The sequence below is a fragment of the Lactuca virosa genome, chromosome 3 (genome assembly GCF_052849685.1).
Source record: "Lactuca virosa cultivar CGN04683 chromosome 3, Lactuca_virosa_CGN04683_v6, whole genome shotgun sequence".
In the NCBI taxonomy this organism is placed as follows: domain Eukaryota; kingdom Viridiplantae; phylum Streptophyta; class Magnoliopsida; order Asterales; family Asteraceae; genus Lactuca; species Lactuca virosa.
This window is the reverse complement of record NC_136428.1, coordinates 432805480-432877568: the sequence shown is the minus strand read 5'-3', so window position 1 is coordinate 432877568 and position 72089 is coordinate 432805480. Positions and strand designations below refer to the sequence as shown.

Genomic DNA, 72089 nt, shown 5'->3' with positions numbered 1-72089 from the left:
GACCCACACCCTATGGTGAAGAGTCAATAGCCCTCTGCTATCATAGTCGAAGGAGGAAACCTGCCCCACAATCCGCTCGCTCTTCCGGTGTTCCTTCTTCATGGCCTCCTGCTAGGCCTCCCGAATCCGCTCCAAAAGCGGAGTCACTACTGTCATCCTCAGACAGATATCCCTGATCGGCCCTGCCTTGCGGCTAAGCGCGTCGGCCACCACATTGGACTTTCCCAGGTGGTAAAGGATCTCGCAATCGTAATCCTTCACCATGTCCAACCACCGACGCTGCCTCATGTTTAGATTCGGCTGATCCATGAGGTACCTCAAACTCTTATGGTCCGTGTAGATGGTACAACGGACCCCATAGAGGTAATGACGCCAAATCTTGAGGGCGAACACAACAGCCCCCAGCTCCAAATCATGTGTCGGGTAGTTCGCCTCGTGACGCTTCAGTTGCCTCGAAGCGTAAGCAATGACATGCCCTCTCTGCATCAATACTGCGCCCAAACCCGAGATGGACGCATCACAATATACCACAAAATCCTCCATGCCCTCTGGCAGGGCTAATATTGTCGCCTCGCACAATCTCTGTCTCAGTGTCTCGAATGCGGCCTGCTACTCAGGCCCCCAGCGAAAGACTACGGCCTTCTTCGTCAGTCGCGTCAAGGGTACGGCTATCTTGGAGAAATCCTGGATGAATCTCCGATAGTAGCCGGTAATCCTAGGAAACTTCGAATCTCGGATATAGACTTCGGAACCTCCCATCTCATCACGGCCTCCACCTTGGCTGGGTCGACTAGAATACCGTTTTGGTTGACAAGGTGTCCAAGAAACTGCACCTCGCGCAACCAGAACTCACACTTGGAGAACTTAGCGTACAAGCTCTCCCTCCTCAGAGTCTCCAACACCTCTCGCATATGCTCCTCATGCTCCTCCTGCGTCTTGGAGTAAACCAAGATATCGTCGATGAAAACTATCACTGACCGATCCAGCATCAGTCTACACACGTGGTTCATGAGGTCCATGAGGTCCATGAACGTGGCAGGAGCATTGGTGAGCCCGAAAGGCATCACCACAAACTCATAGTGGCCATAGCGCGTCCGAAACGCAGTCTTCTGCACGTCCTCCTCTCTGACCCTCATCTAATGATACCCTGAACGCAAATCAATCTTAGAAAACCAAGATGCTCCCTGTAGCTGGTCAAAGAGGTCATCAATCCTCAGGAGTGGGTAACGGTTCTTCACTGTTACCTTATTCAGCTCCCGATAATCTATACACATCCGATGCGACCCGTCCTTCTTCTTCACAAACATAATCGGGGCTCCCCAGGGAGAACTACTCGGTCTAATGAATCCCTTGTCCAACAGCTCCTGCAGTTGTGTAGACAACTCCTGCATCTCAGGAGGAGCCAACCGATACGGTTCCTTGGCTATCGGAGCCGCACCAGGGACTAGGTCGATCCTGAACTCCACCTGTCGCTCCGGAGGTATCCCAGGCAACTCCTCGGGGAATACGTCTGCAAACTCTCGTACCACGGGCACATCGCCCACCGTCGCCCTACCCGCCTCCCGGGTATCCATAACATAGGCGACATAACCTACACAACCCTGCTGGAGGTAGCGCCTAGCCCTTGCTGCCGAACATAAAGTTGGTCCTTACTGTGGCCTTTCGCCCTGAACCACCAGCTCTCCCCTACTAGGGGTCCTAATCCGTACTGACTGCTGCGCGCAGTCAATCACTGCCCCATTGGGGCTCATCCAATCCATGCCAATAATAACCTTGTTCCCCCGCAAAGGTATGGGAACCAAGTCCACCAGGTAACGTTCCTCGAACAGCCTCAAAACACAATCCCGGTAGACCTCTGACGCTAGTACCGACCGGTCGTCCGTAATCTCGACCTCTAGTGGGCAATCCAACATGCCCGAAGACTCTGGAAACTTCTTGCTAAGCGCAAGAGAGACAAATGATCGAGTGGCACCCAAATCAAACAACACCTGAACTGGGATAACGTTCACATGGAACGATCCTAAGCAAGGTACATAATATCAAAATCTCAGCGACATAACATAAAAGCATAAAAATAAGAATCATACCCGTCACCACATCGGGTGCAGCGTGTGCCTCCTCAGTTGTCAGCTGAAATGCTCGGCTCCGAACCACTGGAGCCTCCAACTTGGCCTTCCGGCCATCCACAACCCGTGCTGTCGCTGGAGTCGGTGCCACTGCCGGCGTCGCTACTGCTGTCAATCTAGGGCAATTGGCCTTTTTATGGCCCTTCTGATTGCAATGAAAGCAAATCAGGTCTGATATCTGAATCGCAGGAGTAGGGGCAGTGCAATCTCTGCCAAAATGCCCAACCTTGCCACACTTATAGCAGCCTGAACCCGACCCAGTGCGACAAGCTCCCTCGTGTGACCAACCACATTTCCCATAGCGGTCCCGCCCTGACTGGCCTTTCGGCCTACCATCTGATCCCTTGGGCTTCTTCCCCAAAGCCCCCGTCGTCAGCCCCTCCGCTGCCTTCCTCTTCCGGATGTGCTCCAGATCAATCACCCTTTCCCTAGCCCTAACAATCATGGAATCCAGGGTAGGGCAAGCTGAGAAACTGACATGCTTCCGGATGTCAGCGCGTAGCATGTCATGGTAGCGGGTCCTCTTCATATCCTCATCACCTGCATACTGGGGCACTAGCAATACCCTCTCCCGGAACTTCGCGGTGATCTCCGCCACAGTCTCCGTAGTCTGTCTCATATCTAAGAACTCCTTGGCCAGCTGCTGGAGCTCCACAGCTGGTGCAAACTCGGCCCTGAATCTGGTCACAAAATTTGACCACGTCATAGCCTCGACGGCTGGGGCTCCCAATGAGTCACCAATCGACTCCCACCAGTCTCTAGCTCTATCCCTCAAACATCCCGCTGCAAAGCGGACCTTCGACCCTTCCGGGCAGAAGCTCGTCAACTGCGCAGACTCAATGACTGCGATCCATCTCCTGGCAGTGATGGGGTCTTTCACCCCGTGATAATCTGGCGCACCACTCCCACGGAAGTCCTTAAAGGACAGTGTGCGCGTACTCGTCTGGCTAGATGCCATATCACTCCCGAATGCCCGGAGGCGATCCTCCATTAGCTCAACAATCCCTTCCTTGATCGACCCGAAAATGACCGGGGTCGACTCAAGAATGCCTCTCATGATCTCAGACGCGATGAACTCGTGCAACCCGTCATCAACCTGCTCAGATCCTGCACCCGAGCCTGATCCTGATCCTGATCCGGAACCTCCTGCTCCATGTCGCGTGGTCACCATGCTGAAATACACGCATAAATGTTAGAATCATACATACTCTCGAGAGGTCTAACACACTCCCCAAGGTTCCCGGTTCTGTCTCAACCTTCCTTGATTCGAGTACGGATCCTCTGCTTCCAATAGTACGGGCCCATACTACCTTCCACATCTATCCGTACTTTCCTTAAGGACTGTCTCGACTTCACCAGGTCCCTTAACCAATATCCCTTTCCATCTAGTCTCATCCCAGGCTTTCCTGGGGCACTCTCTGACCTACCCTCCGCCATCAGTTGCACTAGGAGTCCCCACCACATCCCCTAACTAACTTGTGGATATTGTTACATATCCGTTCCTTAGCTAGTTGAAAATGGCCAGAACCCCCCCCCCCCCATAGCACAAAGAAAGCAGCATTCGTGCATTGGGTAACCAAATCAGGCATAACCTACACAGGCCATCCTACTGCTGACTAAACAGTTCTAGCATGCAACTCATACAACAGGCATATAAGGCATCCTCCTAGATCCTTAGCCCTAACTAGCATGCAATTCTCAGAATCATATATCAGGCACACAAGATATCTTCCTAGATCCTTAGTCCTATTCTAGCATGTAGTTTTCTGAATCAAAACCATATAGCATAACATATCAAGTATGGGTATCTTGGGGAAAACTTACTCGAGCCCGGTCGGTCGCATGCATCATCTCATAAAACAATGTATCATGTCTGAAATATTCATAAGAAAATACTGTGAAAATACTGTGAAAACAATGTATCATGTCATAAAACAATGTATCACGTCTGAAAACCCAAGTCATAAAATAATAACATATCAGAGTACAATCCCAGAAAACCCCATGCTGAAATCATGTGTGTGTATGATGCGATGCTACGCCGCCGGCTCCTTCCCCTTTGACGAAGAGGTACCTGAAACCAAAACTGAAACCGTAAGCACAAAGCTTAGTGAGTTCCCCCATCATACCACATACCATACAATAACATCGGTATCTTCCAACCGGTAATCATCGTCGGTATCTTTCAACCGGTAATCATCATCGGTATCTTTCAACCGGTAATCATCATCGGTATCTTTCAACCGGTAACTGTCATCGGTATCTTTCAACCGGTAACTGGGGACTATTCCACCCCCTACCACTAGCATACAACAACAAGATATAAACATACAGTCAGGCATATCCGGGTACTGACCTACCCTTCGGTCCTAAGGACCGCTGTCAGGGAAACTAATCCCTATTACACACGTAACGTATCATTCAGATAAAACTCATGACCAAAGCACGTAACCAGACCAAGATAATTATCACAAAGACAATCATCTTCTAAATACTCCTCTTTGGTGGGCCGGCATTGTGGCCTTAGACCCACCCCTACTGGAAGGTAACTCACCTCGTACAAGTAGCTGCTGATAATCTGTGCGGGAAACCTCCGTCCGCTGCTACTCCGGAAATCCTCCGGCTACAATCCCCACAAAACACTCAGTTAGAAACTGATATCTATTCTTAGGGTAAAATGACCATTTTACCCCCAACCAAGTCCAAGACAAAGTCAACTTCCAGTTGACCTGACTCGCCGAGTTGGGTCGTCAACTCGTCGAGTCCCTTCCCTTTACTCGTCCTTATCCACGACTCGACTCGTTGAGTTTGGTAACGACTCGACGAGTTCCCCTTCCATACGGACATCAATGAACCTTCATCTGACTCGCCGAGTCGGATGAACACCCGCCGAGTTCACCTTCAACTAATGAACAAGTCCTGACCTTGACTCGCCGAGTTGTATGAACAACTCGTCGAGTTCATCTTCAAATATAAGGAGATTGCCTTGGACTCGCCGAGTCTGTTCTAGCACTCGTCGAGTCCCATGAACTCCATGTCTAAAATTAAGTCCAATGCATTGGGTCACTCTGTCTGTCCTGCTACAACCCTTCTAACACCCAACTGAGTCCTTTTGACCCTCAACAGATATGGGACTTAAATCCTTGGACTCGTCGAGTCCCAAGAACGGACTCGCCGAGTCGATGACATCCATACCCTAAATCCTCGATTTCTGATGTACAACACTTGACCAAAAGGTAGATCTAAGCTCCTTCAATCGTTCTAGCATGTAAAGTTACAAACTTTACGTGCATGCATGGGACTTTGAGCTCAAAAGGACCTAAAATGAGCTCTTATGATGCATAGGACCTTTCTTGGGTGCAAAAGCAACCCAAATCTGCCGTGTGGCTCTTCCCAAGTGCTAGATCCGAAGTGTTGACCCCAACCATGTTTGCAATCATGGTTGGTTACCAAAATGGCTTATAAAAGCCCTAAATCTTCCCAAAAAGGGATCTATCAAATGAAAGAGAAAGATACAGACTTTATACCTTTCAAAGACTGCAAATGATGAACCAAACTCGAATCCTTCAGTCTCATCTTGATCATTCTATGCTCTTCCTTCTTCCTTGTGAACAAAACCACCAAAAATCACTCAAAAGCTTTAAATCTTGCACCAAAACACTTAGGGTTTGCTATGGAAGGTTTCTGGGAGCATAAAGGGGCGATGGAGGCTGTATAAGGTTGTTTAAATAGGGTTCAAACCCTTAGATTAGGGTTTTGTCCATACAGAGCCTACTCGTCGAGTCCGGGACCCGACTCGACGAGTCCATCACTTAAACCCCGCGTCTCATCCCGCTTCTACTCGGCGAGTTGGTCCTTCAACTCGCCGAGTTGGTCCTTCAACTCGCCGAGTTGGTCCTTCAACTCGCCGAGTCCAAGCTGACGTGAACGGCAAAGGGGTTTGATGATATACGGGTCATCGTGGATTGATTGACCAAGAGTGCCCATTTCTTGGCCATACGGGAGAGTTCGTCGGCCGAGAAATTGGTCGACATATATGTCCGCAAGATCGTTGCTCGCCATGGGGTTCCGGTCTCCATTGTCTCCGACCGGGATGTTAGATTTACCTCCCGCTTCTGGCAGAAGTTCCACAAGGAACTGGGCACGCGGTTGCACTTCAGCACAACATTTCACCTGTCACACCCGATCCTTGTCGGAATCGATCAAGGCGTGATATATTGTTCAAAGTCTCATGACAACTATGTTATAATATGATTAGATTCAATTAAGTACTAAGTATGCAAACAAGATCCACAACATACAAATACAAATCCAAATACGAACAACATTTATTACATCAAATTTAAATAGTCTTGTGGATTTCTAAGGCACAACCTATTTTTCATCAACTTCATTCTTCAAATCTGCATCATGGGTAAAAACAGGTCAACTACGAGAGTTGGTGAGTAATCTAATTTTAGTAGAGAAAATTGTGAAGTTGAAACATTTATAATTTGAAATTTGTTTTCTTTTGAAGTCGGCAAACAATTGTATTTGAGATAACGGTTTATAAATCAAAAATTGATTAACAAATGATAACAACAACAATAAGTCCTCACCCTATATATACATATGTATATATATATATATATATATATATATATATATAAATATATATATATATATATATATATATATATATATATATAGGATGGAGCATCTAATCATCAAACACACTCAACCACGTGCGATCAATCACCTTAGCGTCCCAAGGCGGGGTGGTCAACCCAATAGCGCTATTATTGTCCATAACGTACCTCAAGAATACGAGCATAGTCATGGAGATTAGACTAAAAATGGTAATGCACTACAAGTACATGTAGCGTAAACAAACCATAGTTATACAATTAATGACTCACGTATAAATGTCCCAACAATGTCTCAATTGTGATAAAACAATAAAATGAAGTTTGAACATATTAGAACCACATGATACACCCCAAAAGTATTGTAAATTATAAAATATGGGGTAGATTACTCACCTTAGTCCCAAAACGAAATGCGTGTGTCGTACGATAGACAGTTCGGGTCAAAATGGCGTAGAACCTAATATAATTAATAGTTTTGGTTTAGGAACTGCTAAACGAGAATAGAGTATTAATACAAATAATTAGACACATATTCTTATATTAGATGAATTAACAATAATTCATTTTGATTAGAATATTAAGGTATTCATTTGTTAAATGAATTTTAAATTGAATTAATTACTTTGCATAATTAATTTATATTTTCAGTTTAGGCCAGATTTTAATAATTTCTTATTAAAATAATAACTTGCCCAATTATAATTATTTACAGATTTTAACAGTTATTTATATGAAATAATCATTAAAATGCATTTTTACATGCTTAAATACTTAGGAAAATGGTTTTAAATAGTAAACAGTATTGAAAAATTATGAAATTATTAGGAAATCATTATTTCATACAATATTAATTACTGTAAAATTTTTATATTTTTCTGAACTGTTTTAGTATTTATTTAATACTTTAATGATTAAACAACAACAAAATCCGGGAAAAATAATAAATGATTCCCAAAAATTCTGTAAAATTAACCATAGTTTTATAACATGATATAGAGCCCATTGTATAAGTTTCGGATATTTGTGACTATGGGAAGTATTTTTTATATATTTCATTATTAATTAATCAATAAAATCATAAATAATAGTAAACAGTAATATAAATGCATGAAACTTCATAAATTATGTTTAATCAATATATAGGTCATCCCAGAATTTTCTCAGAATTTATTGAATGCAAAAAGTATTTTATGTGAATTATTGCCCTACTTTATTGCAATAATTATAGTAATTCAATAAAAATAAGTTATTTTCTGAAAATTTCCAGAACTTCTTATTTTATTGATGGGACTCTGAGAAAAATCAGGTTTATGCATAAAATAAGTTTTAGATAGTTTGGTGGATTTAATTTGTTTCTTGTATGAATTTGAAACTTTTAACAACATACCTTAATGAATGCTTCAAGAGGGATGAAGATTTGAGTATAATAGATTGTTCTTGGCTGGAATATGAGTATTTCTTGTATGAATTTCGAGATTGAGAGTGAGAGAAAGAATAGAGAAGGTTTAAGTGGTGAAGAGAATAATGTGTTGGGAGAAAAAAGAAAGGAAAGTGGATGGGAGGTGTGAGTGGGAGACCATGGGAATAATCTTTTTGCTTTTGGTGGTCTTCATAATTTCCCACTAACACAAGCATCTTTTACATAATTAATATAAGAGTTTTATAAAATTTAATGTAAAGTTTATAAAAATAGAGTTTTATAAAATTTAATGTAAAGTTTATAAAAATGGAGTTTTATAAAAGATAGGTTATTATTTGATTATAACAATCTACTTTGATTTGAAGTTTAATTATAGCATGCAAGTTTGATTCTTTTAATTTAATTAGAGCATTATACTTTGATTTGATTTTAATATGGTATCATAATTTAATTTGATTATAGTTATAACGTTGTACTATACTATGTTGCTATTAACGTCAATTTATATCGTAGTGTATGGGTTTTGATCCTATTAGCATCAAGTAATCTTGAGTAGGGTTTATTAAATTTCCAATTGGGTTGGGTTGACCCGAATCCATTTTAGGCGGATGTCACAGTCTCCCCTACTTTAGGAAATTTCGTCCCGAAATTTAAGAAGAGAGTACCTTAAGAGAAAAGTTGTGGGTATTTGGTACGCATATGATCCTCACGCTCCCATGTATATTCAGGTCCACATGCCGACTGCCACCTGACCTTAACCAGGCGAATGCGACTTCTTTTGAGTTGCTTTTCCTTTCGGTCGGCAATTTCCAAGGGTTTCTCGATAAATTGCATTGTCTCGTCGATTTGGATATCCTCGAGAGGAACATGAAGGTTCTCGTCTGCTAAACACTTCTTGAGGTTGGCTATATGAAATACTGGGTGAACTTTCTTAAGCTCTGTTGGTATATCCAACTCGTAGGATACTGGTCCGATCCTTTTTATGATCTTAAACGGGCCTACGTAGCGTGGTGCCAATTTACCCTTGCGTCCAAATCGAACCACACCTTTCCATGGGGACACTTTTAACATGACCATGTCACCCAGGGTAAATTCAAGCGGTTTGCATCGCTTGTCGGCATAACTCTTTTGTCGGCTACGAGCTGCGAGAAGGTTATCGCGAATCTGAGTGATTTTGTCGGTTGTTTCCTGGATAAGCTCAGGACCAACGATTGGAGAATCCAATGTTGCGCGAATCGCGTGGGACTCACCAATTTCATGCCAGCAAATAGGAGATCGGCATTTACGGCCATACAATGCCTCAAATGGTGGCATCTTGATGCTAGAATGATAACTGTTATTATAGGAGAATTCCACCAACGATAAATGAGAGTCCCAGTTTCCTCCGAAATCCAAGACACACGCCCTCAACAAATCTTCGAGTGTTTGAATAGTCCTCTCAGATTGACCATCGGTCTGAGGATGATAGGCGGTACTGAGATCGAGGCGGGTTCCCATGGCTGTTTGAAGTGATTGCCAAAACCGAGAGAGAAATCTCCCATCACGATCTGAAATGATGCTAAGAGGAATGCCATGCCGACTAACTATCTCGTTGATGTAAATCCGAGCAAGTTTTTCGACTTTGAAATTTTCACGGATGGGAAGGAAATGAGCGGATTTGGTCAAACGGTCAATGATTATCCAAATGTTGTCGTGTCCTTTTGTGGTACGGGGAAGTTTGGTTACGAAATCCATGGCGATCGCTTCCCATTTCCACCTGGGGATTTTTGGTTGGACCAATAGTCCAGAGGGTCGTTGATGTTCTACTTTGACCCTGGAACATGTAAGACATTTGGCCACGAATAAAGCAATATCCTTTTTCATTCCCGACCACCAATAATTGGTTCTCAGGCCATGATACATCTTGTCAGTGCCCGGATGAATGGAATATCGGGTTTTATGGATTTCTTCCATAAGGAATATACGAAGATTGTCACGATCTGGGATCCAGATGCGATCTTGATAATAGAAAATACCATCAGATTTAGTTTCCAACTCCCCATCAATTCCCGTGGGCATGTGATTTTCGGTAATTGTCGAGTGTTGGGCTCCTCGAATTCGGTCGCTGAGATTGGACAAGATAGGAGAACATATTAGATGAAATGCATGGACATGTTCTTTTCGGCTTAACGCGTCGGCTACGACGTTTGCCTTGCCCGGATGATAGCGTATTTCACACTCGTAATCATTTAGGAGCTCGACCCATCGTCTTTGCCTCATATTGAGTTCCTTTTGATTTATAATATGTTGCAAGCTCTTGTGGTCGGTGAAAATTACGCATTTAGTGCCGTAAAGGTAATGCCTCCAAATTTTAAGAGCGAAAACCACGGCACCGAGCTCCAAATCATGAGTCGTATAATTCCTTTCGTGGATTTTGAGTTGTCGTGATGCGTAAGCTATAACATTTCCCTTTTGCATCAAAACACAACCTAGACCGAGATTGGAGGCATCGCAGAATACCACGAAATCTTCGGATCCTTCAGGGAGTGTAAGAATCGGAGCGTCACACAAACTTTGTTTAAGGGTTTGGAAAGCGTATTCCTGCTTGGGTCCCCAATCAAATGGTGTACCCTTGCAAGTGAGAGAAGTAAGCGGTAAAGCAATCTTTGAGAAATTTGAAATGAAACGCCGGTAATAGCCGGCTAAACCGAGGAAGGACCGAATTTCCTTGGGGGTACGTGGGGCTTTCCAATTCTGGACTGCTTCAACTTTTGCGGGATCGACTAAAATACCCTTGTCACTTACAATATGACCAAGGAATTGTACCTCATTTAACCAAAACTCGCATTTCGAAAATTTGGCATAGAGCCGATTTCCTTGCAACGTTTGGAGAGTTAGGCGAAGGTGTCTTTCATGCTCTGCCTTTGTCTTGGAGTAAATGAGGATGTCATCAATAAAGACGATAACAAAACGGTCGAGATAAGGTTTAAATACCCGATTCATCAAGTCCATGAATACGACAGGGGCATTTGTTAGGCCGAAAGGCATAACAGTGAACTCGTAATGACCATAGCGGGTTCGGAAAGCGGTTTTGGGGATGTCTTCTTCGCGTACTCGAAGTTGGTGATAACCCGAGCGAAGGTCAATTTTGGAGAAGCATGAAGCCCCTTGAAGCTGATCAAAAAGGTCGTCGATCCGAGGTAACGGATATCGGTTCTTGATGGTTAATTTATTTAACTCCCGATAATCGATACATATACGAAACGAACCATCTTTCTTTTTGATGAAGAGAACCGGGGCTCCCCAGGGTGAAGTACTAGGGCGGATAAATCCCTTATCGGTTAATTCTTGGAGCTGACTTGCCAATTCTTGCATCTCGGCTGGAGCCAACCGATATGGAGACTTGGCTATGGGAGTAGCCCCAAGAACAAGATCGATGCGGAACTCTAGCTCACGTACTGGAGGGAGTCTAGATACGTTATCAGGAAAGATGTCGGGAAAGTCTCGTACTATCGGAATATCTTCGATCTTCTTTTCTTTGACCTTTGTTTCTACCACATGGGCTAAGAAAGCCATATATTCTTTTCGTAGATATGATCGAGCTTGAGTACATGACATAAGACTAAGCTTTTTCGAATGAGTCTCGCCATAAATACGAAGACTTTGACCGTCGGCGAAAGGAATACGAATGAACTTATCGTAACATACTATTTCAGCATGGTTTTGGGATAGCCAATCCATTCCTACGATGATGTCGAAGCTACCAAGTTCCATAGGAACTAAATTGACAGAAAATTTATGACTGCAAAAATCGAAAGTGCAATCTTGGATGACTGCATTGAGTGAAACGTATTTTCCATCGGCGACTTCTACGGTAAAGTACTCATCAAGAATCGTGCGAGATGTGTGAAGTGTGGGCTCAAATTCCAAAGACACAAAACTTTTATCGGCACCTGAATCAAAAAGTACTGACGCGTAGCAGTCATTTATGAGAAACGTACCATTTACGACCTTGTTATCGGTCTTTGCTTGGGTTGCGGTAATGACAAAGGCTCGGCCTTTGGGAGCTGGAACCTGCATTGTTGGATTTGCCTGGGCTTGGGTGTTGATGATATTGACTAGCCTAGGACACGCGTTTCTGAAATGGGTGGGGTCACCACAGTTGAAGCATGTTCCAGTTGGATACCGGGTTTGTGTTTGCTGATTTGAGGGAAGATAGAGTGGTCGCTGAGTTTTTTGTGCACGACATGTGTCCGCCAAGTGGCCATAGCGACCACAATTCGTACAGAGGCGACATGGATTGGTGGTCATATGGTGATAGTTACAGTGGTTACAGAGGGGGTGAGGTCCGGTATACGGCTTTTTATTCGGTTGGGCTTGTGGGGTGACTTGGGTGATAGGAGTACCAGGGGTAATAACAACATGGTTGTTGTGATGACTTTTCCGCTTCTTTTTGTCATGTCGGTGGGAGGACTCGGACTTGACAATTAGGGGGGTCTCAGGGGTCGGCTTTTCAGTTGACATCTTTGAACCCTTGCGTGGGAGGACACCATCGTTCATATTGTCCTCGTTGAGTTGACATGCTATTTCAATGGCAGATTCTAGGGTAGATGGCCTGCTGCTGGTCACCGAATCACGGATCTGGCGTGGTAACCCTTTGATGTAGCGGCGTATTGCAGTTTTCATAGGTTGAACCATGTGAGGTAGGAGTCTCGAGAGATCATGGAATCTATTGGTGTAGGTCGCGTTGTCGCCTCCCACCTGTTTCAGATTCCAGAATTCATCCTCGAGAGTTTGCAATTCGCTGTCAGGGCAGAACTTCTCCATCATGCGTTCCTTTAGTTTTGACCAGGTCATTCCCAAGGCAACAGCCTCTCCCTTTGCCCGTTTTTCTAGGTTCCACCATGTGAGAGCATGACCTTGGAGGTACCCTGTAGCATGACGGACCATCAGGTCCTCCGGACACTCGCTATGGATGAAAGTACTCTCCATTTCTACAATCCATGTGAGGAGTGCGGTGGCACCATCGATGCCTTTGAAGTAAGGCGGATTGCAGTTACGAAAGTGCTTTAACGAGCAACGAGGAGTGGTTGCTGGAGCTTGTGGCTGAAGAGAATGAAGTTGGGTTGCAATTGTTGGGATGACGTTTGCTACCTCCTTGGCGATAAGGGCAGCTAGCCTTCGGTTGTTGCGAGCAGCGTATGGGGGTCGTAATGCCATCTACGAGAAACACGCATATGGACTTGTGAGTTATTTGTAAATTGATTATGGAAATAAAGTTTTTAGACATTGTTGGGTAAAATAATTGTAAAACACTTGTTGGGCCATGGTTAGGAGTGTTGGGCACCTTTGGGGATTTACATGGTTACTAAATGTGAAACATGTAGCACTTGTGTGGGCCCCCACAAAACTAAGTTTTCACATGTCTTTCCCACTACTAGGCTCATTAGGGAACTTAATAGTCCAATGAGTTGGCCATTTTGGAGTGTATCCTTTCAGATACGTTTGATAAGGTCGTGTATTTTGATGGCTCAAGAGTAATGTGAATGACGCGCTTTGGCCTATAGGTTTGGGAACTCTCGCCTTTGGTCCCCAGATAAGCAAACTGGTCCCTCGGTTGATTGGGATATATATGAATGCTTGCCTAGTCAGGACTTTCGGGCTACCGGCACCTCCCCCTTCCAGTTACTACGCGTCCATTACTATGATCCTACCCAACTAGAGTGGATGACTTTGAATTTCCTATAAGCTCTAAGGAATATATATGTATATACATTTTTTTTAAAACCACTTGAATATGTGTGTGATTTTCAGAGAAAGAGGAGAATATTATAACACCTCGTCTTGGTACGTATTCTTTTATTTAATTCCTTAAGCATTTTTACATTTTTGCCTTGGACTCGGCGAGTCAAAAGATCGACTCGCCGAGTAGTAGCGGGATGAGGCGCAGAGTCTAGGCCATGGACTCGCCGAGTCGGGTCCTGGACTCGGCGAGTAGGCCCTGTGTGGACATAAAACTCAAATCCGGGTGTTGCACCCCATTTAGTCACTCTAACTCAGTCTCTCTCTCGTCCCTAACACTCCCAGAGAGCTGTAAAGCGACACCTAGCCCCCATAGTGTTCTTGTGAATGATTTTGGCCTTGTGAAGGAAGTTTGGAGCTTAGAAGAAGGAGTAGGAGGTTAGAGGGTGCAAGGAAGGGAAGTAGATCCGAAATCTACTCTGGGAGAAGCTTCTATTCAGGTAAGAAAGCTCCTACCTTGATCTTTAGTTCAATAGATTCCCTTTTTGTCCCTAATATGTGGTTTGCAAGCCCTAGAAACCCCCCCCCCCCCAAACTCCATGTGTTATGCCCTAGAAGCTTAGATCTATGGTTTGGAACCGTTGCATGTCTCAGATTTAGCCTGCAAGTGAGGAGGCTCGAAGGGACTCGGCGAGTTCCAAAGTGCATTCGACGAGTTCCATGAAGATGGCCTTAGACTCGACGAGTTGGATGAACAACTCGGCGAGTCCTATGACGATTGCCTAGTACTAAACGAGTTGTTCTTCAAAATCGGCGAGTCCTATGAAGATTGGTTGGTACTCGGCGAGTTGTTCTTCAAACTCGGCGAGTCATATGAACTGTCACTAGGATAAGAAGGGTTTAAGTGAAGAAGGTCCAACCCTTCGTAACTGCACGTGGAATTAGCAATTTAACGTGTAGCAATAGTACCAGAAAACCCAAATCCTCTAGATAGATGCTCTGATAAGGATTTGGAAGCGAGCAGGAGGTCTGCTCGTAGGGACTCGGCGAGTCGTTCTCGGACTCGGCGAGTTGGATCGCGAGTCAGTCTAACCGTCCCGTGTAGCAAGTTAGGGTGACTCAGTGAGTGGGAAAAGGGACCCGACGAGTAATACTGGAATGGTGGGAAGGGGACTCGGCGAGTCTGTGCCAGGACTCGGCGAGTCTGTGCCAGGACTCGGCGAGTCCAGTCAACTGGGAGTTGACTTTGACCAAGGAGTTGACCTTGGGTCAGGGGTAGGCCAGTCATTTGACCTAAGGGTATTTTTGAGTGACTAATCTATGTTTATGGATTTATAGCCGGAGGATTACCGGGATAGCAGTCAGGCGTCTAGCAAGCAGACTTTCGGCAGCTAATTTTCGAGGTGAGTTTCCTTCCAGTAGGGACGGGTCTAAGGCACCAAGGCCGGCCCGTATAGGCGATATGTTAGTATCGGAGTGTGGGCGGAGCCCGTATCTCATAGTTGAGTTTGATTATGTTATATGCCAGTATGATAGAATTGCTTATACTTGTTGTCTGTGTGATACTTGTATGTTAAGGTTTAGTAGTGGAGTGTGGGCGAGGCCCGTATCTCCATGGATAGAAGAGTGTGGGCGAGGCTCGTATCTCTCAGATAGCGAAGTGTGGGCGAGGCCCGTATCTCTCAGATAGTTGAGTGTGGGCGAGGCCCGTATCTCCTAGCTAGCGGAGTCTGGGCGAGGCCCGTATCTCCATGGGTGTGGGCGAGGCCTGTATCCCTTAGTTGTTCATTATATGATTGTATGGTATGTGGCACTATGGGGGAACTCACTAAGCTTTGTGCTTACAGTTTATAGTTTTGTTTTCAGGTACCTCTTCATCGAAGGGGAAGGAGCTGGCGCGGTAGCGGCACATCATACACACACGTCGTTTTCCGCATCATGAGCTATTCTGGGATTTTGTACTCTGACATTGCGGTTGTTTTGTATGTTGGATTTCAAACACGTGACATGTTTTAAGAAATGATATGATCGAATGATGATTATTTTCAAATGTTTTGCAAAATGTTTAATTAAAAGTGAAATTTTTGGACTTGAAAAATTGGGTCGTTACAAGTTGGTATCAGAGCCATGGTTTGAGGGATTCGGACACTCCTTCGGGGGTGTCTGGACTCAAACCGAGGGATTAAAAGATTTTTATAAAGAAATGAATTTCTAAAGGATAAGTAAAAGAGTTTTGAGAAAGAACGAAGTGTGTGATGTACGCGACCGCCCGAGCTCAAGTAAGTTTTCCCCAAAGTACCCCTATTTATGTTATGATTATCAGTTTCAGTTTCAGTTTCAGTAGAACAACATGCTAGAATAGGACTAAGGATATAGGAGGATGCCTTATGTGCCTGCTTTATGTGATCCAGTTTTTTTTGAGAATTTGCATGCTAGTATCGAGTAGACAGTAGTAGGATAGCCCGTTTAGGTTATGCCTATGCTACTACAGTTTCTCGTTATGAGGATAGATTTGCTTGAGTAGTTTCCTGTGTCCGAATGCTGTTTGCTTTGTGCTTGGTGGGACTCGGAGTGATGGGAGTTAGCCATTAGGTGAATACGTCACGTCACATGTGATCAGGGTTGAATAATCTCAGAGTGCTGGATTTGGCCCTATTGCGTAGCTCTCGTTTGAGTCTAACCGTTGTAGGGACAAGTCTTTTACTCGAAGGATTATCTAAGCCTCGTCACATGTGATGGTATTCAGGTGATGGCTAATTGGCATTACAAGGAGACCTTCAGCAGCTGAGGACTGGATTGGGTGGAGTCAGAGATTTCCTTAGGGCAAGCCTAGGATGAGAGTAGCAGAGATCAGTAGTAGTAGAAGTGACTTGGTGGAGTCAAGGCAGACCTTGAGGAAGGTACGGGTAGATGTTGAAGGTAGTATGGGCCCGTACTACTGAAAGCAGAGGATCCGTACCTGAATTAAGGAAGGCTGAGACAAGACCAGGGAACTTGCAGTAGATGTGATCCCTCTAAATGTATCAGCACCCCTAACAGTTGTTGTATGTATTGCAGAATGGTGGTGCTACGTCCGAGGCCAGCAGTTGGCAGTTCTGGAGAGGGAGCGGGTTCGGGATCAGGTTCCGAGCCAGTAGATGAGGGGCTATGCAAGTTCATCGCGTCAGAGATTACCAGAGGCATCCTTGAGTCGACCCCCATCATTTTCGGGTCAATCAAGGAAGGGATAGTTGAGCTGATGGAGGACCGCCTCAGGGCGTTCAGGAGTGACATGGCATCTGGCCAGTCAGGATCTCGCACACTTTCCTTTAAGGACTTTAGGGGCAGTGGTGCGCCGGATTTCCATGGGGCGAAGGACCACATTGCTGCCAGACGATGGATTGCGGACATCGAGTCTGCACAGTTGACTAGCTTCTGCCCCGAGGGGTCAAAGGTGAGATACGCAGCAGGATGTTTGAGAGACAGAGCTAGAGACTGGTGGGAGTCTGTTCGAGACTCATTGGGAGCCTCAGCTGTTGAGGCTATGACATGGTCGGATTTTGTGACCCGGTTCCGAGCCGAGTTTGCGCCAGCGGTAGAGCTTCAGCAACTGGCCAGAGAGTTTTTGGACATGAGACAGACGACGGAGACTGTGGCGGAGATCACCGCCAAGTTTCGGGAGAGGGCGTTACTGGTGCCCCAGTATGCAGGTGATGAGGATATGAGGAGGACCCGCTACCATGACATGTTGCGAGCCGACATTCGGGAGCATTTCAGTTTTTCTGCTTGCCCTACCCTAGATTCTATGATTGCCAGGGCAAGGGAGAGGGAGATAGATCTGGAGCACATCCGGAAGAGGAAGGCAGAGGAGGGGCAGACTTTAGGGGCTTCGGGGAAGAAGCCCAAGGGATCATATGGTAGGCCAAAAGGCCATTCAGGACCAGGCCGCTGCAGGAAATGCAGCAGGTCGCATGAGGGAGCATGTAGATTGGGATCTTCGGGCTGCTATAAGTGCGGCAAGTTAGGGCATTTCAGCATGGATTGTACCGCCCCTACACCTGTCTTCCCGACGTCTGAGTTGCTATGTTTCCACTGCAACCAGAGGGGCCACAAGAAGGCCAATTGCCCCCAGTTGACAGCAGCATCAGCGCCAGTGATGGCGCCAGCTCCAGCGACCCTGCGGATCACAGATGGCCGGCAGGGCAAGTCAGAGGCTCCAGTGGTGAGGAGCCAGGCCTTTCAGCTGACTACAGAGGAGGCACGCGCCACACCCGATGTGGTGACGGGTATGATTCTTTATTTATGCTTTTATGATATGCTGCTGTAATTTTGATATGTTATATGTATGTGCTCTGCTTAGGATCGTTCCATGTGAACGGTATCCCAGTTCAGGTGTTGTTCGATTCGGGGGCTACCCGATCATTTGTTTCTCTTGCGCTTAGCAAGAAGTTTCCTGAGTCTTCGGGCAGGTTGGATTGCCCTTTAGAGGTGGAGATTGCGGACGACCGGTCAGTACGAGCATCTGAGGTCTTCCGAGATTGCGTGCTGAGGTTATTTGAGGAGCGCTACTTGGTGGACTTGGTTCCCATTCCGTTGCGTGGGAACAAGGTGATTATAGGCATGGATTGGCTCAGCCCCAATGAGGTGGTGATAGATTGCGCACAGCAGCTGGTGCGAGTCAGGACCCCAAGTGGGGGAGAGTTAGTGATTCAGGGCGAGAGGCCACAGCGAGGACCAGCCTTGTGTTCAGCAGCGAGGGCTAGGCGTTACCTTCAGCAGGGTTGTGCAGGTTATGTCGCGTATGTTATGGATACCCGGGAGGCGGGTAGGGCGACGGTGGGTGATGTGCCCATAGTACGAGAGTTCGCGGATGTATTCCCCGAGGAGTTTCCAGGGATACCTCCGGAGCGACAGGTGGAGTTCAGAATCGATCTAGTCCCTAGTGCGGCTCCGATAGCCAAGGCACCGTATCGGTTGGCTCCTCTTGAGATGCAGGAGTTGTCTACACAGCTTCAGGAGCTGTTAGACAAGGGATTCATTCGACCGAGCAGTTCACCCTGGGGAGCCCCGATTCTGTTTGTGAAGAAGAAGGACGGGTCACATCGTATGTATATAGACTATAGGGAGCTGAATAAGGTAACGGTGAAGAACCGTTACCCACTCCCGAGGATTGACGACCTCTTTGACCAGCTTCAGGGAGCATCTTGGTTCTCCAAGATTGATTTGCGTGCAGGGTATAATCAGATGAGGGTCAGAGAGGAGGATGTGCAGAAGACGGCGTTTCGGACGCGTTATGGCCACTATGAGTTTGTGGTGATGCCTTTCGGGCTCACCAATGCTCCTGCCGCGTTCATGGACCTCATGAACCGCGTGTGTAGACCGATGTTAGACAGGTCAGTGATACTGTTTATTGATGATATCTTGGTTTACTCCAAGACGCGTGAGCAGCATGAGGAGCATCTGCGAGAGGTCCTGGAGACTTTGAGGAGGGAGAGCTTGTATGCTAAGTTCTCTAAGTGTGAGTTCTGGTTGCGTGAGGTGCAGTTTCTTGGGCACCTTGTCAACCAGAGTGGGATTTCGGTGGACCCGGCCAAAGTGGAGGCCGTGATGAGTTGGGAGGTTCCGAGGTCTTCATCTGAGATTCGGAGCTTTCTAGGATTGGCAGGCTACTATCATAGATTTATTCAGGACTTCTCCAAGATAGCAGTTCTGCTCACCCGACTGACTAAGAAGTCGGTGGTGTATCGCTGGGGGCCTGAGCAGCAGGCCGCATTCGAGATGCTGAGACAGAGATTGTGTGAGGCGCCAATTTTAGCCCTGCCAGAGGGCATGGAGGATTTTGTCGTGTACTGCGATGCATCCATCGCAGGTTTGGGCGCAGTGTTGATGCAGAGAGGACATGTCATCGCCTACGCGTCGAGGCAGCTGAAGCCTCACGAGGCGAACTACCCGACGCATGATTTGGAGTTGGGGGCTGTTGTGTTCGCCCTCAAGATTTGGCGCCATTACCTCTATGGGGTTCGCTGTACGATTTACACGGACCACAAGAGCTTGAGGTACCTCATGGACCAGCCAAATCTGAATATGAGGCAGCGTCGGTGGCTTGATGTGGTAAAGGATTACGATTGTGAGATCCTCTACCACCCAGGGAAGGCCAATGTCGTGGCCGATGCGCTTAGCCGCAAGGCAGCACCAATCAGGGATATCTATTTGAGGATGACAGTGGTGACTCCACTTCTGGAGCGGATCCGAGAGGCTCAGCAGGAGGCTATGAAGGAGGAACATCGGAAGAGTGAGCGGATTGTGGGACAGGTTTCCTCCTTCGATTATGATAGCCGAGGGTTATTGACCCTTCACCGTAGGGTGTGGGTCCCTTATCATGGAGGCGTGTGCCAGGTCCTGATGGAAGAGGCGCACAAATCCCGATTCTCCATTCATCCCGGGGCGACAAAGATGTTTAGGGATCTTCGTCTGGACTATTGGTGGCCCTGCATGACGCGGGATGTGGCATGGTATGTGGAGAGGTGCTTGACCTGCAGGAAGGTCAAGGCCGAGCATCAGAGACCACACGGCAAGATGCAGCCGTTGGACATTCCGCTGTGGAAATGGGAGGACATTACGATGGATTTTATCACAAAGCTTCCCAGGACCGCGCGGGGAGTGGATTCGATATGGGTCATCGTCGATCGATTGACCAAGAGCGCCCACTTTATCCCGATTCAGGAGAGCATCTCGGCCGAGAAATTGGCCGATATCTACATCAGAGAGGTGGTGGCGCGGCACGAGGTGCCAGTTTCGGTGATTTCAGATAGGGATGTGCGGTTCACTTCCAGGTTCTGGAAGAAGTTTCATGATGAGCTGGGTACTCGTCTGCATTTTAGCACTGCTTTTCACCCGCAGACGGACGGTCAGAGCGAGCGGACCATCCAGACTCTGGAAGATATGCTGCGGGCTTGTGTTTTAGACTTCGGAGGTAGCTGGGATACCTACCTTCCATTGGCGGAGTTCTCGTATAATAATAGCTATCATGCGAGTATCGACCGTCCACCCTTCGAAATGTTGTATGGTAGGAAGTGCAGGACCCCGATATGTTGGGGCAAGGTTGGACAGAGAGTGATGCGGAGCACCGAAGTAGTGCTCAAGACAACAGAGAAGATTCAGCAGGTCCGAAGCAGACTTCAGACCGCTCAGAGTCGGCAGAAAAGTTATGCCGATAAGCGCCGATCAGACCTGGAGTTCCAGGTCGGGGATATGGTTCTCCTGAAAGTGTCGCCTTGGAAAGGCTTCATCCGATTCAGGAAACGGGGCAAGTTGGGTCCCAGGTATATCGGACCATTTAGGGTTGCAGCCCGAGTGGGCAAGGTGGCATACCGGCTGGATCTGCCAGCCGAACTCAGTCAGATCCACAGCACTTTCCACGTCTCCCAGCTGCGGAAGTGCCCGGTGGACGACTCAGCAGTGGTACCCTTGGAGGACATCCAGGTTGATGACAGCCTGAATTACATCGAGCGGCCTGTAGCGATCCTCGACCGGAAGTCGAAAGATCTGAGGAACAAGAAGGTAGAGCTGGTAAATGTGCAATGGCAACACCGGAAGGGCACGGAATGGACATGGGAGCCGGCGGATAAGATGATGGAGCATTACCCAGAGTTGTTCCAGGATCGAGGAGCAGACTTCGAGGACGAAGTCTAAAATAAGTGGGGGAGATTGTAACACCTCGTCTTGGTACGTATTCTTTTATTTAATTCCTTAAGCATTTTTACATTTTTGCCTTGGACTCGGCGAGTCAAAAGATCGACTCGCCGAGTAGTAGCGGGATAAGGCGCAAAGTCTAGGCCATGGACTCGCCGAGTCGGGTCCTGGACTCGGCGAGTAGGCCCTGTTTGGACATAAAACTCAAATCCGGGTGTTGCACCCCATTTAGTCACTCTAACTCAGTCTCTCTCTCGTCCCTAACACTCCCAGAGAGCTGTAAAGCGACACCTAGCCCCATAGTGTTCTTGTGAATGATTTTGGCCTTGTTAAGGAAGTTTGGAGCTTAGAAGAAGAAGGAGGAGGTTAGAGGGTGCAAGGAAGGGAAGTAGATCCGAAATCTACTCTGGAAGAATCTTCTATTCAGGTAAGAAAGCTCCTACCTTGATCTTTAGTTCAATAGATTCCCTTTTTGTCCCTAATATGTGGTTTGCAAGCCCTAGAACCCCCCCCCCCCCAAACTCCATGTGTTATGCCCTAGGAGCTTAGATCTATGGTTTGGAACCATTGCATGTCTCAGATTTAGCCTGCAAGTGAGGAGGCTCGAAGGGACTCGGCGAGTTCCAAAGTACACTCGGCGAGTTCCATGAAGATGGCCTTAGACTCGACGAGTTGGATGAACAACTCGGCGAGTCCTATGACGATTGCCTAGTACTCGACGAGTTGTTCTTTAAACTCGGCAAGTCCTATGAAGATTGCTTGGTACTCGGCGAGTTGTTCTTCAAACTCGGCGAGTCATATGAACTTATGAACTGTCACTAGGATAAGAAGGGTTTAAGTGAAGAAGGTCCAACCCTTCGTAACTGCACGTGGAATTAGCAATTTAAGGTGTAGCAATAGTCCCAGAAAACCCAAATCCTCTAGATGGATGCTCTGATAAGGATTTGGAAGCGAGCAGGAGGTCTGCTCGTAGGGACTCGGCGAGTCGTTCTCGGACTCGGCGAGTCGGATCACGAGTTAGTCTAACCATCCCGTGTAGCGAGTTAGGGTGACTCAGTGAGTGGGAAAAGGGACCCGACGAGTAATACCGGAATGGTGGGAAGGGGACTCGGCGAGTCTGTGCCAGGACTCGGCGAGTCCAGTTAACTGGGAGTTGACTTTGACCAAGGAGTTGACCTTGGGTCAGGGGTAGGCCAGTCATTTGACCTAAGGGTATTTATGAGTGACTAATCTATGTTTATGGATTTATAGCCGGAGGATTACCGGGATAGCAGTCAGGCGTCTAGCAAGCAGACTTTCGGCAGCTAATTTTCGAGGTGAGTTTCCTTCCAGTAGGGACGGGTCTAAGGCACCAAGGCCGGCCCGTATAGGCGATATGTTAGTATCGGAGTGTGGGCGGAGCCCGTATCTCATAGTTGAGTTTGATTATGTTATATGCCAGTATGAAAGAATTGCTTATACTTGTTGTCTGTGTGATACTTGTATGTTAAGGTTTAGTAGTGGAGTGTGGGCGAGGCCCGTATCTCCATGGATAGCAGAGTGTGGGCGAGGCCCGTATCTCTCAGATAGCGGAGTGTGGGCGAGGCTCGTATCTCTCAGATAGTGGAGTGTGGGCGAGGCCCGTATCTCCTAGCTAGCGGAGTGTGGGCGAGGCCCGTATCTCCATGGGTGTGGGCGAGGCCCGTATCCCTTAGTTGTTCATTATATGATTGTATCGTATGTGGCACTATGTGGGAACTCACTAAGCTTTGTGCTTACAGTTTATAGTTTTGTTTTCATGTACCTCTTCATCGAAGGGGAAGGAGCTGGCGCGGTAGCGACACATCATACTCACACATCGTTTTCCGCATCATGAGCTATTCTGGGATTTTGTACTCTGACATTGCGGTTGTTTTGTATGTTGGATTTCAAACACGTGACATGTTTTAAGAAATGATATGATCGAATGATGTTTATTTTCAAATGTTTTGCAAAATGTTTAATTAAAAGTGAAATTTTTGGACTTGAAAAATTGGGTCGTTACAAATATTCACCAGTGTATGCACACATATAAGTGTCAGGAGTAATACGTATGCACTTAAGGGAGCAATTAACACACAAAGGTATTCCTAGGATTTTTTAAGTGTGAATCGATCAAGGCGTGATATATTGTTCAAAGTCTCATGACAACTATGTTACCCTTGTCGGAATCGATCAAGGCGTGATATATTGTTCAAAGTCTCATGACAACTATGTTATAATATGATTAGATTCAATTAAGTACTAAGTATGCAAACAAGATCCACAACATACAAATACAAATCCAAATACGAACAACATTTATTACATCAAATTTAAATAGTCTTGTGGATTTCTAAGGCACAACCTATTTTTCATCAACTTCATTCTTCAAATCTGCATCATGGGTAAAAACAGGTTAACTATGAGAGTTGGTGAGTAATCTAATTTTAGTAGAGAAAATTGTGAAGTTGAAACATTTATAATTTGAAATTTGTTTTCTTTTGAAGTCGGCAAACAATTGTATTTGAGATAACGGTTTATAAATCAAAAATTGATTAACAAATGATAACAACAACAATAAGTCCTCACCCTATATATACATATGTATATATATATATATATATATATATATATATATATATATATATATATATAGGATGGAGCATCTAATCATCAAACACACTCAACCACGTGCGATCAATCACCTTAGCGTCCCAAGGCGGGGTGGTCAACCCAATAGCGCTATTATTGTCCATAACGTACCTCAAGAATACGGGCATAGTCATGGAGATTAGACTAAAAATGGTAATGCACTACAAGTACATGTAGCATAAACAAACCATAGTTATACAATTAATGACTCATGTATAAATGTCTCAACAATGTCTCAATTGTGATAAAACAATAAAATGAAGTTGAAACAAATTAGAACCACATGATACACCCCAAAAGTATTGTAAATTATAAAATATGGGGTAGATTACTCACCTTAGTCCCAAAACGAAATGCGTGTGTCGTACGATAGACAGTTCGGGTCAAAATGGCGTAGAACCTAATATAATTAATAGTTTTGGTTTAGGAACTGCTAAACGAGAATAGAGTATTAATACAAATAATTAGACACATATTCTTATATTAGATGAATTAACAATAATTCATTTTGATTAGAATATTAAGGTATTCGTTTGTTAAATGAATTTTAAATTGAATTAATTACTTTGCATAATTAATTTATATTTTCAATTTAGGCCAGATTTTAATAATTTCTTGTTAAAATAATAACTTGCCCAATTATAATTATTTACAGATTTTAACAGTTATTTATATGAAATAATCATTAAAATGCATTTTTACATGCTTAAATACTTAGGAAAATGGTTTTAAATAGTAAACAGTATTGCAAAATTATGAAATTATTAGGAAATCATTATTTCATACAATATTAATTACTGTAAAAATTTTATATTTTTCTGAACTGTTTTAGTATTTATATAATACTTTAATGATTAAACAACAACAAAATCCGGGAAAAATAATAAATGATTCCCAAAAATTCTGTAAAATTAACCATAGTTTTATAACATGATATAGAGCCCATTGTATAAGTTTCGGATATTTGTGACTATGGGAAGTATTTTTTATATATTTCATTATTAATTAATCAATAAAATCATAAATAATAGTAAACAGTAATATAAATGCATGAAACTTCATAAATTATGTTTAATCAATATATAGGTCATCCCAAAATTTTCTCAGAATTTATTGAATGTAAAAAGTATTTTATGTGAATTATTGCCCTACTTTATTGCAATAATTATAGTAATTCAATAAAAATAAGTTATTTTCTGAAAATTTCCAGAACTTCTTATTTTATTGATGGGACTCTGAGAAAAATCAGGTTTATGCATAAAATGAATTTTAGATAGTTTGGTGGATTTAATTTGTTTCTTGTATGAATTTGAAACTTTTAACAACATACCTTGATGAATGCTTCAAGAGGGATGAAGATTTGAGTATAATAGATTGTTCTTGGCTGGAATATGAGTATTTCTTGTATGAATTTCGAGATTGAGAGTGAGAGAAAGAATAGAGAAGGTTTAAGTGGTGAAGAGAATAATGTGTTGGGAGAAAAAAGAAAGGAAAGTGGATGGGAGGTGTGAGTGGGAGACCATGGGAATAATCTTTTTGCTTTTGGTGGTCTTCATAATTTCTCACTAACACAAGCATCTTTTACATAATTAATATAAGAGTTTTATAAAATTTAATGTAAAGTTTATAAAAATAGAGTTTTATAAAATTTAATGTAAAGTTTATAAAAATGGAGTTTTATAAAAGATAGGTTATTATTTGATTATAACAATCTACTTTGATTTGAAGTTTAATTATAGCATTCAAGTTTGATTCTTTTAATTTAATTAGAGCATTATACTTTGATTTGATTTTAATATGGTATCATAATTTAATTTGATTATAGTTATAACGTTGTACTATACTATGTTGCTATTAACGTCAATTTATATCGTAGTGTATGGGTTTTGATCCTATTAGCATCAAGTAATCTTGAGTAGGGTTTATTAAATTTCCAATTGGGTTGGGTTGACCCGAATCCATTTTAGGCGGATGTCACATCACCCCCAGACAGACGGCCAGAGCGAGCGGACCATTCAGACCCTCGAGGATATGTTGAGGGCATGTGTCATTGACTTCGGTAGGAGTTGGGATTCCCACCTACTGCTTGCAGAGTTCGCCTACAACAACAGCTATCATTCTAGTATTAGCGCCCCGCCTTTAGAGCTGTTGTACGGGCGGAGATGTCGCACCCCGGTTTGTTGGGGTGAGGTAGGACACAGGGTGATGGGTCGGACGGAAATAGTCTTGTAGACTACCGAGAAGATTCGGCAGATTAGGCAGCGACTGCAGACCGCTCAGAGTCGGAAGAACAGTTACGCCGACAGACGCCGATCTGAGCTAGAATTTCAGGTAGGTGATATGGTTCTCCTGAAGGTCTCACCCTGGAAGGGTGTGATCCGCTTCAGGAAGAGAGGGAAATTAGGTCCCCGTTATATTGGGTCGTTCAGGATCATTGCCAGGGTTACGTGGATCAGGAGGCGGTGGTGTCGCTGAATGATATTCAGGTCGATGAGCGCCTGAATTACGTGGAGAGGCCTGTGGCCATACTGGAGAGAAAGATTAAGATTCTGAGGAACAAGGAGATACCTTTGGTGAAGGTACAGTGGGAACATCGTAGAGGGTCCGAGTGGACGTGGGAGCCAGAGGCAGAGATGCGAGAGCATTATTCGGAACTGTTCACCGTAGCAGACTTCGAGGACGAAGTCTAGTTCAAGTGGGGAGAATTGTAACGCCCCGATTTTCAGGTATTGATTTAATATAAAGTTTCTTGATTTCAAGGGCTACTCGACGAGTTGGTTGCCCTACTCGTCGAGTAGCAACGGGTTAGTCCACGCGTTTTAATAAACTACTCGCCGAGTCCAAGAAGGGACTCGATGAGTAGGAGCTGGCAGAAGAAACCCTAAATCCAGGGGTTTTACAACCTATTTAAAGGATCAACAACTTCCCTTTATCCCCCTTGCGGTCTTTTAAGAATCAAACCAACCCTAATTCGTGTGTGTGCTTCATTTTGTGTGTTATAAGTTTTGGAAGGTGAATCTTAGTGAGGAAAACTTAGAGAAACAAGTGGCTAGAAGCAAGGAACTTGTGGGGATCAGAAATCTACCTCAGTTAGCATCATTTGAAGGTATCAATTCGTCACCTTTACCTCATTTCTTTCTATATCTCATTTGGCTGAAGTTTAGGGTTATTTTTGGCTTGGTTATGATGATATTGTGGAGTATGAGCTAGATCTGAAGTTGTAACTTCAGATCTGGACCCTTCTTGGGTTCTAGGTTCATAAAGTTCCAAGCTTGGTCATGTATGAAGCCTTCCTTGAGTGTAAAACTCCATTATGATCTTAGATTTGTCATTTAGAGCCTTTAGAGCCTTGCATGCACGTAAAGTTTGCAACTTTACGTGATAAACATGACTTGGGAAGCTGGATATACAATATGGAGCCTTAGCATGGCTTAAAAAGCATCTGTATGGATGAAGGATTGAAGGGACTCGGCGAGTCGCAAGGTCGACTCGGCGAGTCATATGAAGATGGGCATGAACTCGACGAGTTGATGAACAACTCGGCGAGTCCGATGAAGATTGCCTTGGGCTCGCCGAGTCAGTCGATGACTCGACGAGTCGGCTAGGGTTTTCCCAACCTTTCGACACGTATGAATGCGACGAGTTGTAAGGGGAAAACTCGCCGAGTTGGCCAAGGAGTTACGGCCACTGACACTAGGGACTCGACGAGTCACTCAAGTGACTCGACGAGCGGACGAGTATTACAAGGAACTCAGCGAGTAGCTGAGGGCACTCGACGAGTTGAGGTCAACATGGACTGTTGACCTTGACAGTTGACTTTGACTTTGACCATAATTGAACCAGTTGACTTATGGAGGACATTTTGGAAAGATTAGAAATTTACAAGTATGGTTTGCAATGAATATAGGGGGTGGAGTTCGTGGCAGTAATCCAAGAGCTTGAGTTTATCTTCGAGTCAACAGTGCGAGGTGAGTTACCTCATTATACTAAGGGGTCTAAGGCACCAAGGTCGACCCATTGAATGTGTTATCCTAGCAGTGTTAGTATGTTGAGTATGAAGTTAATGTTGCATGCTAGTGGTTATGCCAGTTAGGGAGATCTGTAGGACTACATGTGTTGTTATATGGTTATCTGCATGCTAGTGGTTATGCCAGTTAGGTAGATCTGTAGGACTACTTGTGTTGTTATATGATTATATGCATGCGCAGTGGTTATGTTATATGTTGATATGTTATGTGGGATGGGTTGAGGTGACACTGCTCCGTGCGGTAAGCAACAAACACGGGAGCATTCCAGTTACGAGCTAAGGGAGACTCGTACTGTGGGCTCGATGGCAATCCAGATGTGAGCTGTAGACCTGTAAGGTAATCCAGACTCACACTGTGGGCTCAGGGGTGATCCAGTCTGCAAAGCTATGGACCCCGCACATGCTGTTGCTTATTTATGTGTTATGTGCAGTGTATCGGTATTTTGGGGGAACTCACTAAGCTTTCGGGCTTACAGTTTCAGTTTATTGTTTCAGGTACATCAGGGGATCGCGGCAAGGCGAAGGCATGATCGTACAACACTTCCCGTTTGTTTATGATTCTGGGGAAAACTCTAATATTATATATTTTGAAAACAAGTTGTAATGAATTAATGGTTTGAAATGTTTTTCAAAAGCTTAAATGTAACATCCGGATTCCCAAGTATCTTATTTTAAGTATTTATATTGAATTTTAGAGAGGGACTCGGCGAGTAGGCGCTCAGACTCGCCGAGTGGGATCGCGCATTTCTGGTCTGATTTAATGAAGGACTCGACGAGTCCATGAGTGGACTCGACGAGTCCGCGTTGTTAAGTGAAACCCTAATTCTCGGGGTTTGTGCCCTATTTAAGGACTCTTATAGCCACCATTTGCGGCTACCAGACCCTTGAGAGAAACCCTAAGAGTGCTTGAGCGTTTGTGAGAGGGAAGAAGCCATTATTTGATCTTTGTGGGTTGGTTTTGAAAGAAGAAGGTGGTTCCAGCTTAGAGGAGGCCAAGGAGGTTGCATATCTGTGGATCTCAAGCAAATAACATCATCCTTGAGGTAGCATATCGATCCTTTTTCTGTTTTGTTGAAGAATCCATGGATCTAGGGTTTCCTATACCCTTTATTGGGATGATTTATTGGAAATATGGTCCCTTATCATGTTTAGGCTTCGGATCTGGACCCATAGTGGTCCAGAGAGCCTTATCCATCTTGCTTTATGATGAGTTATGGAAGAAATAGACTTAAGATGTTGTATTTGGGGCTAATTCTTCAAGTAGAGTTATTTGGACGTTGTATGAGCATCAAGTTTGAACCTTTACGTGTTTAATGAGCTTAGGAAGGTCAGATCTATGGATTAGAGGAACAGATCTGACCTCAGAAGGCCATTTGAGTTCGAGCATGGAATGAACTCACCGAGTCCATGAGCAGACTCGACGAGTCGAGTCGGGGTTGCCCCACGATTCGTGACAGGTGTAACCCGTCGAGTGGGCGGATGACTCGACGAGCCAAGAGAGGCTGAAAGGATTCAGAGGACCCGCATGGACTCGCCGAGTCGCCCTTGTGCACTCGACGAGTCGGGTCAAAGTTGACCGTTGACTTTCTTTGACTTTAGGGTTCTGGTCTAGACTGATTCAGGAGAGTTCAGGGAAGGGTAGAATGGCCTTCTACCTAATCTGTAGGGATGAGATCATGAGAGAATACTGATCGGATATGTTATCTGAATAATAGGAGGAAGCTAAGTCGGGACGTTGAGCACGAGAGTTTATCCGACTTCATTGAGGTGAGTCTTCTCACTATACTGTACCTGGAAGGGTACCTATGTGTGACCGGAAGGTCTTGTATGCTATGATGTATGTACTATATGCGGTTATGTGATATGTGTGACCGGAAGGTCTTGTATGCTATGGGATGTATGTGCTATATGCGGTTACGTGATATGTATGTGTTATGTATGTTATGTATGGTAAGGACCGGAAGGTCAAGATGATATGGACCGGAAGGTCAAGGGGTTATGGACCGGAACGTCGATACGGGTAGGACCGGAAAGTCTACCGGGATTCGGGACGGAAGTCCCCTGAGACACATGGATCGGAAGATCCTATAGAGTGATGGCCTCGAAAGGCGTATGTGTGGTATGTGGTATTTGGGGAACTCACTAAGCATTTATGCTTACGGTTGTTATGATACGTGTTTCAGGTACTAGCGAGGATCACGGGAAGGCGCCGGCATGATCCGTATACACTTATGGAGTTTATGTTATTGAGATTATGGGACATGTTTTTTTATGACACAATGAATACATTTTGTTTTATGATTATTGTGTGAATGAAAGTATGTTTTAAAAAATGAAAAATTGTTTTGAAAAATTACGTCGTTACAACTTGGTATCAGAGCCTTGGTTTGAGGGATTCGGATGCATTTTCGGATGAATCTGAACTCAAACTGAGGAATTGAGAAAGTTTTCATAAAATAAACAATTTTTCTAAAAGAGTAAAAGATTTTGAGAAAGGCAGAAGGAAGCAGTGTGTACGATCAGCCAGTGCCTGAACGGTGATTTCCCAAAATACCCTTACATTATGTGTTATGATATGATATGAATGCTAGAGTAGGCTAGGTATTCATATTAGGACTAGAGTGGCCTGATTTGTGATGCCTTAGCCTAGGAAGTATTTTGCTGCTATGTGATGCTTGAGAGCGAGTAGATAGCAGTGAGGAGCTGATGAGAGGCCTACCGAAGGGTAGCCTATGCCAGTGAGATATAGGGTACTTGTGATCTGGGATCCAAGGAGGAGGACTTAGGGTGAATATTGATGCGGTGTGGATGGTAGTATAGGGCCCATACTACTGAAGACACCGGAGTAGTGCGCACTCTAAGTAAGAATCCTTTGGGTACTAAGGAACAAGTAGGGTTGAGTTATCGAGTGCGAGTATGCTCGAGCGAGTCTATGATATTATTATGTTATGTGTTTCAGAGACATCATGGTTGGGACACGCCACAGACCTGAGCCGAGTGGCGTGAGTGACGAGGAGCTTCGTCAGATGATCCACGATGAGGTGGTGGCGGCGATCAGGGCCGAGATTCCGGAGAAGTTTGGGTCTATCAAGACCACACTGATTGAGACTTTTGATGAGCGGTACGCCGCGGTGACTGAGGCTGCAGCTGCTGCAGCTACTGCAGCTGTGGCTGCTGCCAGGCCTCGGGGAGGTGACTCGTTCTTGTTTCGGGAGTTCAGCAACACGTAGCCACCATAGTTTGATGGGACGCAGGATCCGATCGCTGCGATGAGATGGATTTCTGACATCGAGGGATGCTTCTACACGTGTTCATGTCCGGAGCATCTGAGGGTACGGTTCGCGTTGAACCAGCTTCGCTTGGGAGCGAAGGATTGATGGAAGTTCGTGACGGCGAGCTTCACTCTTACAGAGATTTCAGCGGTGACCTGGGAGAGGTTCACCACCATGCTCAGAGACGAGTATGTTCCTCCAGTGGAGAGGGAACGGTTGATTCAGGAGTTCTTGACCCTTAAGCAGGGTACTGATTCGGTTACTGTGGTTACCAGGAAGTTTCATGAGAGGGCAATGTTCTGCCCTGAACAGGTGTCTACTGAGCAGGCACGTATGAGCCGGTATTTGGGCGTTTTGAGGAGGGATATTCGGGAGTTCGTGTCGAACTCGACTTACCGGACATTTGCTAAGCTCCAGGCAAATGCCCGAAAGAGGGAGATTGAGTTGGAGACTCAGGCCAGGGATGAGGCCGAGTCTCAGAGGATGGATCGGCGACCGGCACAGTTGCAGTCGGCAGCCAAGTTCTCTGATACGAGATCTGGAGGCCAGAAGGGCCGCACTTGTGGCAAGTGCAGCAAGGGACATGATGGGGTCTGTCGATCGGGTGCTTGCTACAAATGTGGCAAGGAGGGGCATATCGCCAAGGATTGCCCCAAGGGATTTATGGTTTGCTTTCATTGCAACCAGACTGGCCATCGGAAGGCTGAGTGCCCGCAGCTACATCAGGGATCAGCACAAGGATCTGTACCTGCTGCTAGGGTTACTGAGGTTCGGCCAGCGAAGGCCGAGGCACCGAAGGCTCGTGGGAGAGCTTTCCAGTTGACAGCGGAGGAGGTCCGCACAGCCCTCGATGTTGTGGCTGGTATGTATTCTTTATTTATTTATGCTAAGTTGAGATGTTGTGCTTATATGATGATATGCGTAGGTACTTTTCTTGTGAGTTATGTACCCGCATTAGTGTTATTTGACTCGGGTGCGAGTAGATCATTTGTGTCGATAGCGTTTAGTCGGCACATCAGTAGCAGACGAGAGGCGTTGAGTCGACCTCTGCGAGTTTCCATAGCTGACGAGCGAGCGGTGTATGCTACGGATGTGATACGAGGATGTGTACTCGAGATCTTCGGTGTTGAGTTCCCAATAGATCTGGTCCCGATAGAGATGGGGGACGTGTGTGTCATAGTGGGCATGGATTGGTTGAGCCGATTTGGGGCTATTATAGACTGTGAGCGACAGTTGGTGACGATACAAGACCCTAGTGGGGGAGTACTTACGGTGTACGGCGAGGGTACCCGATGTGGGTCAGCGTTTTGCTCGGCCGCCAGAGCAAGACAGAGTTTACAGCAAGGCTGCAGCGGGTTTGTAGCTTATGTGATGGACACACGAGAGGCCGCTAGGAGGCCAAGTTCGATGGATGATGTTCCGATAGTGCGTAAGTTCCCGGATGTTTTTCCCGAGGAGTTGCCGGGAGTGCCTCCCGAGAGGCAGGTGGAGTTCTGCATTGATTTGGTTCCGGGGGCAGCTCCTATCGCCAAGGCGCCTTATCGCCTTGCGCCGCCAAAGATGCAGGAGTTATCCTCGTAGCTTCAGGAGCTGCTGGGGAAGGGGTTTATTAGACCGAGTAGTTCCCCTTGGGGAGCACCGATCCTTTTTGTCAAGAAAAATGATGGTTCACACCGGATGTGTATTGATTACCGGGAGTTGAACAAGTTGACGGTCAAGAACCGTTATCCATTACCGAGGATCGACGATTTGTTCGATCAGTTGCAGGGCCCGTTCAGGGTGACTGCGAGGGTGGGTAAGGTAGCTTATCGGTTGGAACTACCTGAAGAGCTGAGCCAGATTCATGATACATTTCATGTGTCTCAGTTGAGGAAGTGTATAGCCGACGAGTCGGCGGTGGTACCGCTGGAGGATATTCAGGTGGATGTGAGCCTGAATTATGCTGAGAGACCAATCGCGATCCGGGATCGGAAGATCAAGGTTCTGAGGAACAAGGAAGTGTCCCTGGTGTAGGTCCAGTGGCAACATCGGAAAGGGTCCGAGCTGACCTAGGAGCCGGAGTTGGAGATGCGGGAGCAGCATCCAGAGTTGTTTGCCGAGCAGGACTTCGAGGGCGAAGTCTGATTCTAGTGGCGGAGAATTGTAACATCCGGATTCCCAGGTATCTTATTTTGTGTATTTATATTGAATTTTAGAGAGGGACTCGGCGAGTAGGCGCTCAGACTCGCTGAGTGGGATCGCGCATTTCTGGTCTGATTTAATGAAGGACTCGACCAGTCCATGCGTGGACTCGGCGAGTCCGCGCTGTTAAGTGAAACCCTAATTCTCGGGGTTTATGCCCCATTTAATGACTCTTATAGCCACCATTTGCGGCTACCATACCCTTGAGAGAAACCCTAAGAGTGCTTGAGCGTTTGTGAGAGGGAAGAAGCCATTATTTGATCTTTGTGGGTTGGTTTTGCAAGAAGAAGGTGGTTCCAGCTTAGAGGACGCCAATGAGGTTGCATATTTGTGGATCTCAAGCAAAGAACATCATCCTCGAGGTAGCATGTCGATCCTTTTTCTGTTTTGTTGAAGAATCCATGGATCTAGGGTTTCCTATACCCTTTATTGGGATGATTTATTGGAAATATGGTCCCTTATCATGTTTAGGCTTCGGATCTGGACCCATAGTGGTCCAGAGAGCCTTATCCATCTTGCTTTATGATGAGTTATGGAAGAAATGGACTTAGGATGTTATATTTGATGGGTTTTGAGCATTCTAACACTTCCTAAGTGTACATGCAACCCTAATAACCTTGAATATATGTTTTCTCTATATACATGCAAATTTCTTTTTCAAGGTTATTTCCTAACTAGCATGGCATGGGGATTACATAAAACATAAAAACTAGTAGAAATACATACCTTGTTGTTGCTTGGATTCCTTCAAGACTTTGTGAGCCTAGCACCCCAAATGTTGTGCCTCAAATGCTTCACACAACACTACAAACTTGGAATAACTTGAGAGAATGTCACTTAGCCTCAAAAACGGTTATGCCCTCTTATGAATACACTAGTACCGATTTTGCATGCTATAGGGTTTCTTTTATAGTGTGTCATAATTAGGAGTTACAAATATAAACCCTAATTGTCGTGACTCTTCATTTCTCATGACCCATGGGTTTGTAACTCCCATGGACTATCCATGGAGCTCCATATGGTTATAACCAAACCCATAAACCATGGATCATTAATCCACCATAAAAGAATTGATGATTGTCATAATCAACCCTATATATTTAATTAGTCTCACTTTGATCACCAAATTAATACTAGATTAATACATGATCAATACTAATTAAATAATATTATTATTAATATATTAGAACTTATAATATATTAATAATCACAAGTGTACTTTCTCTCATTTTGTCTATCCAAGTATTGCAATGCCATGCAACCCAAATGGACCATGTCGGTTCGGGTCAAGTACATACCAAATAAAGTTATGGACTTAGACACTATATCCAACAGTCTCCCACTTAGATAAGTCTAATAACTATATTTGCAAATATGACTTCAAAATCCGACTAGCAATCGTAGCTCTTTCAAAGTCTCTCGGAACTGAGATGATGATGATACGCCATTTAAAATAAGTGATCATATTATCCTCTGTTCTCATGATATCAGCCGAACAAACACATGGAACATGGTCTTACTTATTGTCCAGCATTTGTTTCTCGATCTCTGATTTGTTTCGACATAGAACTAAATTGAACACATCAATTAGGTTCTGACCGGGCCCGGTACATAGGTCAAAACCAAATCATCGAGGGGCCCAGATATCGCTTCTATTTATAGAAGGAACAGATAAACTTCGACTGATATGCTTGTACTAACTACTTGTTGAATTATTCATAAAGGCACGTTTTATAACATCGAGTTACCAATGCGTTTTCGTACAATCAATGAATAACCAACTCATAGTCAACAACTCATATCTCTAGGTTTGAAGATTTATATGATATTACCGTCTCACGATCACTCGAGATAAATTCCATGAAGTGATGCAAGTGAGTGTGGGTTGAATCCAATACTCAGCCCTTATGAGTGCTCATGAATGTTGTAGCAACCATTGCATTGTCTAAAGCACTTTAGACAAATCATACAAGCCAAATTCATGACAGTCTTGATTCATATCTACTTCCAACATATGACTGACTGTGGATGGTTTGAATAATATGATATATACCATAACATAATTATTATGGAAGTCAAAACATGCAAAGTGAAACACAAGAATAATACTAATCTTATATGGCCCCAACACTTTGAGTGTAAATAAAAACACCTTTTATTTAAGCACCATATTGATTACTCATTATTTATGTTTCGATTAATCAACTTTATGCTTGAATTAAAACATTAGTTGTCCCATGCTCCAAGCATGTACACTATGTTTTTCCAAACAACAATTATGTCATACTCCAAGTATGCATACTATGTTTACATATGGTCCTCTCTTTGTGAAATAGATTAATTAACAATATTCCAATGATGCTCATTTCACAATTCCAATCCTCGTTGCAAATGCAAGAATACCAAACTCTTGCCATTTACTGTAATCTGTTAGATTCTAAACTTATATGCAATGATCCCCTTGTAATGACTATGCACAGAAGTCCCAAAGACTTGGCAACAGACATTACGAAGTATTCCAATGGAAAACAATTCCATGGAAATGAAGTCTCAAATTCAAAGTACATTCCTTTGAACATCCTTCTTAGCATTAAGTTCTTTAATCTTACATAGATTCAAAGAATAACTTCCACCTATGGAGACAATTCCATATTACCATTTTGACCATCACTTCTGAACAAGAGTTGCCTCTTTTCAAAATATGTCAATATGGTCCTTACTCTATACTTCTAATTGTCCATGAGCAACCAATCTTTGGTAAACCTCAGATTGTCCTCGACAACTTTGCTTAATCATTTTAGTCATTTCCAGTTCTATTCCTTTTTCCATCTTAATTCCCTAGGCATTTGGAAAATTTAGAATGGATGAATATTATAGCACATGTAATCAAACCTATACCCAAAGCACATGGGACATGATTTATGCTATAATTTTTTTTTATTTGCCATGTTTTCATAATTCGAACTATGAAGAAGGATGTCGTAATCATAATCGAATTTTGAGAATGCAACATATATAGAATTTCCTTATGTTGAACCATTCCAGCATAACATTCATATATATTCTTGACTAAAGTAGATTAAATTCTCAATCTAAGCTTGTAGAATTGGAGTGAAGTATAAAATCCTCTCCCTTAATTATAGCAAAACAACTTTTTCAAGGCGAATTGAAACTTTTTGTTTTCTATAATTAATATTGCTGACTTGCAACACTTAACATAATAATCATGCTCCCACTAGCATAATGATTATTATCTTACTAGCATAACACTTATGCTCCCACTAGCTTTGACATGTATCCAGAGATCAGCTGGACTTTTAGAAACCAACACTTTATTGACTTTTCTACCAAAGTTCAGATTTCTGATACGCAATTTCTTTGATAAGACTTTATCAAAACCATACACCTTTCCTTAGATAGCTCACTTGTGTGTCTAAACAATTATGAAGAGGGATGCCGTAATCATAATGTTTAGACCTTTTGTCATTCTCACAATTGCTATCTACTCAAAATCTACTTAGTGAAAGAGTTTCATTACCATCATTTTCATGAATCGAAGAGAAACCTTATGACACTTAGATTTTTATGGTGTGTGTGTTCCTATCCATGTGAATTTGTCATAACCATAACCATAAGACAATGTTAGTGACAAATCCAAACTCATATAGACTGAACTTGTTCAATCTTAATTTATTGCCACCTGGTAGCACAATGCCCACCATTGCTTCCAGGTTGTTATGCAAACAATTGAGAACTCATAGAACTCACAAGCATAATCAACTTTTAACTGGAATAGACACCGAAATAAGAATATGTCAACACGATAGGTTACAAACCTCAAGTCGTGGGCTAGTGATTAACAAAACTCTTGATTAGTTCTTGAAACTATTTCAGAATCTTTTAGACTCCCACTGTCCTCTTGACATATAAGACTTCTCTTTGTCAAGAACCATTTCTTGACAATACAAATATTCAAGAGCTAGTGCGGATTCTTATTAAGTTCAACACTTCTCACTATTGGTCTTAGCTGATCTTTGTTTTATCCAAAACATCACAACTTACCAATCTCAAATGTACAAGAATAGGAAACATCTTACTCTACATTTGACAAGTGTTATGAACTTTCTAAAGACTATGTCACTCAAGTTACAATCTTGGAGTATTACTCCAGGATTTGTTTTTGGAACGAAGTATGAATTATCTTTTGATTTAACCATTTCAACCATTCACGATTCCTCTCCTCAGGCAACAAACACACTAAGGTGTCCTTAGAGGATCAATTGTGATATGGTTCCATAATCACTAAGATAATCATAAAACAAAATACACAAGTACTCTCCCATCTCTTCAGATTGGAGAAACTTTTATCTTTCTGCCTTATTTGATTCTTCTTATTCATTCTGCCATACATTGAAACTTTTCCAATGTTTCAGAATTACACTTAAACTCGTAAGCATAACCATATTTACTAAACTTTAGTAAATCATAACGAATAATCTTATCTACCTTTGTGGTGGACCTGACTAGTGCACAACTTAATGTACCCGATCCTTTAGTCCTTCGCTTGACTCATATGCGAATGTGAACAAGGAATTAGTCTTAATTTACCAAAGATGAAAATTCTCATTCATCACACAATACAGCTTGCATGATTCCAAGTTTCTATCCAATTGAAACTTGGGTGATGAGAATCTTTCCTTATTTGGTAAATTATGACACTACCACTAATGAAAGAATCAAATCCATTTACCCATATTGCTTATCAATGGAAACATTTAAGCAACAACCTTTTTCACAAATGTCATTGTAAGGATACTTAAAATAAATAAAATCAAAACCATTTTCTTTTATTTTTAAAACTTTGCGGAAAACTTATCCTTACAATACATACGGAAAACTTGTTGTTATCTATTCCTAAGAAATATATCATAACTCTTAAGTAACAACTCAAAATTCTGATCACCGAACCATGTGATCGAAATCCATCTTCACGATCAGAATCAGCATATACTTCCTTTAAGTTTCTTCACTCTTCTTTGATTCTTAAAACATCAATATGTGACCCAGTCACATCATGCAATAAGAATCTCAGAATAGAAACTTAATAAAGTTAGATAATGGACTTTACCTAAAGCAGAGTCAAACATTTGACTTTACTATCCTTATGGACTTTTAGGTAAATTTGGCAGCTTCGCAACCAATGCCCTTCCTTTGGCAACAGAAACATATGGACTCTTTGGAAACGGTACACAGACTTAGCCTTTCTCTTTACCATTTGGTCAACCGAGTTGACTATGGCCAATCCCTTTCAATTGGGAAGAGAAAGTTTTTCTGGACCTACAATGTTACCATTGTCAATGTCCATGGAAGTTTGGGAAGTTGATCTTCCAATTAAATTTTGCTTTACCAATGCTCCAAATCATTGCTGATTCAGCATCATCAAGCAAATAGGTAAGATCATTAAGGGTCATGTCGTGATCTGTCATCAGGGGGTGACTGAAGAACCAAGTCAACGGCCAGCTACCTCGAGACTTCGACACCCGACTCTCCCGACTTGTCAATATGGGACTTAATCTCCAAGACCTAAGCACATATAGACTTTGTTTGCTAATAGGGATTGAGTGACTTAGAACTTATCAGGTCTTGAAACTTGTGGGATAGGGAGATTTATTGGAGGAGGTGGAGGAAGTGAAGTATGATTTCTAGTCCCACTAATGCACAACAAAGGGATTGATCTTTCACCTTGGTTGCCATTTGGGATATCATCTTCATTAGGAAGCTTGTTCCTAAAGATTTGGGAAGACCATAGCTGTCTAAACTAGACATATATAATGGGAGAAATTCAAGTTAGTTGATTTAAAGTCCTTAATATAACACCCAATATGAAATATTAAGGCTAGGACCCAACAACCTATTTATAACTGGAAGAGGGATGCCGTAATCCAAATTATAAAATAGTTGAAGGTAGGTAAATGACGATTTACCAATTTCCACCATAAAAACGAAATATAATTAAGTTTTTAATTGGATTTGAAACTCCTAGATCTTTTGAGATACATTGAACTTTCAATGGCATGTTTGAATCTCGATTGTGCCCTCTCAAGTTTGTGACTGGGATGCCGAGGATCACAAACATGGTGTAAATAACCATACAAATTGACTTGGTACCCTTCACTATATTACCTAATCGATGTGCCGGTTAACCACACACGCTCCACCGGTCTATAATAAAGTCAAGTTACCCTTTGTCACACTTACTAGTCCTTGTTAGTGTGCCGGTTAACCACACACGCTCCACTAGCGACTTGGTAAGGTACAAAGTGTAATTTTATGGGCTAGCACCTATTTCACATTTTCCTAAAGTAACTAAGATTGGGAATTAATAATGTATAGTTACTTTATAATTCATTATACTTTTAATGAGAGTTAAAGTCTTATCCTACCCGTTCGACTAACGACCCTCCACCAGTCAAGGAAGCGGTGGGTGAGAGTAGACACCCATTAAGCTGCCATTTTATAGGCAACAACCTTATACCCCCCTTATAGACCGGCTTCGTGAATGAGGCCTACTTGCGATAAGAATGACTTATTCTTATACATATCTATATAAATAAGATTATAATAATAGTATAAGTGTTGATTTTTAAACTTTTAAAAATCGAAGGTTTAATTTGGAATTAAAGTATTAAAGTGTAAGACTTTACAAATTCCAAAACTTGAGGGCAAGTTTTGAAACTATTTCAAGACTCTTCAAATTTGTAACTTATGAGTTTTAATGGTTCATAAAGTTGAAGACTCTTCATTTTATGAAACCTACTATTCTTTAATGACAACTTTTAAAGAAGTGACCTTTGGTTATCCATAACTTGAGGACAAGTTATGAACACCATCATAAGCATTAAGATCATGAATTAATCTAGCATGTAAGTTACACACAATTCCTATGATCTTCTAAAACTAATAAGAACAAATATCCATATCAAGCAATTTCAAGAAATCACATATAAAACTTGAAAATTGATAATAGTCATTTGAAATGGGTTAACATAATCATTACCACTTTTAAAAACAGATTTTACAAGTCCAAAACAGTTTGGGATAATGATTCTAGCCCATTTCCAGCAACAAAACTCGGAAAACTGCCCAGCACGCACCTACTCGTCGAGTGCATGATCCTACTCGACGAGTAGGATGAATTTTGTCTTGGACTCGTCGAGTTCTCCCCTTGCACTCGGCGAGTCCATTCGAACAGTGAACATTTTTTCAAATTTTCAAGCAGTTTGCATCAAATATACAGAAAACAATCCTAGGCTCTGATACCACTGATGGGTTTTGAGCATTCTAACACTTCCTAAGTGTACATGCAACCCTAATAACCTTAAATATATGTTTTCTCTATATACATGCAAATTTCTTTTTCAAGGTTATTTCCTAACTAGCATGGCATGGGGATTACATAAAACATAAAAACTAGTAGAAATACATACCTTGTTGTTGCTTGGATTTCTTCAAGACTTTGTGAGCCTAGCACCCCAAATGTTGTGCCTCAAATGCTTCACACAACACTACAAACTTGGAATAACTTGAGAGAATGTCACTTAGCCTCAAAAACGGTTATGCCCTCTTATGAATACACTAGTACCGATTTTACATGCTATAGGGTTTCTTTTATAGTGTGTCATAATTAGGAGTTACAAATGTAAACCCTAATTGTCATGACTCTTCATTTCTCATGACCCATGGGTTTGTAACTCCCATGGACTATCCATGGAGCTCCATATGGTTATAACCAAACACATAAACCATGGATCATTAATCCACCATAAAAGAATTGATGATTGTCATAATCAACCCTATATATTTAATTAGTCTCACTTTGATCACCAAATTAATACTAGATTAATACTTGATCAATACTAATTAAATAATACTATTATTAATATATTAGAACTTATAATATATTAATAATCACAAGTGTACTTTCTCTCATTTTGTCTATCCAAGTATTGCAATGCCATGCAACCCAAATGGACCATGTCGGGTCGGGTCAAGTACATACCAAATAAAGTTATGGACTTAGACACTATATCCAACAATATTTGGGGCTAATTCTTCAAGTAGAGTTATTTGGACGTTCTATGAGCATCAAGTTTGAACCTTTACATGTTTAATGAGCTTAGGAAGGTCAGATCTATGGATTAGAGGAACAGATCTGACCTCAGAAGGCCATTTGAGTTCGAGCATGGAATGAACTCGCCGAGTCCATGAGCAGACTCGACTAGTCGAGTCAGGGTTGCCCCATGATTCGTGACAGGTGTAACCCGTCGAGTGGGAGGATGACTCGACGAGCCAAGAGAGGCTGAAAGGATTCAGAGGACCCGCATGGACTCGCCGAGTCGCCCTTGTGCACTCGACGAGTCGGGTCAAAGTTGATCGTTGACTTTCATTAACTTTAGGGTTCTGGTCTAGACTGATTCAGGAGAGTTCAGGGAAGGGTAGAATGGCCTTCTACCCAATCTGTAGGGATGAGATCATGAGAGAATACTGATCGGAGATGTTATTTGAATAATAGGAGGAAGCTAATGACCTTTCAAGGCCGGATTTGGGTGCTGTATGCAGGCGGGGAACGTACCATTTTGATGGAGGAGGCGCATAGATCGAGATTCTCGCTCCATCCCGGGGCCACTAAGATGTATTTAGACCTGAAGAAAGATTATTGGTGGCCCTGTATGACGAGAGATGTAGCATGGTTAGTTGAGAGGTGCTTGACCTGTCGCAGGGTTAAGGCCGAGCACCAGCGTCTGCATGGCAAGTTGCAGCCGCTTGAGGTTCCCCAGTGGAAGTGGGAACAAATTTCCATGGATTTCATCACCAAATTGCCAAGGACCGCGAGGGGTGTCGATGCAATTTGGGTGATCGTCGACCGGCTGACAAAGAGCACGCATTTTCTTGCTATCAGTGAGAGCTCTTCTGCTGAGAGGTTGGCAGAGTTGTATGTGAGGGAGGTGGTATCGCGTCATGGAGTACCGATCTCGATTGTGTCAGATCGATATGTACGTTTCACTTCCAGGTTCTGGAAGAAGTTCCACGAGGATTTGGGTACGAGGTTGCATTTCAGTACCGCCTACCACCCCCAGACGGACGGACAAAGTGAGCGGATGATTCAGACGCTCGAGGACATGCTCTGAGCATGTGTGTTGGACTTCGGGGGAAGTTGGGACACATATCTGCCGTTGGCTGAGTTTTCCTACAACAACAGCCACCATTCGAGTATTGGTATGCCTCCCTTCGAGTTGTTGTATGGGAGGAGGTGTCGGACTCCCATTTGCTGGGGAGAGGTAGGGCAGCGTGTGATGGGTAGCACTGAGATAGTGCTTCAGACGACAGAGCAGATACACCAGGTTAGACAGAGGTTACTGACGGCTCAGAGTCGTCAGAAGAGTTATGCGGATAGGCGACGATCCGAGCTTGAATTCCAGGTGGGAGACTTCCTACTCCTAAAGGTATCTCCTTGGAAGGGAGTGATCCGATTTAGGAAGAGGGGCAAGCTGGAGCCCCGATACATCGACCCGTTCAGGGTGACTGCGAGGGTGGGTAAGGTAGCTTATCGGTTGGAACTACCTGAAGAGCTGAGCCAGATTCATGATACATTTCATGTGTCTCAGTTGAGGAAGTGTATAGCCGACGAGTCGGCGGTGGTACCGCTGGAGGATATTCAGGTGGATGTGAGCCTGAATTATGCTGAGAGACCAATCGCGATCCGGGATCGGAAGATCAAGGTTCTGAGGAACAAGGAAGTGTCCCTGGTGCAGGTCCAGTGGCAACATCGGAAAGGGTCCGAGCTGACCTAGGAGCCGGAGTTGGAGATGCGGGAGCAGCATCCAGAGTTGTTTGCCGAGCAGGACTTCGAGGGCGAAGTCTGATTCTAGTGGCGGAGAATTGTAACATCCGGATTCCCAGGTATCTTATTTTGTGTATTTATATTGAATTTTAGAGAGGGACTCGGCGAGTAGGCGCTCAGACTCGCCGAGTGGGATCGCGCATTTCTGGTCTGATTTAATGAAGGACTCGACCAGTCCATGCGTGGACTCCGCGAGTCCGCGCTGTTAAGTGAAACCCTAATTCTCGGGGTTTATGCCCCCATTTAATGACTCTTATAGCCACCATTTGCGGCTACCATACCCTTGAGAGAAACCCTAAGAGTGCTTGAGCGTTTGTGAGAGGGAAGAAGCCATTATTTGATCTTTGTGGGTTGGTTTTGCAAGAAGAAGGTGGTTCCAGCTTAGAGGAGGCCAATGAGGTTGCATATTTGTGGATCTCAAGCAAAGAACATCATCCTCGAGGTAGCATATCGATCCTTTTTCTGTTTTGGTTAAGAATCCATGGATCTAGGGTTTCCTATACCCTTTATTGGGATGATTTATTGGAAATATGGTCCCTTATCATGTTTAGGCTTCGGATCTGGACCCATAGTGGTCCAGAGAGCCTTATCCATCTTGCTTTATGATGGACTTAGGATGTTATATTTGATGGGTTTTGAGCATTCTAACACTTCCTAAGTGTACATGCAACCCTAATAACCTTGAATATATGTTTTCTCTATATACATGCAAATTTCTTTTTCAAGGTTATTTCCTAACTAGCATGGCATGGGGATTACATAAAACATAAAAACTAGTAGAAATACATACCTTGTTGTTGCTTGGATTCCTTCAAGACTTTGTGAGCCTAGCACCCCAAATGTTGTGCCTCAAATGCTTCACACAACACTACAAACTTGGAATAACTTGAGAGAATGTCACTTAGCCTCAAAAACGGTTATGCCCTCTTATGAATACACTAGTACCGATTTTACATGCTATAGGGTTTCTTTTATAGTGTGTCATAATTAGGAGTTACAAATGTAAACCCTAATTGTCATGACTCTTCATTTCTCATGACCCATGGGTTTGTAACTCCCATGGACTATCCATGGAGCTCCATATGGTTATAACCAAACACATAAACCATGGATCATTAATCCACCATAAAAGAATTGATGATTGTCATAATCAACCCTATATATTTAATTAGTCTCACTTTGATCACCAAATTAATACTAGATTAATACATGATCAATACTAATTAAATAATACTATTATTAATATATTAGAACTTATAATATATTAATAATCACAAGTGTACTTTCTTTCATTTTGTCTATCCAAGTATTGCAATGCCATGCAACCCAAATGGACCATGTCGGTTCGGGTCAAGTACATACCAAATAAAGTTATGGACTTAGACACTATATCCAACAGTCTCCCACTTGGATAAGTCTAATAACTATATTTGCAAATATGACTTCAAAATCCGACTAGCAATCGTAGCTCTTTCAAAGTCTCTCGGAACTGAGATGATGATGATACGCCATTTAAGATAAGTGATCATATTATCCTCTGTTCTCATGATATCAGCCGAACAAACACATGGAACATGGTCTTACTTATTGTCCATCATTTGTTTCTCGATCTCTGATTTGTTTCGACATAGAAATAAATTGAACACATCAATTAGGTTCTGACCGGGCCCGGTACATAGGTCAAAACCAAATCATCGAGGGGCCCAGATATCGCTTCTATTTATAGAAGGAATAGATAAACTTCGACTGATATGCTTGTACTAACTACTTGTTGAATTATTCATAAAGGCACGTTTTATAACATCGAGTTACCAATGCGTTTTCGTACAATCAATGAATAACCAACTCATAGTCAACAACTCATATCTCTAGGTTTGAAGATTTATATGATATTACCGTCTCACGATCACTCGAGATAAATTCCATGAAGTAATGCAAGTGAGTGTGGGTTGAATCCAATACTCAGCCCTTATGAGTGCTCATGAATGTTGTAGCAACCATTGCATTGTCTAAAGCACTTTAGACAAATCATACAAGCCAAATTCATGACAGTCTTGATTCATATCTACTTCCAACATATGACTGACTGTGGATGGTTTGAATAATATGATATATACCATAACATAATTATTCTGGAAGTCAAAACATGCAAAGTGAAACACAAGAATAATACTAATCTTATATGGCCCCAACACTTTGAGTGTAAATAAAAACACCTTTTATTTAAGCACCATATTGATTACTCATTATTTATGTTTCGATTAATCAACTTTATGCTTGAATTAAAACATTAGTTGTCCCATGCTCCAAGCATGTACACTATGTTTTTCCAAACAACAATTATGTCATACTCCAAGTATGCATACTATGTTTACATATGGTCCTCTCTTTGTGAAATAGATTAATTGACAATATTCCAATGATGCTCATTTCACAATTCCAATCCTCGTTGCAAATGCAAGAATACCAAACTCTTGCCATTTACTGTAATCTGTTAGATTCTAAACTTATATGCAATGATCCCCTTGTAATGACTATGCACAGAAGTCCCAAAGACTTGGCAACAGACATTACGAAGTATTCCAATGGAAAACAATTCCATGGAAATGAAGTCTCAAATTCAAAGTACATTCCTTTGAACATCCTTCTTAGCATTAAGTTCTTTAATCTTACATAGATTCAAAGAATAACTTCCACCTATGGAGACAATTCCATATTACCATTTTGACCATCACTTCTGAACAAGAGTTGCCTCTTTTCAAAATATGTCAATATGGTCCTTACTCTATACTTCTAATTGTCCATGAGCAACCAATCTTTGGTAAACCTCAGATTGTCCTCGACAACTTTGCTTAATCATTTTAGTCATTTCCAGTTCTATTCCTTTTTCCATCTTAATTCCCTAGGCATTTGGAAAATTTAGAATGGATGAATATTATAGCACATGTAATCAAACCTATACCCAAAGCACATGGGACATGATTTATGCTATAATTTTTTTTTATTTGCCATGTTTTCATAATTCGAACTATGAAGAAGGATGTCGTAATCATAATCGAATTTTGAGAATGCAACATATATAGAATTTCCTTATGTTGAACCATTCCAGCATAACATTCATATATATTCTTGACTAAAGTAGATTAAATTCTCAATCTAAGCTTGTAGAATTGGAGTGAAGTATAAAATCCTCTCCCTTAATTATAGCAAAACAACTTTTTCAAGGCGAATTGAAACTTTTTGTTTTCTATAATTAATATTGCTGACTTGCAACACTTAACATAATAATCATGCTCCCACTAGCATAATGATTATTATCTTACTAGCATAACACTTATGCTCCCACTAGCTTTGACATGTATCCAGAGATCAGCTGGACTTTTAGAAACCAACACTTTATTGACTTTTCTACCAAAGTTCAGATTTCTGATACGCAATTTCTTTGATAAGACTTTATCAAAACCATACACCTTTCCTTAGATAGCTCACTTGTGTGTCTAAACAATTATGAAGAGGGATGCCGTAATCATAATGTTTAGACCTTTTGTCATTCTCACAATTGCTATCTACTCAAAATCTACTTAGTGAAAGAGTTTCATTACCATCATTTTCATGAATCGAAGAGAAACCTTATGACACTTAGATTTTTATGGTGTGTGTGTTCCTATCCATGTGAATTTGTCATAACCATAACCATAAGACAATGTTAGTGACAAATCCAAACTCATATAGACTGAACTTGTTCAATCTTAATTTATTGCCACCTGGTAGCACAATGCCCACCATTGCTTCCAGGTTGTTATGCAAACAATTGAGAACTCATAGAACTCACAAGCATAATCAACTTTTAACTGGAATAGACACCGAAATAAGAATATGTCAACACGATAGGTTACAAACCTCAAGTCGTGGGCTAGTGATTAACAAAACTCTTGATTAGTTCTTGAAACTATTTCAGAATCTTTTAGACTCCCACTGTCCTCTTGACATATAAGACTTCTCTTTGTCAAGAACCATTTCTTGACAATACAAATATTCAAGAGCTAGTGCGGATTCTTATTAAGTTCAACACTTCTCACTATTGGTCTTAGCTGATCTTTGTTTTATCCAAAACATCACAACTTACCAATCTCAAATGTACAAGAATAGGAAACATCTTACTCTACATTTGACAAGTGTTATGAACTTTCTAAAGACTATGTCACTCAAGTTACAATCTTGGAGTATTACTCCAGGATTTGTTTTTGGAACGAAGTATGAATTATCTTTTGATTTAACCATTTCAACCATTCACGATTCCTCTCCTCAGGCAACAAACACACTAAGGTGTCCTTAGAGGATCAATTGTGATATGGTTCCATAATCACTAAGATAATCATAAAACAAAATACACAAGTACTCTCCCATCTCTTCAGATTGGAGAAACTTTTATCTTTCTGCCTTATTTGATTCTTCTTATTCATTCTGCCATACATTGAAACTTTTCCAATGTTTCAGAATTACACTTAAACTCATAAGCATAACCATATTTACTAAACTTTAGTAAATCATAACGAATAATCTTATCTACCTTTGTGGTGGACCTGACTAGTGCACAACTTAATGTACCCGATCCTTTAGTCCTTCGCTTGACTCATATGCGAATGTGAACAAGGAATTAGTCTTAATTTACCAAAGATGAAAATTCTCATTCATCACACAATACAGCTTGCATGATTCCAAGTTTCTATCCAATTGAAACTTGGGTGATGAGAATCTTTCCTTATTTGGTAAATTATGACACTACCACTAATGAAAGAATCAAATCCATTTACCCATATTGCTTATCAATGGAAACATTTAAGCAACAACCTTTTTCACAAATGTCATTGTAAGGATACTTAAAATAAATAAAATCAAAACCATTTTCTTTTATTTTTAAAACTTTGCGGAAAACTTATCCTTACAATACATACGGAAAACTTGTTGTTATCTATTCCTAAGAAATATATCATAACTCTTAAGTAACAACTCAAAATTCTGATCACCGAACCATGTGATCGAAATCCATCTTCACGATCAGAATCAGCATATACTTCCTTTAAGTTTCTTCACTCTTCTTTGATTCTTAAAACATCAATATGTGACCCAGTCACATCATGCAATAAGAATCTCAGAATAGAAACTTAATAAAGTTAGATAATGGACTTTACCTAAAGCAGAGTCAAACATTTGACTTTACTATCCTTATGGACTTTTAGGTAAATTTGGCAGCTTCGCAACCAATGCCCTTCCTTTGGCAACAGAAACATATGGACTCTTTGGAAACGGTACACAGACTTAGCCTTTCTCTTTACCATTTGGTCAACCGAGTTGACTATGGCCAATCCCTTTCAATTGGGAAGAGAAAGTTTTTCTGGACCTACAATGTTACCATTGTCAATGTCCATGGAAGTTTGGGAAGTTGATCTTCCAATTAAATTTTGCTTTACCAATGCTCCAAATCATTGCTGATTCAGCATCATCAAGCAAATAGGTAAGATCATTAAGGGTCATGTCGTGATCTGTCATCAGGGGGTGACTGAAGAACCAAGTCAACGGCCAGCTACCTCGAGACTTCGACACCCGACTCTCCCGACTTGTCAATATGGGACTTAATCTCCAAGACCTAAGCACATATAGACTTTGTTTGCCAATAGGGATTGAGTGACTTAGAACTTATCAGGTCTTGAAACTTGTGGGATAGGGAGATTTATTGGAGGAGGTGGAGGAAGTGAAGTATGATTTCTAGTCCCACTAATGCACAACAAAGGGATTGATCTTTCACCTTGGTTGCCATTTGGGATATCATCTTCATTAGGAAGCTTGTTCCTAAAGATTTGGGAAGACCATAGCTGTCTAAACTAGACATCTATAATGGGAGAAATTCAAGTTAGTTGATTTAAAGTCCTTAATATAACACCCAATATGAAATATTAAGGCTAGGACCCAACAACCTATTTATAACTGGAAGAGGGATGCCGTAATCCAAATTATAAAATAGTTGAAGGTAAGTAAATGACGATTTACCAATTTCCACCATAAAAACGAAATATAATTAAGTTTTTAATTGGATTTGAAACTCCTAGATCTTTTGAGATACATTGAACTTTCAATGGCATGTTTGAATCTCGATTGTGCCCTCTCAAGTTTGTGACTGGGATGCCGAGGATCACAAACATGGTGTAAATAACCATACAAATTGACTTGGTACCCTTCACTATATTACCTAATCGATGTGCCGGTTAACCACACACGCTCCACCGGTCTATAATAAAGTCAAGTTACCCTTTGTCACACTTACTAGTCCTTGTTAGTGTGCCGGTTAACCACACACGCTCCACTAGCGACTTGGTAAGGTACAAAGTGTAATTTTATGGGCTAGCACCTATTTCACATTTTCCTAAAGTAACTAAGATTGGGAATTAATAATGTATAGTTACTTTATAATTCATTATACTTTTAATGAGAGTTAAAGTCTTATCCTACCCATTCGACTAACGACCCTCCACCAGTCAAGGAAGCGGTGGGTGAGAGTAGACACCCATTAAGCTGCCATTTTATAGGCAACAACCTTATACCCCCCTTATAGACCGGCTTCGTGAATGAGGCCTACTTGCGATAAGAATGACTTATTCTTATACATATATATATAAATAAGATTATAATAATAGTATAAGTGTTGATTTTTAAACTTTTAAAAATCTAAGGTTTAATTTGGAATTAAAGTATTAAAGTGTAAGACTTTACAAATTCCAAAACTTGAGGGCAAGTTTTGAAACTATTTCAAGACTCTTCAAATTTGTAACTTATGAGTTTTAATGGTTCATAAAGTTGAAGACTCTTCATTTTATGAAACCTACTATTCTTTAATGACAACTTTTAAAGAAGTGACCTTTGGTTATCCATAACTTGAGGACAAGTTATGAAAACCATCATAAGCATTAAGATCATGAATTAATCTAGCATGTAAGTTACACACAATTCCTATGATCTTCTAAAACTCATAAGAACAAATATCCATATCAAGCAATTTCAAGAAATCACATATAAAACTTGAAAATTAATAATAGTCATTTGAAATAGGTTAACATAATCATTACCACTTTTAAAAACAGATTTTACAAGTCCAAAACAGTTTGGGATAATGATTCTAGCCCATTTCCAGCAACAAAACTCGGAAAACTGCCCAGCACGCACCTACTCGTCGAGTGCATGATCCTACTCGATGAGTAGGATGAATTTTGTCTTGGACTCGTCGAGTTCTCCCCTTGCACTCGGCGAGTCCATTCAAACAGTGAACATTTTTTCAATTTTTCAAGCAGTTTGCATCAAATATACAGAAAACAATCCTAGGCTCTGATACCACTGATGGGTTTTGAGCATTCTAACACTTCCTAAGTGTACATGCAACCCTAATAACCTTAAATATATGTTTTCTATATATACATGCAAATTTCTTTTTCAAGGTTATTTCCTAACTAGCATGGCATGGGGATTACATAAAACATAAAAACTAGTAGAAATACATACCTTGTTGTTGCTTGGATTTCTTCAAGACTTTGTGAGCCTAGCACCCCAAATGTTGTGCCTCAAATGCTTCACACAACACTACAAACTTGGAATAACTTGAGAGAATGTCACTTAGCCTCAAAAACGGTTATGCCCTCTTATGAATACACTAGTACCGATTTTACATGCTATAGGGTTTCTTTTATAGTGTGTCATAATTAGGAGTTACAAATGTAAACCCTAATTGTCATGACTCTTCATTTCTCATGACCCATGGGTTTGTAACTCCCATGGACTATCCATGGAGCTCCATATGGTTATAACCAAACACATAAACCATGGATCATTAATCCACCATAAAAGAATTGATGATTGTCATAATCAACCCTATATATTTAATTAGTCTCACTTTGATCACCAAATTAATACTAGATTAATACTTGATCAATACTAATTAAATAATACTATTATTAATATATTAGAAGTTATAATATATTAATAATCACAAGTGTACTTTCTCTCATTTTGTCTATCCAAGTATTGCAATGCCATGCAACCCAAATGGACCATGCCGGGTAGGGTCAAGTACATACCAAATAAAGTTATGGACTTAGACACTATATCCAACAATATTTGGGGCTAATTCTTCAAGTAGAGTTATTTGGACGTTGTATGAGCATCAAGTTTGAACCTTTACGTGTTTAATGAGCTTAGGAAGGTCAGATCTATGGATTAGAGGAACAGATCTGACCTCAGAAGGCCATTTGAGTTCGAGCATGGAATGAACTCGCCGAGTCCATGAGCAGACTCGACGAGTCGAGTCAGGGTTGCCCCACGATTCGTGACAGGTGTAACCCGTCGAGTGGGAGGATGACTCGACGAGCCAAGAGAGGCTGAAAGGATTCAGAGGACCCGCATGGACTCGCCGAGTCGCCCTTGTGCACTCGACGAGTCGGGTCAAAGTTGATCGTTGACTTTCGTTAACTTTAGGGTTCTGGTCTAGACTGATTCAGGAGAGTTCAGGGAAGGGTAGAATGGCCTTCTACCCAATCTGTAGGGATGAGATCATGAGAGAATACTGATCGGAGATGTTATTTGAATAATAGGAGGAAGCTAAGTCGGGACGTTGAGCACAAGAGTTTATCCGACTTCATTGAGGTGAGTCTTCTCACTATACTGTACCTGGAAGGGTACCTATGTGTGACCGGAAGGTCTTGTATGCTATGATGTATATACTATATGCGGTTATGTGATATGTGTGACCGGAAGGTATTGTATGCTATGGGATGTATGTGCTATATGCGGTTACGTGATATGTATGTGTTATGTATGTTATGTATGGTAAGGACCGGAAGGTCAAGGGGTTATGGACCGGAAGGTCGATACGGGTTGGACCGGAAGGTCTACCGGGATTCGGGACGAAAGTCCCCTGAGACACATGGATCGGAAGATCCTATAGAGTGATGGCCTGGAAAGGCGTATGTGTGGTATGTGGTATTTGGGGAACTCACTAAGCATTTATGCTTACAGTTATTATGATATGTGTTTCAGGTACTAGCGAGGATCGCGGGAAGGCGCCGACATGATCCGTCACACTTATGGAGTTTATGTTATTGAGATTCTGGGACATGTTTTGTTATGACACAGTGAATACATTTTGTTTTATGATTATCGTGTGAATGAAAATACGTTTTAAAAAATGAAAAATTGTTTTGAAAAATTACGTCGTTACATCAAATTTGGCATGATTTTTTTATGGGTATTACAAGTCTAGGGTTTTCCCAACCTTTGGACACGTATGAACGCGACGAATTGTAAAGGGAAAACTTGCCAAGTTGGCCAAGGAGTTACGACCACTGACACTAGGAACTCGACGAGTCACTCAAGTAACTCGACGAGTTGGTGAGTATGCAAGGAACTCGGTGAGTGGCTGGTTGTACTCGACGAGTTGAGGTCAACATGGACTGTTGACTTTGACAGTTGACTTGAACCTTGACCAAGGGTTGACTTTTGGACTTCTGGGACATTTTGGGAAATTGGAAATTTACAAGCATGGTTCTATAGTGCATTTAGGTGGTGGAGTTGTACCGGCAATCCAAGAGCTTGAGTTTATCTTCGAGTCGACAGTGCGAGGTGAGTTATCCTCACTATACCAATAGGTCTAAGGCACCAAGGCCAACCCTTTATATATTTGTATCTGGATTATGACATGATATGTTTATTGATTACATCCTGATAGTTAGGATGGTGGTATGCTTATGCTTAGTGACCTGGTTAGGTCAGTGTCTTGGTTATAGGATGATGCTATGTTAGTGTCCGGTTAGGTCTGTATCCCGGTTATTGGGATGTTGCTATGAATAGTGATCTGTTAGATCGGTTTGACTGCTATATGATATGAGCTAGCGTATGATATTTATATGCACTTGTTTGTTTGATTGGGGGTTGGGTTGGGGCTGTCCTGCTTTGTGCTGCAGGCCAACATACCCGGTGAGCGGTCCAGATATGTTATAGGCCCTGCGAGGCGGTCCAGTCATGCCGAAGGCTCGGGAGCAGTCCAGATAGGCTGTAGGCCCTACGAGGCGGTCCAGTCAGGCTGAAGGCTCATTATGCATGCTGTTCTGTGTTTGTTATATGAAGTGGTTGTATTTGTATGGTGTTGGGATTTTGGGGGAACTCACTAAGCTTTCGGGCTTACAGTTTCAGTTTATTGTTTCAGGTACATCAGGGGATCGCGGCAAGGAGAAGGCATGATCGTACAACTCCTCATGATTTGTTTATGTTTCTGGGAAAACTCTGATATTAGATATTTTGAAAACAAACTTTGTAATGATAAATGGTTTTAAATGTTTTGAAAAAGTTTTAATTTGGCATGAAATTTTTTGGGTGTTACAGTAGATATGTAGGACTACATGTAGTACAATGTGATTATCTGTATGTGCATTAGTTGTATTATATGTTGACATATTATGTGGGATGGTTTGAGGTAAAACTGCTCCGTGCGGTAACCAACAAACCCGGGAGCATTCCAGATACGAGCTGAGGGAGACTCGTACTGTGGGCTCGATGGCAATCCAGATGTGAGTTGTGGGCCTGGAAGGCAATCCAGACTCACACTGTGGGCCCAGGGGTAATCCCGTCTGTAAAGCTGTGGACCCAGTACATGCTGTTATTTATATATGTGTTATGTGAAGTGTATCGGTATGTTGGCATTCCAACCCAATGGTTGAGGGCGTGGAGTATTCCATCCCGATGGATGATTGGACCCATAGTATGCTGTTTATGATTATTCATGTATTGTTGTGGGTATGGGTATTTTGGGATAATTCACTAAGCTTTCGGGCTTACAATTTCATTTTATTGTTTCAGGTTCAACGGATGACCGTGGGAAGGCGAGGGCGTGACCGTACACTTCCTCGATTTATGATTATGATTTCTGGGAACTCTGATGTTTAAACTATTTTGAAAACAAATTGTAATAACTGAATGGTTTTATATGATTTAAAAAGTTTTAAATTGGCTCGAATTTTATGGATGTTACATATATTGATTTATTTTGAAAACAATTTGTGAATTATACTGGTTTTGGATGACTTTTCAAACAATTTATAAACTTGGGTTGGTTTTGAAAAGTTTAAATTTTTGTGAATTTTTATAGATGTTACAACCACCAAGTTGTTGCATCCCCAAACCCATATATTCAACATCACCGGACAACCACCATCAAAGAAATTTGGGCTCTTAAGAATAAAATGGTGATGAACAACATAATCGAAGCCCATCTCCACACATAATCGAAGTTTTGACATATGGGTTCAATACACACACTGAAAAACTGAAAAAACACACACTCGAAGAAGATGAAAATGGTGTAAACCCAATTAAAGAACAATGAACTTGTATGTGTTTTCTTTCTGATTTGCAGGTCATGTTTAAGATTCCGATGGTGGACGATGAGAATGGTGATGTGAAGGGGGTGTTGGTTATTGATGAATTGTAACAAATATAAGGTTGCAAGTGGTGTATCAATGGTGAGAAGATGATGGACTGTGGGAAGAAGATGGAGTAGTTAGGTTTTTTGGTATTGGGATAAGAGAGAGCGAGGGTATTGGTAGGGGTGGAGTGAGGGTCTAATTTTCATGTTTTTTATTTTTATTTCATAAAATATTAAAATAAATATGAAAAAATACAAAAATGAAATTAAAAGGGTAAATCGGTAAATTCAAGTTCTTTTGGACAAAAATCACGAAAAATTATTTGTTTTTGAACATTCTATGCAAGTTGAAAAGTTTTTGAGCTATATCTATATTTTTTTGAATATAAATTTATAGTTTTGTCTTATTTTATTAATAATGGAAAATAAAAAAATAATAATGAAAAGTATATAATAATCTTTTTGAAAAGTACTTTATTCATAATCCAAAATCACGATATTGCAATTTTGTTATAATATTACACTCACCCTGTTTTAACTTTTAACCCCCTAATTCCCTACCCTAATCTCCGGTTCTCGACGCCGCTACTCTCTCGATTTTCTCGATCGTCCCATCTAGATTCTTAAACTATATTTTAAGGAGATATAGATATTCTTGTCCCTGAATCTACCCTAATCTCCGGTTCTCGACGCCGTCATTCTCTTGACTTTCTCCATCATCCCATCTAGATTCTTAAACTATATTTTACGGAGATATAGACATTCTTGTCTCTGAATCAACAACATATATGCTTACTTTTTTTCAAGGTCTTCTGTAAACTACACGATTAGGTAAAAATTGCAATTTGCGTCAGTAACATTCCACATTATTTGAATAGTTGTAGCGCAACAAATCATCTAAAGTCTGTTACATTGTTGATTAAAATTCCAGACCATCAGCTAACAATGGTAGAGCTTTCTGATTTTGCTACTTACATAGTGAAATTGGAATTGGATGCACCTTTCTGTTTTTGTGCTGATTTGGCAGCCTCTGTGCTTCTGTTTCATGTTTGTGTTGCTATTATGGAGAATTTTTGATTGAGTTGTGCTTGTGTGTTATGAAAAAGTTTAACTTTACTTTCTTGTACCTGCATGGAACCAACCTAGCATCCAATACTACGTACGCACACATGTTCATCGGATTTCTCCTCATTAACACTCTTTTTTTCTTTCTAAAGGGATTAAGGTTTGGATCGCTAGCAATGGATGATGTATGTGAAGGCACATCTATCTCGTTCCCGAAACAAGAAGAGAAGATCTTAAAATGGTGGACTGAAGTGAAAGCATTTGAAACCCAACTTGAAAAAACCAAACACCTGCCAGAATACATCTTCTACGATGGCCCTCCGTTTGCCACTGGTCTCCCTCACTACGGGCACATCCTTGCTGGAACAATCAAGGACATTGTCACACGATACCAGACCATGACGGGGCATCACGTCACACGGCGGTTTGGTTGGGATTGCCATGGGCTGCCGGTGGAGCATGAGATTGACATGAAGCTTGGGATTAAGAGCAGAGAGGATGTGATTAAGATGGGGATTGACAAGTATAATGAAGAGTGTAGGAGTATTGTTACTAGGTACGTTGGGGAGTGGGAGAAGGTAATTACGAGGACTGGGAGGTGGATTGATTTCAAGAATGATTACAAAACTATGGATTTGAATTTCATGGAGAGTGTTTGGTGGGTGTTTTCTCAGTTATATAAGAAAAACCTTGTCTACAGAGGGTTTAAGGTTAGCTCTTCTTCATCAAATTTATAGTGATTTCGTTTAGTATCTGGTGAACTGTGTACATTGTCGAGTCAATACTCATCATGGTATTATCAAATGTGTATTTAACAGGTGATGCCATACAGTACAGGCTGCAAGACTCCATTGTCCAATTTCGAGGCTAATTCAAACTACAAGGTTTGAATAATTCCTTTTGATTTTTTTTTTATCAGTTTCTGCTCACTTATTAGCCTTTTGAATTCTTGAGCAGGAAGTGCTTGATCCTGAAATCATGGTGACTTTTCCAATTGTTGATGATCAAGATGGTGCTGCATTTGTTGCATGGACAACCACACCATGGACGCTCCCTAGCAATCTTGCACTTTGTGTCAACTCAAGTTTTGTATATGTCAAGGTTAGCAGTGTGGAGTTGTATTTGGATTTTAAGTTAAATGAATATTAGATGTTAAAATATAAATGAAATCAGGTGAAGAACGAATCCAATGGAAAAATTTACATAGTTGCTGAATCTCGAGTATCAGAGCTTCCAGTAGAGAAGGGAAAAAAAGGAGTACCAAAAGGAGCCGTGGATGACAATTCAGCTCCCAGAACCAAGGGATCTGCCAATGGAAATGCAAAAAACTCTGTCGTTGCTTATCAAGTGCTGGATAAATTTCCAGGATCTTCACTTGTGGGTAAAAAGTGAGTGTGTAATTTGACAAATAAACTTTACTTATTGCCAACAATCTTGAAAAAACATTCAAAATTTTGGCAATGTCCTTGGGCCTTGTTTCTTTTTTTACCTAAAGAATGATGTCTATTTGAGAAAATGACGCCACACTTGGGAAAAATAAATGAGGTCAAATTTATAAAAATTGGGCTCCATTTAGTTACGGAAAGATGTGGTGTTTTCCGGAAAAATTTCCTAAGAAATATGGAAATTTTGAAAACTTTTTCAAAACTTTTCCAAGAAAATGAAAATTTTCCACTTTTTAAAATTACAAATAACTTGAAAAACTTTTGAAAATACAATAAATTTTGTTTTCCATCACACCCCATCCCAACTCGCCTACCTCCTCACACCCATCCCACACCCACAACCATCTACACCTACCCACACCTATCCCCACGCACGACCACCAAAACATGAAAAATGAACATCAATACAAAATACACATCCAAACACTTTTTCTAAATTTTCTACTGAAAATGAAAACTCATTTCATTTTTCTAAAAACAGTTTTCCATAACTAAACGGAGCCTTAACTTCTTACAAATATGAAATATGCCCTCATTTTTGAAGTTGTATTTTTGTCTCACCCAAAAAGATGGAACAAGGTCGGACATGGACTCATTCTTGATCTCTTGTATGTATTAAAGATGTGAATGGCCTCCTCATCTTCATCACCAAAAATAGTCCTAGAAATCTTACCCAGTCCTGTCATGTGTAACAAGCACAACTTAAATGGCTTTGAGAAGAAATATTTCATGTTGCGTTTATTTCACTTAAACTTGTTTACTGGCTAATTGGTTTAATTTGGTGTAAATACTGTGTTGGCAGGTATGTCCCATTATTTGATTATTTCAAAGAGTTATCAGATGTCGCGTTTAGAGTTGTTGCGGATGATTATGTCACTTCCGATAGCGGAACTGGAATTGTTCACTGTGCTCCGGCATTTGGTGAAGACGATTATCGTGTTTGTATGGAAAACCAAATAATCAATAAGGTCTGAAGTATGCTTAATTAATATGCACTGTTTCTTTCATATATATATATATATATATATATATATATATATATATCTTCAAATAACCAGATTTTACTAATTTTTTTTTTTCCTTATCCAGGGAGAAAATCTAATTATGGCAGTTGATGATGATGGCTGCTTTACTGAGAGAATTACTGATTTCAGTGGTCGATATGTCAAAGAGGCAGATAAAGATATTATTCAAGCAGTGAAGGCAAGAATAGTTGGATTTTATATAATTATAAACAGGGGCTGAGGGGAGTATTTGTACAATAATCATTCCTTACATCTTGTTATGGATGGTGCAGGACAAGGGGAGGCTGGTCAAGTCTGGAAAATTCACACATTCATATCCGTTTTGCTGGAGATCTGATACCCCTCTCATCTACAGAGCAGTTCCCAGCTGGTGCATGTTTCTTACTTATCTTCTGGTTGTCCCACCCAAAGAAGGTGGCATAGGGACTCCCTCTTGATCTGTTGTCTGTGCAAAAGACATGCATGCCCTTTTCATCGAAATTAGCCATAGAAAGCTTGCTCTGTAAGGAAGTCATATTTCCTTCATTGTTTTCTACTAACATTTTTTTTTTCTTTTTGTGTATCACACGGATTTTATATTTTCCCTTTTTTTTTATATTTTTTTTAATCTTTGTGGTTGGTTAGTGGGATAAAGTGGTAACATCATTAGTTTATTCTTATTTCTTGGTCAGGTTTGTAGCAGTAGAGAAGTTGAAAGGTCAGTTGCTCGAGAATAATGAGAAAACAAAATGGGTTCCTGCTTTTGTGAAGGTAGACGTTTATCTATCAACTATTTAATATGTTAGTGTTTGGTATGATGAAATGGAGCAGGGCATTTTTGAACGAATATGATCTCTCCCATTTCCTTAATTTTCGTTCTTTAGCTTCTAATGACATAAATTTTATTAATGTAGCTTGTAAACGACACCATTATTTTTAAAATATATCATGATTCTGATTTATTTACGATTTTATTGTTAAAATTACTTTACAAATGTTTTTAATTATAAAATCTTATTTGGGTTTTATTTAAATGCTAGTATGTACATTTTTTATGTCTTTACTTTTTGTAAATAAAACTCATTAGTAATAATGACACAACTTTTTATTATATTTTAAACACATTTCACGATTTTAGTATAGTTAGAATATTCTTATTAAATTACTAGAAAATATAGTTTTATCATAATATTAGTTGGGTTTTAGTTAGCTGTTATTATGTTAAATTTTTACCTAAAACTCATCAGTCATAATAAACGAATGTATAGAGTAGATTTAAGAACTTAAGACTGTACTTTGTATTTATAGATGACAGTTATTATGTTAAATTATTCATTTCATTCTCGTAGGCCAACCAAACGTGATCATGGAATGTAATGACTCTTTCCATTACCTTGCTTATTCAGTTACACCATGTCTCCGTTCATTAATCATTATCTTATTCCATTCCATGATAATGCAGGAAAAGCGGTTTCACAATTGGCTTGAAAATGCTAGAGACTGGGCGATTAGTCGAAGTAGGTTTTGGGGCACTCCTCTTCCTATATGGATCAGTGAGGATGGTGTGGATATTGAAGTTATTGGTTCAGTTGAAGAACTTGAAAGACTCTCTGGGAAGAAAGTAAGATACACCTCATATATTGGATCTAATATTAGTATAATACTTTTTTTTTGTTAAAATTAAATATTTACTAAGTACTCTTTCTCCTTCTCATAGGTCACCGACCTACATCGCCACAAAATTGATCACATTACTCTTCCAAGTCCACGTGGTCCAAAGTTTGGTGTGCTTCGCCGTGTAGAAGATGTAATAAATTCATATTCACTTCACAATAAAGATCCATATTCTTTTCTTGATCGATCACAAGTTTGTTAAATCATTTCAGGTGTTTGACTGCTGGTTTGAGAGTGGGTCAATGCCATATGCATATATCCACTATCCGTTTGAAAATGAGGACTTCTTCCATAAGAACTTCCCCGGACATTTTGTTGCAGAGGGGTTAGATCAAACTCGTGGATGGTCGGTTTCTTTCCCTCCTTTCTTCTAAGTCCAAGCTCTGTTTCTTTTCTTTTACTTTCTTCCAAGTCCATGGGATTTGGCTGGATCCGGAATATCATTGCTGTTCACAAATTCTTTTGAGCAATAGATTCCACCATTTTATCCTAAAACCCATGGAATTCAAGTCCATGCATTCTATCCTTGTTAAAATGTACTAAAAAAGTTTGCCCTTTTTTAAAGAGTGGTTTTAACATCTTTAGTTTACTATATATATGCCTAAAGCATTTTTCAAAAAGATAGCATTCAACCGAATATGTATAGTTTATACCTCAGAATTGTTTTAGAAAAAGCCTGTGAATAAGAAACCAGTAAAAGGATATTTCAGAGATATACTTAAGGAATGGAGTTGAATCCCTTTCCTTTACCTGCCAACAGCCAACCAAACTAAGTGACAGATCTCAATTCCTTTGATAGACTCAACTTCTTTCAAAACATTATGCGAACCCAAACTCCCCTTGGGCTTAGTTATGGGATTCATGTGATCTTAAAGAAGCTATTTGTTGTAAATATAAAGAAGATAGTTTCTAGAAGTTTTCATTCATACCTATTAGAATAGACAGAAAGCAAAAATATTATGGGAAATATCAATTTCCTATCTTTGTAAGAAAAAAGGCAGGATTTATAAAATGGTGAATGGTGCAGGTTTTACACTCTGATGGTCCTGTCGACGGCATTATTTGAGAAACCTGCATTTAGGAATCTTATCTGCAATGGTCTTGTTTTGGCTGAGGATGGGAAAAAGATGAGTAAAAGATTGAAGAACTATCCTTCTCCCATGGAAGTCATCGATAACTATGGGGCTGTAAGTAACGTATAATCATCATAATCTTCCTCTTGCATAATTATTGTGACAAAAATTTATAAATTTGTTTGTTTACAGGATGCACTACGATTATACATTATAAATTCTCCGGTAGTGCGCGCAGAACCTTTGCATTTCAAAAAGGATGGAGTATATGGTGTTGTGAGTTCTCTTTATTACCTTATCATTATTTATAACCACTCCATGGTTTTACTTCTCAGATATAAAATATTAGCCACAATTAGTTTGGCTTCTATGAGAAAGTGCATCATACAAATGTTCACAATTAATGAGAATTTACTCTAAAAACAGCTTTCTTAATCTGAGTTTTTATGGTCAAATACAGGAAATAGCAATGCACTTTCACTGATTTGTGTTTATTATAGCATTCTACTTTTGTTTTTGATACTGGTGTATCCAACAACAACGAACACTATAATGAAAATCAGGAAGCTGTTGTGGATTCAAGTTTAAACAATGGTTGTCTTACATGCTATTTCACATCTTGAGAAGCTGTTCGGTGATCCTAGTTTCAACAAAAGGATTTACCTTGGTTTAAAAAATGATGGGTTCCTTTTCGTAATTTATCTGTTTTTTTTTTTTTTTAATTTTATTATCAAATCGTATGCATATGGTATGATGTGATTTTAGAAAAAACAGTCAGTTAGTTATCTTAAAAGAAGGATGTAAACTTTCCAGCCATTTTAGCGTTAATTTAAAGCTGGGGAAAATCAATGTTAAAGAAAAGAGAAGATTGTTTCAAAAAGAAGATGCTGACTTTTGCTAAAAAAGAAGGATTACTGTTTTTGCTGGATTTTTTTCGCTGCAAATTTACTTTTTCATGATTGGCTGACATTTGTGACAAATCTGTATCTTTATGGATCTTTGATCTTGGTGGTTTGAAGTGCTCCCTTTATCTTTAATCTTGGTGGAATAATTTTCTTTATGGATCAGAGTGGCAGGTTACTGATTTCTTTGTCTTTAATCTTGGTGGATTTCATTTTCATTTATAGAAGAGTGGTGGAATTTCATATATTGTATTTTCATTTTTTATTTTAGCCCCACTAGAGTTCTTTTCCTGATTTCTTCATCCTATTACAGCATTTTACTTTGATAAATCTAGCGAACTCTAGCAATGTCATCCAAATACAAAGTGTTTTTTAGAGCTATTATTGGGTAGAATTTTCAATGTGTAATGCTCTAATAAGAAAAAAAAAGCTGAGGAAGAAATGCTATAATTTGGATATGTTTCAAAGTACAATGTCTTGCTAAGAAAAAAATTGAAAGTAAAATGCCATAATAAAATATAAGGGGATGCTATAATGCTCAAATAAATCAAAGTACATTGTTATATCTTGCATTTAGCCTTTGAATTGACGATACATGTTTCTAAGTGGAATGCCCAATTGGGGTTCTTTAGGTGTTCAAGTTGGGTTCTGATTTTGGGGAGACCTTGATATCTCTTACAAAATTTCACCCTCCCTTTTTCTCATTTGCTAATTTAAAGCTTATTGATTATGTATGCAGGTAAAAGATGTGTTATTTCCATGGTACAATGCATACAGATTTCTCGTTGAAAATGCAAAAAGACTTGAAGTGGAGGGGCTTGCACCCTTTGTTCCTCATGACCGAGTCACTCTTCTCAACTCGCCTAATGTGCTTGATCAGTGGATCAACTCAGCCACTCAGAGTCTCGTTTATTTTGTCAGACAGGAAATGGATGCTTATCGTCTCTATACGGTAGATCTCCACATTCCTCTTTATATATACACACCTACGTCTACATGATAATAAGATGCTTATATGTAAGCACTTTTTTGCAGGTAGTTCCTTATCTTTTGAAATTCATTGACAATTTGACTAATATATATGTAAGATTCAATCGCAAGAGATTGAAAGGCCGCACTGGAGAAAACGACTGCAGAACTGCACTTTCAACTCTCTACCATGTATGCTTTTGGTTTTTCTATTTAGCTCAACACCCCTAGTTTGTTCTTCTTCTTCTTATTTTTTTATTGATAATGTATTGTAGGTGCTTTTAACTGTTTGTAAAGCAATGGCTCCATTCACACCTTTTTTCACTGAGGTTCTTTATCATAACTTACGAAAAGTAGCCAATGGATTAGAGGAAAGCATTCACTTTTGCCCTTTCCCTGAAGTGGAAGGGAAGGTACTTTCGGTTCTTGTGACAAAATACATTCTCATACCTCCTGTTTATAGCAACATAAGTTTCATTTTGTTGCATATCATAGGTAGCATCTTAATTTTGATTTTATTTGATTTATTTTTTTTAATTTTTAAATTCATCATTTCTTTGAAAACTGTACCTTATTATGGCATTTTAATGTTAGTTCATTTTAGGACATTTTACTTTGGAAAATCTAGGGACAACCCAATTACAAAAACAACACTATAATAGGTGGAAAGGAAAGTAGAATGCTACAATAAACAAATAAAATGTAAATACGTTGCTATATTTTGCATTTGATGCCTAATGATGTTTCAGGGTGGTAGCCGCATCGAACAAAGTGTTCACAGAATGATGACAATCATCGATCTTGCACGTAATGTCCGCGAGCGCCACAATAAATCTCTCAAAACTCCACTCAGGTACAGTGATTATGATTTATTACCTCTCAAAACTCCATATTACAGAATTGTCTTTTTTTTTTAAATGAGACTGAATTACATCACATGGTTTTAGAGAGATGATTGTTGTGCATCCAGATGCTGAGTTTCTTGATGACATCGCTGGCAAACTGAAAGAGGTTAGTTGTGATTGTTTTTCTTGATAGTAACCAAGTTTCATACATATTCCGCTACCTACTCCAAACATTTTTTCCACTCAACTTTTATTTCTGTTGCATTGTTATGAAATTATTTGTTTTTTTTTTTGTACATGTGGACATGTTGAAATAATTCCGTTAAATAACGACCAGAATTTAAACATTGAAGGGGATAATATCACTAAACAGTAACCAAGCTTAACAATTGTTCCGAGGATTGGGAATAACCCTTCATTTTACTTGTATATTGAAGTTTTTTGTTTCCTTCACTGATATTTGAAGTGCTTTTCATCTTTAGATTTCCATTGTTGTGATTATTTGGTTGAATTTGCATTGCAGTATGTGTTGGAGGAGGTCAATGTTATATCTGTTGTGCCCTGCAATGATCCTTTGAAGTATGCTTCTTTACGCGCTGAACCTGATTTCAGGTACTGCTAAGCCCTTTGTATTCTCTTTTTATTTTTAGCTTTTGGTCTTTTCACGATATAATTCACTTATATTGTAATTTTCTAAAAATATATATATTTTTTGTCGTAATCTTGTTTGTGCTTTAATGAGTTTTATTATGTCATTGTTATTACGATGTTCATCAGTTATAATTGAAGTTATAACTATACATTATACTTACATATAACATAAAAAATTCATTACATTCCTGCATTGCACACCGACCACCAAACATGATCATGGAATGTAATGACTTATCTCATTCATTCGTAATTCCAACCAAAAGGACCCTTAGTTTATTGTTTCAGTGGGTATGCATTTTACATCTTTAATGTATGAATCCTGTGATAGATTTAATGTATATATTTTTACAGATCAGTTTATCCAAATCTCTTAGATAGGCACGTACCGATTATTGTTGTTGGCATTTCATGTTGTAGTGTGTTGGGCAAAAGAGTGGGCAAGTCGATGCGAGTAGTTGCTGATGCAGTGAGGGCAATGTCACAGGAAGAAATTTTATCTTTTGAAAGAGCAGGAGAAATTACTATTGCTACTCACTGCTTGAAGCTCACTGATATCAAGGTAACCTGCCCTGCTGTTTCTGTTGCTACTCACTGCTGTTTCTATATCAACTTCCGTTTAGGTGATTGTTATAGCATCCTACTTTCATTTTTTCTACTTAACATTGTACTTTGATTGATAATACACTCTATTATAGTAGTGTATTAATCTTCCAAATACAATGCAATTGTGTGTATAATTGAGTAGGTATCTCAAAGTTAAAAAATTGGGTAGATTTTTCAAAGGGCAATGTCTAAATAAGAAAAACTGGAAGTACAACACTGTGTAATAGAAAGAATGAAAGTAAGATGCTAAAGTAATCAAACAAAGTTCATTGCTATTTCTTGGCATTGTAGATTGTTCGTGGATTTAAACGCCCTGATGGTCTGACCGAAGAGCAAATGGATGCATCTGGTGATGGTGAGGAAACTCAACACCATTTTGATACTACTTTTTTTTTTTTAATAATGATTTAATATTTTACTGTAACAAATAGTCTTTTAACTTTAGGTGATGTATTGGTAATATTGGACTTATGCCCTGACGACTCTTTGCTCAAAGCTGGTTTTGCACGTGAGGTATTTATTATTATCTATTAAAATTCCAACGCTTTGCCTTTTATGATGTCTGATGAAAATTGATAATTTTAGTTAAGAATCAATCTGAAGGGAAAAAAGTGCCACTCACACCATTTTATTAAAAGACAACTCCTTTCCTTTAAATGTAACTGAAAATAAAGAATTAGAAAAATTTACTTAATGAAGTAAATAAGTAATAATGTAATATAATTTATAAAAACAACTTGGTACATAATGGCTTACATTGTCAAATGCACTCTGGTTGTGTTCACAAGGTTGACTAAGGACCATGATAGTAGTGTTTGGAGCACAAGTGTGTCGATCTGATAAGAACGCCACCATCAATCTACATTTTATAAATAGTTGAAGTGATTTAATAAAAAAGTAAGCAATAGAAACATGTGGATGTGGAAATGTTTTATTTACATGGTGCCACTTTGGTTCTACCCCTTAACTGCATAGTATTTAAGACATTTGGTAGATAATTATGCATCTTAAATTATTTCTTGTTATTTAAGACGTATTTCTGATGAAAACTATTCTTGTTATAGGTTGTTAGCCGTATTCAAAAGTTACGGAAGAAGGCTGCACTCATACCCACTGATTCGGTCGAGGTCTACTTCAAGTCGTTGGATGAAGACACATCAGTCTCTGCCCAAATGTTAAAATCTCAGGTTAATCTTGATCTTTATTAATATAATAATAATAATAATAATAATAATTATTGTTATGATGATGATGATGATAATGATAATAATAACAACAATTATTTTTAATTTAATTTATACATTATTATTGTTATTGTTATTATTTTTATTTTTACTTTTAAGATGATCTGGTGATTGGTCACTAACTTTTATTGTTTATGTTAAATATCCTTTTTGCAGGAAGTGTACATCAAAGAAGCTATAGGGTCTCTTTTACTTGACCCTAGCCTGACTCCGGAACATGCAGTAAGGTTTCTTATCGAGTTATTTTTGATGATGGGGGTGTTTATGTCTTTTGCACAGACAAAAGATTGACAGCGGCTCCCTCTCTCAACTTGTTACTCTTTTTGAGTGAGACAAAAACTTGCAACTGTCTTTTTAGCACTAGCCCGGATGCATGCTAGATGCACAACAACCTTTTCTGTCTAGTTTTAAAAATGGGGCGTCTCCAACCCAACAACAAATTCACCAGTTTTGGTGCAAAGTTGTTCCAACCCAACACCATCTGTTACACCAAAAATGGTGTTATACATTTCATTAGCACCGTCCCTCTGTACAAACTGGTCCTTTAACATCTTTATATGATTATTTGTATAAATAATATTTTGTATGTAGTATTTATTACTTGTAATGCTATATTATAAATTAAATTGATATTGAATTTTATATTTTATGATTTTATGAAAATGTAGTATTTTGTAGTTGATGTTGACATTATGTCATAAAAATCTGATGCATATAAAGGTTGTTTTTGAAAATCTATAAAAGTTATATATATATATATATATATATATATATATATATATATATATTTATTTATTTATCGATATTGAAAATCTTTAAAAGTTATAAAAAAAAATATATGTTTTGTATTTTCCATAGGTGTTTGTTTGTATCCTAATATAATTTTCTTGGGAAATTACAGGTAATAATTGCTGAGGAGACGCACCACAACATTTTGAATTGCGACTTTCAAATAACTTTGTCAAGACAAACATTAATGTTTAATGATAACGCAATCCTTCAATTATATACAGGTCACCTCTTGCTCCTTTCTTTTATGAACTTCGTAATTAACTAATATTTTTAAATGTAAGTACTCTATATATGATTATTAAAATAAATAGGTTAAGGTTGTGTCTTTAGCTCCTATGATGCTTGTTACTCTTGCCCATTATTATATGCATATTGAAATTCTGTTGTGGGCAGGTAATGCAAAATATGCACATGCATTGAAGGTATATTTGTTATCGAGGGACCACTCCATTCTGAAATCAGAATTTCGACTGGGAAATGGCAAGGTTTTGTTAAAAAACGTGTCTTTTTATTCATTTTTTTCTTCCCTCAAATCTCATAGCGATTAATCAGTTATCTTTGTTGCAGATTAAAGTGGATTGCATTGAAACTCTGCCTGATGTTGATGTGGTCTTGGGAGAACATGTGTTCTTGACGGTTGGGGATTATTACTCTGCGACCACCAATCACAATTCTTAACCACAAATTCTTTTAACAAATAACTGTAATTATTATGTTACGAGGTTATTAAATTAAACATGTCTTTCTGATGAAAACGGAACAAGGAAGTTAACTTATTAATTATTATAACCTGTTGGTGTTATTTATGTTGATGCTAGTGTTTTTGTTGATTTGAAACCTTTTTGTTCAGATTATACACAATGTTTCATTTTGGGTAACATACCCAAGACTAAAGCAGTCAAAAACTGATCTATGCAACCTGGCAATCCTGAACCTATAACCTTCAGGGGAATTCCTGCACCACTACTCCGATCTAGGGATGAGTATACAACTTGTCGGACCGGAAAAACACCGGGACCAGACCCGGACCCGGACCATATATTCATATTAGCGGGCTGGTTTTCGGGTTTTGTTTTTGCCATAACCGGCTTTGTACTGGACCGACCCGGAATATGGGATTTAACCCGGACCAGAACGGAAAACATTCTCACTTTAATTTATTTTATAGATGTTAGCATAAGTTTAAAATATATAGATAATGATATTAAGTTATTAATTAATGTTATATTACAAGATTTCTAAAATATAAAATCCAAGATCATCGGAAATAATTTGGCCAGCCAAACATTTGTAATGTATAATATTGGTGCACAATTACACAAATAGGATTATGTAAGTTATGTCTTTAATTAAAGAATTTTACAAGAAGTCTATGCATTTGTTGTAATGTCTGATTACTTATGTGTGATACAAGATTATATTACATCTAAAGTAGTTATATTTTATAAAAATCTACAAACATTTATAAATACATTCTTTAATATGCTAATCCAATAATTCTATTCAAATAGCAAAATTATATCCATAAAACCAAAAGTAATAGACTAATAGGTATCATTGTTATATATAATACTTGTATATAGGGCCAAAAAAACTAATGTATACAAAACAAAGTTTAGTACTCAGTAGGGATGAACATATGGACCGGGGAACCGGTACCGGAACCCGTCGGGCCGGGACCGATACTATAATGTTGTCAGTTTTTGGAACCGGTAAGAATGGGTCATTGAAACCGGCCCACAACCGGGAACCGGACCGAAAAACCTTTAAAAAAAACCCACGGCTTTTGCGGTTTGGATTTTTGAATTGGACGTCAAAAAAAAAAAGCAACACGAAGCTTTAAATATCTTCTTTAAACTTCAACTTAATATGTATTAAGAAAACATATCGATTAAATATCTTCTTTAAACACTTAAGTTATACTTTTGAAACTTAACTTTTTAATATTCATTAACCTATTACAAATCATAAAGCTTCACTGTTACATCCTCCATCTAACACATAATTAAGCTTCTTTGGTTTGTAACTAAATAATTCGGTTGCATGGATGTTAAAGTAATAAGCTCATCACGCATATATTTAAACAAATACCATTTAATATGTACACTAATTTATTAAATAAACTATAACCACATATGTAGCTACGTCATCATGGAATTCATCTTAAACATTAATTCCTTAACCCAACAGGACACCCTCAAACAACCTAATAATCCATTTCTTTCTTTTAGACCCTCCGATTAAATATATTTTTTAAAACAAAAGTCCTCTCAGACCCAATTATATTTGCTTGGTTACCCATCACATTTACCAAACAATTAGCTAAACAAAAACCGACAAGAACCGGCATAAACCGAAACCGTAACCGAAACATTTCTCAAAATACGTTGCTATTTCTCGAAGGCCGGTTCCGACATCGAAGACCAGGCAAAAACCGGAACCGGGAGAACCGAAACCGATTCGGTTCTTGATTTCGGCCGAAGCCGGTTCCCGGGTCACCGGGTCGGGCCGGTTCCGGTTGGTTCGGTTCGTTTGCTCATGCCTAGTACTCAGGACCAGACTGAAATCGTAAATAACATTGCTAAGTCTAATTCGGTTCAAAACCCGAAACCCAGTTTAGTAACCAGACCGGACCGAACCCGGACCCGATACACCCACGGTATGGTTTTCGGGTAAGGTAATTCACGATTTTCGATCTTCGGGTTTTCGGTATTCGGGTCGGTCCGGTTTGGGTCCGGCCGTTGCTCATCCGTACTTCGTCCTTACATATTGCGTGAACGATCATTTGATAAGGGTAGTAAAGTAATTGTGTTAGTTAAATTAGTTAATATCTTAATTAAACCCCTATATTTAAGATATAATTTAAAATTCAAAATAAAAAACCTATATTTATGGACATATATGAAGTTCAAATCTTTCATTTATCCTTCCTATGGGCTATGATCACCCTCTTCACCTCCTCCACCATCTCTACCGACCTTAATCGTTTCCAACCTACCACCATCAAGTTGCCATCTTGTAGAGAACTTATCTGATCCGACACAAGAAAGTGAGACACTACCACCACCTTTCTGCAGCCACTATAGTGCAACCACAACCATCTCCGCCTTGCATTCTTCCTCTTCTTCTCTTCTTACCAACCTCCTCTACCACCATCTCTTCATCCATTATGCAACCATTGCTGGTGGCCTCATCCCCATATTTTTTACAACCGACCACCACCTCACCGTTCTCCTAGCCTTCTATTACCTTCTACCACCACTTTTTCCTATTAACTGCACTTAAATATTGTATTCAACCATGTCACGTGGTTGAATGTTTGTTATTCTTCAAGAATGTGTGTTAATCTTCAAGAATAAATATTATTAAAACCAAGCATCTTTGTTATTCTTCAAAAATGTCTTTTATTTCTTCTATTATAATAGTATGTCTCTTATTTTCGCACAAAACATTATTCCTTTCAAGAATGTGTTATGATTTGTGAAATTCTTATTTTGTTACTTTTTACATAATTTTTAAAAGAATATGTAAACTTTGCAATAATAAAGATTATTATTTGAATGCAAATTGTTATTCTTGAGAATACATGCAAGTGTATTTTTAAGGATGTTTATTTTCAAAAAATAACTTGGATTAAGTCATATTCTATAAGAATGAAAGAAGAATATGCATTCATCGTAATATGATATGGACATGTGTTTTTTAAAAATTTAATGTAATTATCCATGTTTAAGTTTATAACTAAGATAAGTAAGTATTTAATAAAAATCTCATCAAATTAGGAAACAATTAAGAGATTTTCTTTTCTAAATAGGTTAATAGACGAAAACATCCTTTTATATATATATATATATATATATATATATATATATATATATATATATATATATATATATATATATATATATAAATTGATATTCCATGTTAATAACATGGAAATGAGATTTTCTTTTCTAAATAGGTTAATAGACAAAAAACACCCTTATATTTAATTAAGTGTATTTATATAGTAATTGACATTCCATGTTAATAACATGTACACTTATATAATAATTATTAACTCTTTTTAACATATTTAATCTTTTATATATATATATATATATATATATATATATATATATATATATATATATATATATATATATATATATATAAAGGGGAGTGTGAAATTATTTTATGGTAAAAAATTCATTTATTTCAAATATGGTGATATATATATATATATATATATATATATATATATATATATATATATATATATATATATATATATATAGAGAGAGAGAGAGAGAGAGAGAGAGAGAGAGAGAGAGAGGATTGGGTGATGACTTGTTTTTCGGTGAAGGCACCTTAAAAAATTGAAAAAAAATATAAATCATAAAATCGAGCATAGTACTATATCGGAGAGAAAAAAAATTAGAATTTTTTTTTGGATCAAAAAAATTGAAGCATGGATCATTTTTATGATACATGATTCACTTTTTATGATCCATGATTCCATTTTAATGATCCAAAATATTTTTTCTAATTTTTTTTGTCTCTCCGATGTAGTACTTTGCTCGATTTTATGATTTGCATTTTTTTTTCAATTTTATTAAGGTGTCCTCACGAGTCCTAACCGAAACCGTGTTGGAGCATGAAAATGCTCTATAATGTTGAGTGTTTATTAGGTTAGAATATTTCCTTGTATGAAAAGCATATTCCCTCCACTAGTATATAAAGTGGAGGTGATGGTCATTTGTGAAGTAAGAGTGCACTA

General features: G+C 40.1%; 1 protein-coding gene across 1 annotated transcript; it reads left to right on the top strand.

The window, feature by feature from the left end:
* Window positions 1-55603: 55603 nt before the first annotated feature.
* On the top strand, window positions 55604-68132 carry LOC145167865 (isoleucine--tRNA ligase, cytoplasmic-like). The gene is made up of 28 exons (XM_079087127.1): window positions 55604-55891; window positions 56278-56835; window positions 56944-57009; window positions 57083-57226; window positions 57299-57513; window positions 58373-58538; window positions 58660-58773; window positions 58868-58965; window positions 59267-59345; window positions 60037-60195; window positions 60292-60381; window positions 60461-60594; window positions 61276-61435; window positions 61514-61597; window positions 62963-63175; window positions 63259-63384; window positions 63468-63605; window positions 63942-64045; window positions 64140-64203; window positions 64561-64649; window positions 65109-65250; window positions 65586-65649; window positions 65740-65807; window positions 66359-66481; window positions 66695-66760; window positions 67440-67551; window positions 67724-67815; window positions 67898-68132. Exons 2-28 carry the CDS (start codon window positions 56302-56304, stop codon window positions 68006-68008), a joined length of 3555 nt encoding a protein of 1184 aa, XP_078943253.1. The 5' UTR covers window positions 55604-55891; window positions 56278-56301; the 3' UTR covers window positions 68009-68132.
* Window positions 68133-72089: the final 3957 nt, after the last annotated feature.

What these genes read in the sequence shown, in the direction of transcription:
- LOC145167865 (XM_079087127.1), top strand. Translation starts at nt 56,302, where the DNA reads ATGGATGATGTATGTGAAGGCACATCTATCTCGTTCCCGAAACAAGAA. An exon ending in TCATCGATAACTATGGGGCT is followed by an intron (nt 61,436 to 61,513) that starts GTAAGTAACGTA and finishes GTTTGTTTACAG; the next exon opens with GATGCACTACGATTATACAT. An exon ending in ATGCTTATCGTCTCTATACG is followed by an intron (nt 63,176 to 63,258) that starts GTAGATCTCCAC and finishes ACTTTTTTGCAG; the next exon opens with GTAGTTCCTTATCTTTTGAA.